At 44.2% G+C, this 72,089-nt stretch overlaps 1 pseudogene; it reads right to left on the bottom strand.

Moving 5' to 3' along the window:
• Positions 1 to 18,092: 18,092 nt before the first annotated feature.
• Positions 18,093 to 19,303, bottom strand: LOC138283553 (large ribosomal subunit protein eL33 pseudogene; annotated as a pseudogene).
• Between the last annotated feature and the right edge of the window lie 52,786 nt (positions 19,304 to 72,089).

Here is a 72,089-nt window from a genome sequence, read left to right on the forward strand (position 1 = left end):
AAAGGGGACAAAGACTAGACGTTGTGGTGTATTCCTGGTATATTCCTGCTTGTGAAGAAACTCCAAGGGCTTGGACTGAGCTTGCCTCCTGTTTTGAAGTCTCAAAGACTTCCTCTGCCAGCACTTGGACTCTCTGCTATGACTCCTGTCCTGCCAAGTTGTGCCCTATCATGTTCCTAGGCCCTTGAAAGGTGAAGCAGGTAGAACAAGGATGGAAATCCACTCACAGGGAGCCATGCGGGGAAACTTTCGATGCACCACCTGCAATGCGGCTGTTAAAATGACGCGCCACCTGCCTCGCGGCTGATTTCAATGCATCACCTGCATTGTGGCAGGAGAAACGAGGCATCCCTAGCTTGCGACTGCTGAAAACAATGCAAACCCCAAGCAGCGCAGTTTTCCATCACCTGTGCAGCTGGATTTCTCATGCATTGTCGCTGGGCTCCGGATATGAGGTGCATCGCTCTTCTGCGAGAGAGAAAAACAACACATTGTCTACCCGACTAGAGAGAAAATAATGCATGGCCTCGCTTAAAAGTAAAGGAATTGATGCATCACTGACTTTTCCGATGCACGTTCGCCCATGCGGCTTTATTTTTGACGCAAACCAGGTAGCTTGTGTAAAAGCAAGGTTTCCATTGTTTTCTATGAAGTAAGACTCTTTTTTCTTTAAAAATGTATAACTTGAGTTATGTATATTAGATTTTTGTCCTTTTAGTCTTGTTTGATTTAGATAAATCTTTCCTTTTTTTCTAAACTGGTGTGGTGTTCATTTTGTAGTGTTTTCACTGTATTACTGTGTGTTTTGTTACCAATACTTTACACATTGCCTTTGAGATAAGCGCCGACTGCTTGTGCCAAGCTACCAAGGGGGTGAGCAGGGGTTATCTTAGAAGTGTAACTCCCTTACCCTGACTAGAGTGATGCTCCCTGCTTGGACAGAGTGCAGCTCGTTTTTCGGTACGTTCCTCAGCTCTGGCAGCCATCAGCACTTGTTGCAGACTAAGAGTTTCTCTCAGCATTTATTGTCTGACTGAATCTGACAAACATCCATCAATAACTCTTGCGCATAGCTTCTTCATCATGAAATTCATTGAAGTGACAGTGTTTGATGAGTACTGATGAGTTTCAGTCTTTCCACAACTTCATTGAGTGTTTCACCAACTCTTCAATGTTCTAGACTGAAAATGTATTGTTCATAATTAACATTTGGCACTGGATTGAACTTCAGATTCAGAGTATTTTTAACCTGGCATTACTTAACTTTTTCGATTCTCAGCATTTTCTTTATAACTTCTTTGACACCAGCAAGATTTATTACTTGATCATTTTTCTGTTATCAGTCTCTTCAAGTACATCAATGAAATCTTCAAATGTCTATATCCACGCAATCCATCCATCTCCAATATTTTTCTTTTTAGTGCTATCAAATCAAATCAAATCATTAACATTTATAAAGCGTGCTACTCACCCGTGGGGGTCTCAAGGCGCTATGGAAAGGTTGTGGCGTTTCAGAAAGGCGACAGCAGTGTAACTGTGAATGGGAGTGGTTGACATTGAGGGTGGCGCTCTTGCAGATGCTGTGGGCTGTCCATGAGAATCTGCATTATCTTGGAGGCCTGATGATGAATCTACCTCTAGGACATCCAGGACAGTCATTGCAGTTTAGACCTTCTCTTGGTCTCCATCAGAGCTTTGTCACTAGTGGGGACCTCAGGAGTTGTTTTGAGCTGCCACCTGCAGCTTTGGTGGTGTTCCGTTTCAGGTATTGAACAGCTCAGAATGAACAACCCTAGTGCTTCTTCGTGGGTCTCTCTTCCCGGTGCTGAGGTCATAACATTCCACTTTTCAAGACTCTGGTAAACATAGGCTCATTATGAATTTGGCAGCAATCACCACCGACCGCAGTGCTGATGGTGAACAAATGACCGCCAGTGGCGGTGAACTGCACACCGCCGTATAATGTTACCAAAAAGACAAACTTCCAAAAATCTTGCAACCTCCACCCACTACCAGGGCCAGCGGTAGTGGAAAGGCAGTACACCTCACCCCACCACTGCCATGGAGTCAAATCCACACCTACCAAATAATGATGCACAAGTCAACTTGGCGGACAGTGAATGTCGAACGACTATTGGCGGTACAGATCGCCACGGCCAGCAACAAATGCACACACTGGCAAGTTTGAAAAGCTCACACCTGACACACATCCACAACACTTTAGAACACACACATACACATCCCACAATCCATTGCAACGCCAATAGCACAACAAATATTGACACCAGAACACGTATACACTAAACTAACCATCACACAAGTCACATACACAAAAACACCAAGAAAATTCATACATTGCACACCCACCATCACAAGCCACACTCCCAACCATACAACAGCACCCTCACCAACCACACCCCACACCATGACACCACCTAAGCACCCACACTCCACCGACAGGAAGTTAAGGACCATGGTAGCCGAAATACTCAGGGTTGAACCACACCTATTTGGGGCACAGGTGCAGCAGACACCCTGGGCCAGGCACATGGAGCTATGGCAGAGGATAGTCAACAAGGTCAATGCAGTGGGAAACCATCCACGCACAAGGGACGACATCAGGAAGAGATGGAACGACCTGGGAGGAAGGTGCCTTCCATGGCATCCAGGCACAACATCGCCGTACAGAAGACTGGTGGTGGTCCCCCTTCCTCCCCCCAAATACACCGACTGGGAGGAGAAGGTCTTGGATATCCTGCACCCAGAGGGCCTCACTGGAACTTACTGGAGGTCTGGACTCGGGTAAGTCAGCTACAATACTCCACTAGTCTCCACACCTGTAATGCATGTATCACCCCATCCCTCTCATCTCCACCACAACTCCATCCCCTACCCAGTCCACAAAACCCACGCACTCATATCCTGCATGACCACAATCCTCCATACAAATCACCATCCAGCCCCCTGTGCACAGTCACCAACCCATGCATATAATCTCAGGAGCACCACAACACCCACAATGCACCACCTCCCCACAATAAATACATCAAAGAGAACACAAAGGGACTCTGCATGCCACCACATGGGAATCCAACCACCAATTACTGCTCACCAATGGTGCACATAAGAATGGGCAAGACACCCACATGTCAATTCTCTCACACACAGGTACCACCACTCATGCCACCCGGACGGAGATGCTAAGGAGTGCCAGTCCTCCACTTGAAGGTGAAGGGCCCATTCAGTAGAGTGCAGACGGATGTCTGGACACAGAGGAAATCCCTGGCCCATCCCACACCCCTGGACAGTCACCACCAAGGACACCACTGACACCCCTACCAACCAGCCACCACCATCAGCTCTGACCCAACACACCCACATCCAGTGTCCCCAGGCCACAGACTGGCTGCCCACATGCACAGAGGCCCAAGTACCCACCCACCACAAGCCAGGATTATGAAGGTCCCATTTCAAGTGGAACTGCCGGATCTGTGCAGAGGACACAGGCACAGGGGATAGGGCCAGTGTGAGGGTATCAGTGACCCAGGGGAGTGGCCCAAGGAGGGATGTTGCTGCCCAGGAGGCCTTTGCTGAGGTAGTGGGAGCATACCACCATTCCCAGGACAGGATGGGCCACATCCTGGCCACCTTGGAGGAGAATAGGGGAATCAGAGGCAGACCACCAAGAGGCCATGGAGCAATGGAAACAGCTCAATGCTATCATAGCCTCCATTGCAGGGGTGCTGCAGCACCAGACAAACATCCAGCCCGAGTCCTCCACCCACATGCAGGTCCCTTCCACTAGCCATGACACTGCCCTGCCATCTACATCTGTAGCAGCTACAGGACTGGTGGCGCTGCCAGAGGACTCACAGGACACCAGCACCCCTTCCTCTGCAGCCCAGCTTCACCCTCGCAAAGGTAGCCTCAGACCCAGACAACCCACTGAAACACCAGCTAAGACCAAGCCCACCACCAGGAATTGACTCTGCCCTGAACTGTCTCCCTTGGTTGCCACAGAGCTACCTTGTTGACATGAAACTACTACTTTACCACCTTCCAATGGCCCTATGGACTGTGCCCCTGTGTTACCAACAGCTGTTCAAATGTACCTGAGAATGTTGTTCATCATGTGCCCACTCCCTTCCACTGTCCCATCACTCATGGATGTTCTGACTTGGAATAAATACAATTGTGCATCCTAAGTCTCTGTCCTGATTTATTATGAGCAATCAAATGTGATTGTGTGTGCAATAGCCAGTTGCCATCATGATGCTGCTTTCATTGCAGGAGGGGGTCTAACAGACTGTAGTGTCTGAAGTATGTCACACTATACATTTCATTGCGTTAATTCACATCTGCCACTTCAGTCATGAATTTGCTACTTCACTGGTAAGGAACACCATAGCACTTACAACATGAGTCGCCCCGAAACAATGCAGTGAAGGCATCAGCATCATAGGAAATGTACCTGAGAGTCACTGGAAGTATAGCCAGATTAGCTGGGTCCTGGAGTTGATGCCTTCCCCCTCTTCTTCGCCATCATTCTCATCCCTCCTCTGAGGTGGCAGGGCTAGTTGGACAGTATCCTCCTCTTCCAGAAGTGCAATAGCTTTCCTCACAGCCAAGTTGTGCAGCATGCAGCAGGCCACGACTATCTTACACACCTTGTCAGGGACATAGCATAGGGATCCTCCAGAGAGACGCAGGCAATGAAATCTTGCCTTCAGGAGTTCTATGGTCCACTCAATCACCCTCCCAGTGCGACAATGTGCCTCATTATAATATCTTTCTGTGTCTCGTCTGGGATTTCTTACAGGTGTCAGGAGCCATTACATGTTTGGGTAGCCAGAATCCCTTGCAAAAGTGGACAAAAGAGGGTTGAAACACACACTATCTACTCCCATACAGCCCGCCTGTCAGCTATGTAAGTGATCCAGTGTCATACACACTCACCTATGAGCCAAGCTTTGTCCCTCTGTAGTTGTCCCATCATGTGTGTCACACTGCTGTTTCTCAGGACAAATGAATCATGGACTGATCCTGGGAACCTTGCATTGACATGTGAAATATACTGATCAGCAGTACACACCAATTGGACATTCATGATGTGATAGTTTTTTCTATTCCGAAACACCTGTTCATTTACTCTTGGGTGTATGAGGGCTAGGTGGGTACCATCAATGGCACCTATCACATGGGGGATATTTGCAAAAGCATAGAATCCAGATGTGATGGCGGTGAGATCAGCCCTTTGGGGAAACTGCATTTAACTTTGCAGGTGTTGCACGAATGCATTTAGGAAATTGGACAGGATGTGGCTGAACATTGGCTGAGATACCCCGGCAGCCATGCCTACTGTCACTTGGAATGAGCCTGTGGCCAAAAAAAGGAGCACAGATAGTATCTGCACAGTTGTAGGTATGGCATGGGGATTCCTATTAGCTGGCTTCAGAATAGGCTCCATTTCTGCACAGAGTTCCAGGATTGTAGCTTGATTCAGGCGGTAATTTATGATGATGTGACGTTCCTCTGTGATGGCCAGATCTTCCAGAGGTCTGTAAACAGATGGGGCTCTCCCTTGCCACATTGGTCTGTACCTATGGGGGAAGAAGGAAGACACATTGAGTTGGGACATACATTCATGTTTTACATGCGACACAAATGTACCTCACACAGACACAAAGCAGGAAGTAATCTTGTCAGGCTAATGTGTGGTGAGGTGTCTCAGTCACAATGGCATCACAGTGTCGAAACACTTCCCACCATGATTCAATGCGGAGGACCAGTACTCATGTCAGTAGTCAACGAAGAGGAGAGGGAATTGAGCCATGGATGAGGTCCCCGGCCAGGCTTTGGAGGCTGGGTGGATGCAAAATGGCGGCCTCCTGCCATACAGGTAGTGTAGTGTGGATGTGACTTCATTCCGTTGGCGTTACTTGTCATGTCGGTAGGCGGTGTTCACGTGCACCTGATCATTGGATAACATGGCTGTCAATGGGGAAGCTGGGCCAATCATGATCCCTGCTGACGGTGACGTGCACAGGTCTGCGGTATCTACCTCTATTTTGACTTGGCCTTGATACTTGATTCCTGCACTACGAGAAGGGAAGAACCTCACTGCATGTGCTGCTGTGTCCTGAATCTGGTCCCTGAGATGGCACGTGTTACAGGGGAATGGGCCCGGCCTTAGCCGTGGGGGTGCTGGAGAAGCTGGTGGACGGGGTCCTACCCCTGTATGCCAAGCTACATGGGTAACCAGAGGAGCAGGTGAGTTGCTATTTGTTCTCCTTAGATGTGTGTGAATGTGGCGGATGCTTGTATGCTTTTTTGTTCACTGTGTGAATGCTCACCCATAGTGTGTCTTGTAGTTTTTGGCTTGGAAATTGTCCATGTGTATGTCTCCATGGGCCATGTCAAGTTGAACGGGCATGGCATTTGTGCATGAGGCACCCACACTGAAGTCTGTTTCTTTACTCTGTGTGTCCCATGCAGGTCAGTGCCCATCAGAAGAGGGGACTGTGGCAAGCCATCGCCAAGGAAGTGCGGACCCTGAGGGTCTACAACTGGCGAAGCACCCATTGCAGGAAGCGGTGGGAGGAACTGAGGCGCTGGGCCAGGAAGACCAGTGATGGTGGTGGCCTAACCGGATTTGAATGGGTGCTTGAAGGCAGCACAGCAGCCACAAGGGGGTGAATACCAACACTGTTGTGATGCCACTAGGAGGAGTGTAGTTAGGTGCTAAGGGATGCATGCATAGTAGTTACAGGCACATAGACAGGTGTGTCCCTGCAGTCCTGCCCCCTCCACATCCGTGGGATAGTGTCCTTGGTAGTTTTGGCTGGGTCTGTAGGCCTGTGAAGGGTCCTTTGTTTGGGCCATTGTATTCAATATATCATCATGGACTAGCAGATGTGTTGGCTTATCATCCTCTCTTATTGGTTCACTTTACAAAGTGTATCAGAGTAGTGGGGCAGGATGGGAATGTCGTGTACTGTGGGGTCATTCCTACCAGTCAGGGGCACATCCATAACATGTGTTGTGTCTGCTGAGGGTTAGTGCCTGAGCTGGGTGGGAGTGAATGTGCCCCAACATGCACGTATTTCCTGGAATTGACATAATTCTTTCTTGTTTTGTCCCACCGTGCTCTTGTGTCCTTTTGTACTTTAGCATCATTTGGCAAGGGAGCTGAGGCACTGGCGAGTGGAGATGCTGCAGCCCACGGAACCCATGTGGCAGAGTCCACCGATGTCAAGGGGACCAGTGCGTTGGAGGGCGAGGGGAATACCACGGAGGAGGCAACTACCACTGGAGGTAGTGACTCCGATACCTCGTCCGATGGCAGCTCCCTGGTGGTGGTGGACCCTACTGGGCCCACCCATTCTTTGCCATCTTCCTCCACCCCCAACCATCACTGCCCTCCCCAATGAGTTGCCCGTGCTCGCTCACCCAGGAGGGTGGGCGTCTCCTTCGCCCCAGGCACCTTATCTCCTGCCCCAGTCAGCCCTGCTGCCCTCACGGAGGAGGCTATTGACCTCCTGAGAACTATCTCTGTAGGGCAGACATCCATCATGAATGCCAGTCGGAGGCTACCATCCCAGATCCAGCAATGCAATGCATACCTGGAAGACATTCACGGTGCCATGTCTGGCCTACAGAGAACTTTTCAGGCCGTGGCCTCCTCTGTGACAGCAGCCAGTGTCCCTGGTATTTCCATCCCCCCTCCCACCACCTCTACCCCTTCCAGCACCCCACTCCCTTCACCTATCCCAAGCACACGTACAGACAGCCATGCAAACAGATCAATACACAAGAAGCACACAAACACATGCACCACTCTTCCTACCACATGCAGTCACACACCCAACATACCAAAGCACGCACTACAACATCCACCTCCCCCTGTGTCAACCTCCCTGCCTCCCTGCCTGTCACCTCACCATGCACACCCACATGCACTGCACCCTCAGTCACTGCTGCTGCCCCCATTCTTGCAGTCACCACAACAGCTGACATCCAGTCATACACCCCAGGCACCACACCTGCACTCAACATGACTACATTCACAGACAGCTGTAGCACACTCACCCTACCCGCAGACACACACACAAAATCCATATACACTGGCAGCATGTCTTCTTCCACTGTGTCCACACCCTCCTCCCAAAACTCTCAAATGCTCACAATCATCCACACCACACATATCCACCATACATAAGCAGACTAAACAGGCTCCTCCATCCATGTCCAGGACACCTATACTTCATACCACCACTCCCTCCACCTCCACTCCCAGACCTGTCTCCAAAACCCCTCCAACTGCACCTAAGAAGCTTTTCCTCTGCTGTGGTGACCTGTTTGAACCCATGGCTTACCCGGTCTTGTCCCTAAACGTTCCCATGACCTCGCCCAGTCCACTCTTCCTGTTCAAAGTCCTGAACAGTCCACCCTTCCTATTCCCCGGGTCCCTCTGCCACCCCTGATCCAGGCCCACTCCCCCTCCTCCCAAGGGCAAGCCCAAACCCTCTCCACCTCCACCTCCACCTCCTAAACTTAAGCCCAAAACCCCCCTTCCAAACATGACTCACCACCACCCTTCCCCCTGTTCCCAGAGGTACCTGGCTGCCCCATAGAAGCACCTTCTCAGTGGAGTTTCCTTTGCCATCGTAGGAGTCAAGTGGAGCCTATATTTGCCCTTCTGGGACTTGTACATAAGGATTGGCCTATAGCCTTGTTCGTACATTTATTTTTAATCCAGTTGGAGTACATCTTAGTGCCCAGCAGTCCTGTTGGCACAATATTGACCCATTGTACAGCGTTTCACTGTGGGGGTGTGGTGTGCACAGGTGTGTTCATTGGTGCAGGTATTTGTTGGCTTGTGTCTGGTAAGTACATCTTGTTATGGCATGTATGGCTTGGGATAGTGGGAGGGGTTGGGAGTGGATTGCTGTGTGGGTGGGGTGGTTCCTGTCCCGGAACTGATGGCGGTGTGGTGTTTCATTATTTGGTGGGCGGGTAGGGCCTTTCCGCCAGGCTGAAGATGGCCTCCCCGTCGTCGGCGGGACTACCGAAATGGCAGTGTGTGGATGGCCTGCTGCCTGTTTCTGATGTGCTTCATTATTTGGCGGTCCACCAATGGTGCAGTGTTTACCGCCATGTTCATAATGATCACCATAATAATAGTATGCTTCCTTTTTCTTTGTTCTGTCAGCCAGCACTACTATTCACAATTGTATGTAGTTGACTGTACTTTGTAAACCTGTTTTATCCGCCTTCAGCATTAACACTCCATTCAATGTATAACTTTGTTTTGTGAGGCAGCTCAATACCTGTTCGCATGGTCTTTGATGTAGCTTCATGACCAACAATGCATAGACTTCTCAGTGAAGCTTTCTTTACATTCAAATGCTTCACACCGGCTTGAGTTTCACTTTGCCTCCATATACACCAGCAACGGACACTGCACTTTGACGAAGGCACACATGGCATGCACAAGCAGTCTGTTTCGACCACGACAAACTCTCTGGGAGAGCACTGTCATTCTTTGGGTTACTTATCCCCTATGTCGTCTACAGTTTCCTCCCCAACCTTGGTACTCGCCAAGGCCTATGCCACACATGGAGTTGTTAATCGCATGTCTTTATTCCACTGGGTGTACCTGTGAACTCCAACATTCTAAACCAAGCTTTCATTGCATTCTATTCTAGTGTTTACATCACACTTCCATGGAGTCTGTTTGGAGCCAAAACGGTTCTGTCCTAAAACAAGCAAGACACTACACTGACGTGGGGTTAATTGGAGCCTCTGAATCAAGTGAGACAGTGGGATGGTGTAAGTGAGAGTTAGATGAGCAAATAGAATCAAAAGAAGGGGAGCAGGAAATCAAGGCAGAGAGAGAAAGGGAAAGTGGGATCAAGTGGAACACAGAGGGAAAGGGTGCATTTGATGAAATGGAGAGAGAATTATGAAATGGAAAGTAATGGAGGGAGAAGAGAAAAGAGACTAGAAAACTGGATGAGCCTGTCATAGGTGAGGCAGGGATCTGAAGTTGTCAAAAAGCAGATCTGAGGAGTTCATACGATTTAATTGTGTTGTTTTGAATTCTGGTGCATATTTTGTAATGCAAATTTAAAAACGAAGTGCACATTCCAGTTGACATAGGACTTGGAAAAGCTAGAGAGACTGGAGGGAGGAAAAAGAAAATTATGAAGAATGATAAAATGGGGAGAGATACAGAGGAATGGCAGAATGCAAGTATTATGAACGAAGATAAAAAGTAATACATTAGCTAAGAGACGAGGAAGGAGGTAAAGACAAGGAGAGGGCAAAGACAAATGTCCAATGACAGGAGGAGAAAGTATTGCTCAAAAGAGACAAAGGCCTAGTCCATTTAAAACGTTTACACTATCATCAATCCTCTAATTGCTTTTTTCCATGTTTTCCAAGGTCCATTGTACCTCTAACCATACATAAGCCAGTATGGCACTGGAAGGAACATTGCACTAAACTTGGGCACTGGTGGCCTATGCATGACAAAGGAAGCTCTTTTGAGCCTTGCTAAACTCTTTCACTCACACTCTAGCCCCCACCCTATTGTAGTGTTAATTGAGCTATACAGAAACAACAACCAACACCAAAACCCTTGCTCCTTCCTGCACAAAGACAATCCTACATGCAACGGAGGCACCGTTGCACCATGGTGTAAGGGTGCCTGTGTTGGCACTAGGCATCCCAAAGTATGGCAAGGAAAAAACAGGAATGTGCCATATTGGGATACACATGGTGAATTCCTGCCCTTTCCCTGAAATGCGGCGCACTACAGCAAGGTGACTGCACCACTTATCCATAAATATGGCCCTTAACGTAACAAAGTAAAGAGGGTCACAAATTGCAAATCAATGTTTTTGTGACCTGTTTTGAATTTTGGGATGTATCCTATGTACTATAGCTCACATTCCAAAATGTGCAATCGAAGAAGGCTCCGAGCAAAATGCCTAATGAGGATTCATTAGGCCGGTTGTTATTTACAAATCCTTGTGATTCGCTACAAACACAGAGATGGTGTCCTGGAAGGCATGGCAGACTACCAACCCTGTGTTTGCAATTTCAAAATAGAATCTTTTTCTAAAGCAGCTGGTGTTCCTTAAGGGAACCAGTGCTGCTTTAAAGGAATAAAATAATTACATTTGTGAGCACTATGAAGGGAGCAAACAGTAGTGCATTCGATCTAAACCCACCACCCAAGATGGACCAGCACGATTCCCAAAGGAAAAGCTGTTTAAAGTGGCATCTTCTCCTCTTTTTAAAATCTGCTACCATCTCCCTTGAGGTACTGGTAACTTTTTAATGATCTCTACTGCAATTGCAGTTCCAAATTATAAATCAGAAGGGACTCCCTTTCACATTTCTTCCTAATTGAAATCCAGAATGAATAGGTAAACACATGTAGCTTAATGGAAATGTTTTTCTAACTGAAAAGTGGTTCAGTAGATAGCAAAAGGGCAATTTTATGAACTCAGAGGGTTTGCAAATGCCAAGGGTTTTTCAGGTCAGACTCTTAAGACTGAGGGCCTGATTTATAGTTTTTTAGCGCTGCATTTGCGTCATTTTTTTACTTACAAAATTCAATTATATTTTGTAAGTTTGGTCCGCTTTTGCATCCAAAAACAATCAAATGCGGCCCTAAAAAAGTATAAATCAGGCCCTGAATTTTTGTAGTTGCAATTTACATGTAAGCTTGTTTTTAATTGAAATGCCTAAATATTCATACTTTGAAACACACTAAATAGCACCTTGCACTGTGAACTTGTAGCTTTCCAAAAAGAAAGAATGAATTTTTGTTTGTCAAGATTTATGATTTTAATTAAATAACTGTAATGCTGAAGACAGGCATCACAGACCAATGGGTGCTTAGTCGAGTACCATCTGGTGGTCAGTTTATGACAAAATTGTAACTGGTGCATTGCCTAATCCGGAAGGAAGGAATGAATCTAATGTAATACTACGAATTGCTGAACATAAGTAGACTAGATTAAGCAAGGTGTCAAAAAACATCTCTGATGTATTCCAGTATTCCCATTGCTTAACATGTGCTTGTTGTTTCCGGTGCGGAGCACTGGCACTTATTTTTGAGGGCTGGCACTTATTTCTCTCCCTCAAGCATTTACTGTGAGCAAAAGACACATATCGGAAAGACAGAGGAAGAGAAAAATGAAAAAGCGTCACAATGGGAGAGAGCAGAAAGCTGCAAGGGTGAGCTGAAGGGACAGGGAGTGGCTGTAAATGGATTGAAGAGGCCCGAGATGGCTTCAGGATTAAGCTGCCTCTGTATTCTGCCTTCGCACATTTAATTGCAGCAGCTGTGTGTTTCAGAGGGGAGCTTTGGGCACTAGAACGTTCACTGAGTAATCTGCTTTATTTCTGGGGTAACAACAAACATAGGGCCTGATTTAGAGTTTGGAGGACAGGTTACTCTGTCACAAACATGACGGATATCCTGTCCACTGTGTTACGATCTCCATAGGCTATTATCCAATCGTAATACAACGGATGGGATATCCAACACGTTTGTGACGGAGTAACCCCTCGGCCAATCTCTAAATCAGGGACTATGGGGCTGATTTGCATCTTGGCGGAGGGAATACTCTGTCACAAATTTGACAGATATCCAGTCTGCTGCATTATTATCCACATAGAAAATAATGAAATGGTAATACGGTGGAAGGGATATCCATCACATTTGTGTCGGAGTATTTCCTCTCCGTCCAGACCTAAATCAGGCCCATAGTCTAGTTTTACCTTATCCTATGGATTAGAATGAAGATCTTCAATTAATTTCAGCAAGCTAAGTTTATTGCTTAAATTACATAATTTTAGCCATTAAGGACTATTCACTATCCAATCTAACAAGGAAGCAGAAGAAATTTAACAAATACTTAGGCCCTGATTTAAGAGAGCCTAGCGCAACTTTAGCGCCGCCTTAGCATCATTTTTTTTATGCTAAGATGGCGCTAAATTGTCCTTTTTCCCCGCGCCATATTTACAAAGTGGTGCAATGCATGCATTGCGCCACTTTGTAACCCTTTGCTCTACAGTATGCCTGCACCAGGCATAATGTATACAAAAAGGGGCGTGCCCTGGTTAGGGAGGCTGAGAAAATGGCACAAAGAAATCTAAAAAACTTCTTTGCAGAATGTTTTTTGGCACTTTTAACACCTGCTCAGAGCAGGAGTTAAAAGGGGTCATGCCATTATTTTCTATGGGCCGCATGTACTGTTCAGGGTTAGCGTCAGCATTTTGAGGCTAACCCTAAACCGTACATCAATAGCGTCAGAAATTCTGACACTATTGCCCCCTACCCTGCGCCATGGTGTGTATTTGAAAACAAGCATTGGGTGATTTTTCGGATCACTTCTGCTGATATACCACGCAGCCACAATTCTGTGAATTGGCTGTCCGTCTCAACCCAATTAAATAAGGGGTCAACACCCTGCTCTGTATCCCAGAAAGACTTTCCAGTACACTAGTTACTGGGCAATAAGGGTACTTTCTGATGTTGTAGCATAGTTGTAGGTTAAAAAGAAATTGAGAGATTCGAGGAATTGAACTGAATATTATAATGTAAATAGACTCAAAAATAATTATTCAAAATACTGACAAAAAACTGGGCAGACACTCAATTTTCTAAACTGAAAAAATTCCTGGATATGGTGAGTGTAGTGGGCATCATGAGCGTTTGAATAATATGCAATATACTTATTTTGCATACTGGACCAGATCTTTTGCTGCTTGTATCTTTGCACCTTACAAATAATTTGCACTTACTTTCTTGATAATATCTACTTGATTCGGAGGTCAACTTCCTGTGGGCTTTAAGATATTCGAACAACCTCTGTTGAAGTAACACATTTGATGGTTCGCTATTAACTCTTCTCAACATTTGTTCGCATTTTTGTGAATTTTTTAAAGCAGTGTGATACTACGGTGAATGCAGTTTGATTTTTGCAACATTTTTTAAGAATTTACTTTTGTTGATGATGCCGCATGACTCTGAATAATGTTTATAGAAATAATTGTAAAATTATTTTCCTGCATGCAGCAAATTCATGTAGTGTGCTAAACTAACAATAGTGAAAATGGAAATCAAACTAATTGACATTAATCAGTGAATAATCAATGACTGAACCGCGATCCCTTAGAGAAAATTTACTATGGTGGAAAAATTGGGCTAATAGAAATCTTTTACTCTGAGTTCAAACAGATCACCAGGCCTCCTATCTCGTCAACGCTTTAATTCAAGTAGTTTTTCAATAGGGAATACCCCACACCTAATACGTATCCTGAGATCAACTTCCATTGCATTCACATTGATAAAATTACTATTAATAATCTCCTGACATAAAAAATGTGCAGCTTCATAGTCATTCATAAGTTTACAGATCTCATTGTGTGAGATAATGGCTGTTCATCACGGGTAGTCTTTATTTAGGGAACTGTTATCTATTGTCCAGTGATGAACTTGTGAAGTTATTTCTAGCTTCCTTCTTAAGAAAAGGTGATCCACACCCCTCCACCCCAATGATATAAAGGGCAGTAATAATCCTTGGTATTTTTGATATTTGTTGATTCAAGATAACAGATGACACAGGAGTTAAAGAACAAGAAATCAAAATCACCCAGAAATCAGCGTGAAGAAAGCACACTTCAAAAGGACCTAGGCCCCTATTTATGGGAAAATGACAAAGTACGACGGTGCGCCAAAATTGGCAGTGCCGCATTCTGTCATTTTCACAACGCAGGGATGCGCTGTATTTAAGTGAATATGGTACACCCCTGTGTTGTCCCCTGTGCAGACGCTAAATTTAGCTGTCAGCGCCAACGCAGGAATCCTTGCACCATCATGCAAGGATGTCTGCGTTGAGGGGTGTGATTGTTCATGTGCGGGAAGATGTCCCTTTCCACACATAAACAATCACTAATGGCGCCTTGCAACTTCTGCAGAATGCAGCAACACAGAAGTGCCGAAGTGTCATTTTGAAATGATTGTTTATGTGCAGGAAGGGACACCTTCCAGCACATAAACAATCATTTCTGCCATTTTGCTCTTTTTCTGTGTGCTGCAGAATGCAGCACACATAGAAAAAGCAAAAAACAAGGAGGAATACAAGTACCTCATTGTGCCTTGCTAACACCATCCCTGTGGGTGGTGTTAGATTTTGGTGCTGCTTCAGGTTCACGAAATCTTGTAAATCTGAGGCAGCATCAAAATGCAATGGGTGTTGCTGTGGCACACCCACAGCAACACCCATTGCACCCCCCTCTGTCACTGATAACTGCTTCGGAGGGGCCCATATTTACAAGGAGGTGCAATGTCACAAAAAGTGGGGTCACACCTTCTTGTAAATCCGAAGCAGAGTTTAGCGCCACTGGAGCGTCACGTAAAGTGACACTCCAATGACGCTAGGGGCTCATAAATGTCCCCCCTAATGCTTTGTGGAACATCTTTTTCTGACTAAAGCCTTCTGATACATGGAAAAAATGATAAGTTATATCACAGGAAAAGATGTTGTCATCTTGGATTGGGAATTTCAAGCAACAAACTCAGGGAAGGGGATCATGTTGGAATGAATTAATGAATAAATGAACAAACAAAGGAATGGATGGATGGATGAATGGATGAAATACATACAGAGTGAAGCACTATTGCCAAAGGGCATCCTGGCACTTGAGGTCCACCATACTACTAAGGGAAAAAGTCTATCAAGTCAGGTGGGTCTTGAGGGCTTTTCTGAAACCCTCAACATTGTTCGTTAAGTATAAGGAAATAGAAAGGAAGTTCCACAAAGAGGAAGACATTAAAGAAAAACCCCAGAAAACACTGCCTCAACTCTAGCTTTTGTGAACATAGGCATGGAATAAAAGGGCAAAGAGGAAGGCAACAGTCAGCAGCACTTCCCAAAAGAAGGAGCTCAATCCATAGCATGCCCTATGGCAAGACAAAGAACCACATGGTGGATAGTTTTTAAAACAAGCATCCAGTAAAACATATTGTGAACCTCCGACACACTATCAGACTTTCTGCTACTGAAGACTAGACACATGGCCAAGTGCAATGAATAAATGAAAACCACAGAGAGGTCACTGGGATTAAAAAAGGGAAGCTCATCTGACGAAAACAGGTGTAGGTGACTGTGGTGACCTGAGCTGACAGACTAAAAACCTTTTTTCAGCCTGAAACAAGGCCGTGATTTATACTTTTTGGTGCAAAACTGCACCAACTCAGTTTTGCACCAAAAAGTTTTGCACTGGCTAGCACCATTTCTGTGCACCAGCCGGGCACCATATTTATGGAATGGTGCAAGCCTGTCAAAGGGTAGTCTAATGGAAAAAAATGATGTTAGTCAGGTGGGACTGGTGATATGGAAGAACGGGGTTTTGCACAAAAAATGTAGTTAGGTAGGTTAGAGTAAAAAAAATGACTCTAACCTGCCTAGAGTCATTTTCTGATGCAAAAGTATCCATTCCACATGACTCCTGTCTTAGAAAAGACAGGAGTCATGCCCACCACCCCAATGGACAGCACAGGGGACCAGAGTCCCCTGGGCATGGCCACTGCACCCAGTGCCATGAAGGGGGCCCCATGTCAGGGCCCCCTATGGCACTTTAAAAAATATACTTACCTGTACTAACCTATACTTACCTTAGACTGGGTCCCCCATCCCCCTCTTCCCCTCTGGTGTGGGTGAGGGTGTCCCTGGGGCCTGGGGAGGGCACCTGTGGGCTTATTCCATGGTATCCCACCATGGAAATAGGCCCACAGGTCCCCTAACGTTAAAAAATGGGGCAAAGCAAGCTTTGAAAAGAAGGATTAAGAATGGTGGCAAGAGAGGGCAGCTGAAAAAGTCTAAGAATGGAAGATGCCGACCTGAATATATTATCTGCAGACCCAGAAATGAGAAGTCTGAGGACCTCATCTTTAGAGACTAATGGCAGCACCTCATTAGATCAAGGGGGTCAAAAGCAGATCTTGATGATTATACATGTGCTAAGATGAAGAATTTGAGTCACGGGAAATGCCATTGTTGGTTTTCTTGTTAAGATGAAATATGGCCTGGTTACACCCAAAAAGTTTTAGAGGGAGAAACAATGGTCATACTTATTTCAATGCATGTAACCCTGGATACTATCCTGAAAAGGGTCCTGGATGAATGTCAAGCCGGAGCAATAATATCAGCAAAATAAACTGATGCAGCAGCAACAATACATTTTTGTACTGACCTAATTGTGTGAAAGCAAGAATGACAAATCAAATGCATGTCAGATATGTAATCTGTGGTTATTACATATCTGACATGTTTTTATTTGACAATACCCTTGATAACAATAGATATCAGACTAGTCACACTCACTGCTCCAGGAGAATGGTAGTTTACAGGACTCATCACCATGTTTGATCTTCTTATCTGTGCTTCCACACTTTGCAAGAGTATCCTTACACTGGCTTTCTACCTGGATCAATAAACCATTTAAAATACTGATGCTGGTTGGGCAGAATGAAAGAAAACTCTTTACCATGTGAGTATTTAAAACGTGCTGTATTTTGTTTCCATAAGTAAAATTCCATTCCAGCTCAGCTGACTGCTGCTTCTGCTCAGTTTCGTCAATAGTTGTAACACAAATAATAAGAACATTTTTGTGTTGTTACAAGAACACTTTACAGCAAAATACAATGCCGATGTGCTTACTAATGGTTCGTGAGAATCCAAAGATACCTTCATGATGTAAGCATACTATATTCAGCTCTACTGCATGTCATAGTATAAATAGTTAGAGCACAAACCCTGTAGGTTATGACTCTTGCAAACATATTATTTCAGTTTGAGACCTACCCTGGTCTCAGCTTTATATCTCTTAAAATTAGCATTATTTCATGACAAATTGCCAACTTCTGGACATTTTCATTTTACTGGCTTCATGACTGTGCCGCTTGTGAGACAGAGGTCACCAATTTCAACACTTGCCCTGTTTAGAAAGCCATTAACCCAAATTGGGCTAGAACAAGTCCCATCAAAATGAAGTGGATTTTAGCACGATTTATTGTGACGAGCAGTTCAGATCCTTGAAGGATACAGCATCCCTCTTATCCTGTGCCCATGGCCTTGGCGGGAAGGTTGTTGCAGAACTTGTCACGGACCATGCCACTACTAACATGGGCGGGAGTTACCTTCCCTCAGATCACACGAGTTTTGTTGGGTTTACCACCAGGAGTTACATTGGTGTTCTTGGCTTTGCGCAGGTATGCACATCACTTGTCCAGGTAAAAGTCTGTCTCATTTAGCGCCAGATTTGCGTCGTTTTTTTTTACGCAAATCCGACGCAAAGCTAACTCCATATTTATACTTTGGCATTAGATCCGTCTAGCGCCAAAGATCTTGGAGTTTGCGTCATTTTTTTGCGTGGACACATACCTTGCGTTATGATATGCAAGGTAGGCGTTCCCTTCTAAAAAATGACTCTAAGGCATGTGCGCCTTATTTAAACTCCCATGCAAAAATGACGCAGGGAGTGGGCGGGCCTGAAAAAATGACGTCCAGACGTTTTTGCGTCATTTTTTAACGCCTGGTCAGGGCAGGCGTTAAGGGACCTGTGAGCTCGGAAGGAGCCCAGAGGTGCCCTCCCATGCCCCCAGGGACACCCCCTGCCACCCTTGCCCACCCCAGGAGGACGCCCAAGGATGGAGGGACCCATCCCAGGGAACTTAAGGTAAGTTCAGGTAAGTAATTTTTTTTTGTTTTTTTGTGGCATAGGGGGGCCTGATTTGTGCCCCCCTACATGCCACTATGCCCAATGGCCATGCCCAGGGGACATAAGTCCCCTGGGCATGGCCATTGGGCAAGGGGGCATGACTCCAGTCTGTGCTAAAACAGGAGTCATTTCAATGGGGGTTCGGAGTAAAAAAAAATGGCGCAAATCGGGTTGAGGCCAATATTTTGCCTCAGACCTGACTTGCCCCATTTTTTGACGCCCAAGCTCCATTTTCCCCTACGCCGGCGCTGCCTGGTGTGGGTCATTTTCTTTGACGCACACCAGTCAGCTGCGCTGGCTAACGTCATTCAATAAATAAGGCGCCCGCATGGCGCTTTGGAATGGCGTTAACATTTTTGACGCACTGCGTCAAAAAGTATAAATATGGCCCTTAGTGAATAAAATCCTTCAATTTTAAGAAGATCCCGTGTTCCCTTTGGTTGCGGAGACTACATTTGTAGCCAGCAAAAAAGGCCTTGCTCTGTTCACTTACAGACATTCTGGTACTTTATAGTCCGGCTGTTGGCAGCTCGCAACCGGTCTCCAACTTGGAGGGAAAAAGAGGGTTTTTATTATTATTAAGTCTCATTCTTGTTTCCTCCGTAATGCATAAATATGAAGAGGTAATTTCCTCTGTGGTCCTGATTTGAATTTGTATCCAGGATATGCCAAAAGTATTTTAATCACTGGGAGGATGAAGGAACACGTCCTAAATAAAATAATCGTTGCTCGCTCAATGGACCTTTCAGATTTTAATTTCATGAACTCTTTTTTTCTAGTGGAGTTACCTATTGATGTAACAATGAAGGATATTTAATAAGTGGAATATTTTGCACTTTAATGTCCATATTTCTCAAATGCATAGACACTAAAATGATATTTTACACCAAACTAGAGGATCCGGAAGAAACTTTTGTATATTCATACCAAGACACTATTTTACAAATTCTAGCTGTTCAATATCGCAATATATTATTGAAAGAGGACCATTCAAACCAAGCAATTTTTTTTTCTTCACAATTCAAAGTATCATAATAATCGTATGATAAATATAGAGGCGAGAATAGAAGCTTTTTATTATCAACTAAATCCTCTGTTTTGTCCATTGGTGAATCTTCATGAATTATTATAGGACCAAATGGGATTGTAGAGGGATTTAGTTTAGCAGATGAGCTACCTTGATGATTGATTATTCATGCAGTTATGTAGCCAAGAATGTTTCAAATACCCCACAGGATAAAAACTTCAGTCCGGGCTCATGAGAATCAATGCTGTGTCTGTGGTTCTGAGATGCCCACGAGTTGAGCCCCTCTTTGGGTTCTGCCAGACTGATCCACTCATCCCCACTGTTTTATTTTGTGCCTACCTGTGAATTTTGAATACAAAATAAAACCTCTTGTGCCTTTTAGGAAAGTGCCCTTTTATGTCATCATTACCCCCACTTTTTGACACTGGTACTAATGTTTTTCGACTGATGTGCACTCGGTCCCTGTTAACCAACCCAAAACCAGTGATCTTTCCCAAAAACAAGGTAAGTGGTCTAATTGTAACCCAAATGGCACACACTTTAGCACCCCTGTAACTCCCTAGTAAATGGTACACCTTGTACCTAGGGCATGGGTACTAAAGAGGGTCCTAAGGACTGTAGAATGCATTGTGACTCCCTAAGGGACCTCCCATACACATTGCATCAGCCTGTCATTGCAGAATGCATGTCATGGTGCAAATCATTAGTGAAGACACCAAAATATGGCACACTCAATGTATGCCATGCCAAGGTCACTGCATATGATATATGTATTTCACCCCTTCAGCAGACCTTGAAGCCCTAAGAAAAGGTACATTATATTTTATGTGAGGACTTTTTTTTTAGCAGATTTGCCCGTGTGTTGTCTAGTTCCATCACTAGATATTGCAAGTGGCCTGGCAGCCACCTTAAGGACATGTACTTGGCACTCGTCATCTTAAGTACTCTAGCTACATGATGGCTGCACAGACAATAATGATGTTTAGTATCAAACACCTCATCCCAATAAATCCATTCTGATCCCATCTGGATTTGTTGTGACATGAACCCTTAGAGGTGCCCCTGGAAAACCTACTAGTCCTCTAGTATGCTGGCTGACTGGTATCGACCACCCTGGAACCACAGACAGGTTTCTGACCCCCTGGAGGTAAGAGCCTGTACTCTCAGAGGCCAGAAACAGTGCCTGTTATCACTTCCTTCAACAAGGTTATTGTAACCTGCAGAGAGAAGAGAAATGGGTTTGTACTCAGCAAAAATGTTTACTGGAATATTTTAAATTCTTCATAAAGTACAACTGTACCACCACAATATAACTGTGGCTATTTCTGTTAATACTGCTGCAGTGTTCCTTCCAATGGCGTTTCTAGATTGGGGAGATAGGGCCTGTATCTAAGCATTTTTTTGTCCTGCCCCACCCCTTTTGTGCCCCAACACCAGAGTGGGTGAATGTACTAGAAAGTAACACAGAAAAAAAGAAACCAACATTGCACTTTGCCACACTAATTAATTTGCCCAACCACCTTTCATTTTAAATCAGTGTTGTTTACTTAAAATATTTGAGTTGGCCTGTAAATGGGTGTGTGTATCTTTATATCTAAATATACATATATAGATTTGTATGCACACATACACAGAAAGTAAAGCAAATATATATATTTGTTAGTGGCCACACAAGTTTTGATCTGTGGCCCAATCAGTGCGATCCCCCTAAAATTAGCTTTTGGAGATGACTCTGGCTCAAACAATTCCTTTACTTGCCTATATATTTTTATGTCTCAAAAATGGGAATTTGACCAATTATTTGTGAATACTGTATTACAGTATGCTTCATTCTATGAAATAATCAGACTGTTGGACAAAATTGGAAAGACTAAGGGGCATATTTATGAGCCCCTAGTGCCACTGGAACGTCACTTTTTGTGACGCTCTGGTGGTGCTATGCCCTGCGCCCTATTTACAAGCCGGCGTTAAGCCACGTTTTGTGGCTTAACACCACCTTGTAAATATGAACCCTTCACATGCAGTCCTTTGCGTGGAAAAGGCATGCAATGGATGTTGCTGTAGGCGTGCCACAGCAACACCCATTGCATTTTGACTCTGCCTCAGATTTTTCGCAAACCTTGGCAGTGCCAAAATCTAATGCCACTCCTCGTTTTTTGCTTTTTCTATGTGTGCTGCATTCTGCAGCATGCATAGAAAGAGCAAAATGCCAGATTATGATTATTTAAATGCAGGATGGGACGCCTTCCTACACAAAAACAATCAAACTCCTCAATGCAGACATCGTTGCACAATGGTGCAAGGATGCCTGCTTTGGAGCTGGCATCTAAGTTTAGTGCCAGCGCAGGGGACAACACAGGGGTGCGCCATATTTAATTTAATACGGCTCATCCCTTCGTTGTGAAAATTAGCCTAAGTCCATAAAAATATTTTCTTTGCAAAAACACCATAAAAGTACTATTCAAAACATTTCTAGAAAAAGCCTTATTAAAGAAGAAAAATGCACAGACCTAAGTCCACCATAAATGTTTTTACACTAAATTCTAAAACGTTTGAGACTTTAACTAAAGCTTTGTAGTCAACACCAACTCTCATCATTGACTCCGAAAGATTCGAAATTGAAATTGTGATTAATACATTTATTTTGAGTTCCAGCTCCTGATTAATTCTTACAGTAAATATCTGCCGACCTGGGCCCAGTAACAAAGCGGGGACTGCTAATTCGATGAGTCCATAAGATAAATGTTGTGAACCAATTCTTTAACTAAAGTTCCCGCTCCAACAATTGTGTATGATTATTCAATCAAATTCATGGCCATTACCTAATTTACAACCAGTAAGGCTAAGGGGCATATTTATACTCCGTTTGCGCCGGAATTGCGTCGTTTTTTTGACGCAATTCCGACGCAAAACTAACTCCATATTTATACTTTGGCGTTAGACGCGTCTAGCGCCAAAGTCCATGGAGTGTGTGTCATTTTTTAGCGTGGACACCTACTTTGCGTTAATGAGATGCAAGGTAGGCGTTCACGTCAAAAAAATCGACTCCGAGGCATGTGCGTCGTATTTATACTCCCGGGCAAAATTCACGCCCGGGAGTGGGCGGGTAAAAAAAAATGACGTACGGCCGCTTTTGCGCCGTTTTTTAGCGCCTGCAAAAGGCAGGAGTTAAGGGACCTGTGGGCTCTGAAGGAGCCCAGAGGTGCCCTCCCATGCCCCCAGGGACACCCACTGTCACCCTTGCCCACCCCAGGAGGACACCCAAGGCTGGAGGGACCCATCCCAGGGACATTAAGGTAAGTTCAGGTAAGTGTTTTTTTTTTTTTTTTTTGTGGCATAGGGGGGCCTGATTTGTGCCCCCCTACATGCCACTATGCCCAATGACCATGCCCAGGGGACATAAGTCCCCTGGGCATGGCATTGGGCAAGGGAGCATGACTCCTGTCTTTGCTAAGACAGGAGTCATTTCTATGGGGGTTGGGAGTCGAAAAAAATGGCGCAAATCGGGTTGAGGCGAAAAAATTGCCTCAACCTGACTTGCCCCATTTCTTGACACCCAAGCCCCATATCCCCCTACGCCGGCGCTGCCTGCTGTACGTCGTTTTTTTGCACGCACACCAGGCAGCGCCGGCGGCTAACGCCGGCTAACGTCATTGATTAAATACGGCGCCCGCATGGCGCTTCAGAATGGCGTTAGCCGGCGCTAATTTTTTTGACGCAAAACTGCGTTAGCGCAGTTTTGCGTCAAAAAGTATAAATATGGCCCTAAGTCTCTTCACCCGTGTATACGGTCTGTGTACAATTAACACTTTACATTTGCATTTGTTAGGTTAAAAATCTTTTCAGTTTAGAATATGACTTAAAGGGCTGTAGCAAATTGCTAAGTAATCAGTCATTCCTTGTCATTAGGACTGAGGCATATGCACAAGCAAGCATATGGCAGCCATATAATTATCTAATGACATCCTTGGTCAATAAAAGATGTGCCACAAGGCAATTCCTCAAAATGTAACACAACATTGGTGCAAGAAGAAACATTTTCTTAAATCCGAGTTCGGCAGTGAAACAGTATGGCGAGTCCCCTCTATTCACATGATGTACACAAGAAGTATTGTAATGTATAGCAAATATATTTTTCCTATCGGATTAAATGGGACTCTACAATATAACAAGTATTTCCTTAGCAAGGTTCTGTCCATCATTTTAAAATGCAGCCTGTCAAGAAATGTCAAAACTCCCCCCCTCACTAAAGGGTAACACATTTCATGGTGAGTAGGGACAAGTACAAAACCTTTTTTTAATAATCTCATTAGCCTGTTGAAAACTCATGTGGCTATTAATAATTGAGTTGTTCTCTTCAAGATGCACTACAAATCTGTTTGACAGTACTTTCTCTAAACCTTTCTCTACTCCACCTAACAGGGAATTTGGGTGATAGTTCCTAGGCAATATTTGGCCTCCCTGCTTGCACACTGGCGGAATCAGGGGATTAAGCAAAAATTATCCAAACTCAAGAATCTCATTAAACGGTGTCATTAAGGGAATACCACAAAGCAGTGGTCGCCAAACGTTTTAATGCTGCACCCCCCCAGGTGAAACATAAAAATCATTGGGCCCCCCCCTTCAGAATTTTTCACAATTATTTTATAAAGATGCCAGTGTCTAAATATGTCTAGACCTATTTAAACATTTCAGTTAAGTACTGTTACCTTTTTAAAAATGCAATAACATGCTTTTGCTCAAAACAAAGGCCTGTTATCTGTATAATGCTTCTTTTGGCCAGAGTCTGGCGTCTCCCCCCCAGGACCACTTGAAGCCCCCCTTGGGTGGCCCTCCCCCCAGTTTGAAGACTTCTGTCATAGAGTCCTTTTTATAAAAATCATTACGGTGAAAAGGCTTTCCCAGATTTGTCTGCATGAAAGCTTTTAGCACTTCTTCTAGCGAAATCATTAAAGGAGTTGTGTGAATCCACAACTTCTTCATTTTAAGGGCCACATTACGAGTTTGGTAGTCGATCGACCACTATGGCAGCAGTGGTGGTCTGACCACCATCGGGATGGCGGTCGGACTGTTGTATTACGAGTCAAGCAGGCCTATGGAGCAAAGACCGCCACGGTCACAAGGCTGCACAAGCAGGCCGGCAGAGACAGTGTTTCCACCAGACACATTATGAGGTTGCACATCTCCAGTGTGACCGTGGCAGTCCAACCACCATGTCTCAGCAGACAAAAATGGACAGTATAACGGGAGACACTCACCTGCAGGCAGCCTCACTCGTCCGCTTCTGCCATGGAGCCCATCTCACATGTCCTGCTGCCGATGATGATCATTGAAGGTGCACAAAATCAACAACACCGTGGATGCCACCGACCGTAAGTATACACACCTACCTGTACCATAAACCTTAAAAACAGATCATGGGGGTCACGCTACAGGCACCAAGTACACGTCTCATCCTGTACACAGTCCAAATCATACATGAAGAAGGACACATTCGCAGTCACAATGCCCCCCCTTTGAGCAGGTCACTCACACTGCACAGCAGCACTACACAAAAACACACAGCCACACATCTCAGGCACATGCTACATCAACATTGTCTCACACATCACAAACATTGCATCTACCAATGCAATTCACACACTCACATGTCACACAGGCCAGGTACTGTCATCACAAACAACACAGATTTGTATGTGGCATAGAACAGAAACAACACTCCCAGTAAACAGCCCTGCAATGGACACACATCAAAGCACAATGGCAGGACAATGGCATGCACAATAGACAGGGAGACAGACAAAAAGTGCTAAGCTAACAATACCAGCGCAATTGGGATCGGGGCATCAGGAACACTCAGGCTGCACTGGGACACAAATAACTTTGTACACGCCCCTAAAACAACATGTGCACAGGAAAGGGCCCTACAGGTGGCTCAGGGACAAACAGTACTAGACCCAAATGTCATGCCCATCGGCACAATGGGGAAGTGCAAGTCAACAAGCACATACAGCTCCAACTGCATGGGACATACCTCTACAGGAACTAGCTGCAGGGAATACACACCTAATGGACACATGCACAGCCAAATGCAAACAAAACTAGCACAACTGAACACACTCCATGCCTGCACAAACTAAACTCAAGCTGATACACATCAGATGAACACATAAGCCATATCAGGGGGACAAGTCTAACTCCATATACGCTCACAATGGGCAACACAAGATGAAATACTTACCATAACAAACACTACACAAAGCCATAACATCACCATTGCATGAACGCCGATATAGTCATACACTCATCATATACCTTTTTCTTACCCACAAAGTCAGATAATGCAAACAATGGCAAATGCAGCAGCAAGCAGGCTGAAACACACAGAACTATAGGCAGACAACAAAAGTTACTTAGGAATAACATAAAGGTAGGAAAGAAATTGCAAGACAAATGTATACCCCCAAAAAACAATTGTCTGCATGCTTTGGGTAGGTGGGGTACGGGGATTTAGATTGGGAAGAAGGAGTTGGAGGGGGGGACGGAAGGTGAGGGGTGACTGGCTGCCATCAGTGTGGAGGCCATATCCTGTAAAGTTATCTGTACGCCAGCCATTGCACCATGAATGCCTTCCAGGAATGTATTGGTTTGTTGCAGTTGGGTCACCAATTCCCGGATGGCAGTCACAATGGCTGACTGACCCACAGAGATTCTTCTCAGGAGGTCAAAAATCCTCCTCTCTAAGGGCAGCAGGGGTAACAGGAGCTGGGGCAAACGTGCCTGTGGCAAAGGAGACACCCACCCACTTGGGTGAGCTGGCAAGGCCAACTTGGTGGGGAGCAACAGAGACGGTGGTGTTAGGATGGCAGACAAGGATGGTATGGGGGATGCCCAGATGTGTTTGCCACCACTAGGGAGTATCCACTGGAGGAGGAATCCAATGATGATGAGGGTGATGTTCTGGTCTCCCCCGTTTCACTTCCATCACCCTCTGGGCCACTGAGCCCTTCTGTGTCAATTGTGCCTTGGCCCGAGGTCCCATGGTCAGATGCTTTCCCACTCGGCTGTGCCCCGTCTCCTTTGTTTGCCGGTGCAGATGCTGCAAAGACAAAGAGGAATAGGGTCATCACATGTCCGTGATCACAGTTGAAGAACAGCTCTGATTAGTAAACATTGCCATGATGTCAAGTAGGCCCCAGCAACAAACTCCACCTCAGTGGCCCATATGTGTGCCATACCATATACATGCATGCCATCTGGACTGTCAACAGTTGGCTACAGGAAAACCAGGATCTCACACAACTACACTTGCAGAGCTGAAACTGTGCAATCACAATAACCAGTCAAAAGTAGGATACTTCATTACCCACAATGATTTGCCCCATGGAGCAGACCTCAGTTACCTGTTGTCATACAAAAGTAGGCCAATGCCAACTGCATTCCCACAGATCCCACACAAAGTCAGGCACACATCCATTTGCCACATACATAATAGGAAATGGTGCTCCAAAATCCTGCCATGTTGATGACAAAAGCGCAATAGCCTAGAGAAGGTTACATGGAAATATTCATGTCACACTGGAAACATATCAACAATGTACCCTTCACCAAGTAACATTTGTCCCAATAGAGTCAAGGAGGTAGTATTGATAGTGCTCAGATAGGCCACTCATGTGGCATGCAAATGAACACTGTATACATCATGTGCAAGATGTCCCAAAATACACAACTCAATGATTCAGCAATCCCCAGGGTAATCACCACTTTTGTCTTGCATCCCTTACAATGACATACTCTAAGTGCTTCAGTAGAAGCCATGAGTACTTTGCATGTAGGAGAGACACAGAAATTGTAAGGAATTGTAGAAGGCCCTCAAAAGGTTGCCCACTGGGAAGCTATATCACTGTCCCCATTTTGCTAATGCTAACCCAGATGTCTGTCTGTGGATGAATGCCTGTACCCAAACACATGTGCTTTAAACATAACTGCAAGTCACTCTATGATGTACACCAACAGTCAGGGCACAAACCTTAACTATTACACATGTGCAGTGCACTTTTCTAACTGATGCCACACCAAAGGCATAGATATTCAAATTGTGGCTCAAACCTGTCGGCCTACCTGCCAGGTCCCTCATTGCTACTGCAGTTGTAGATGCCATGTTATGACACATGAGGGAATGTGTCAGACAATAAACCATGGTGACACACTCCTGAATATGACACAACATTAAATATATCCCCATTGTAAATGTACTAATCCACAAACAGTTTGCCATTCACATAAATGTAAGGGTATACAGACATCATCACATCAACATAGGTAGACCATGTATGAAACTGTAGCTTACACATTTTTGCTAAAGAGAAAGGAACACATGATGACATGTAGGCACAGGGAATATTGGGAATAGTGATGGCACATAATTCATGTCAATGGACATTCCCCACATACCATGGAAAAGTAGTCATGTATAGCTGTATCCAAAGAACAATGTAAGCCCTGTCACATGCATATTGGACTCCTTCAGATTACAGACTGCAGCGAGGTACTGGCACCCATCGTACACTGAAGACAAATGGCCTCTGGGTGGCAGATGCCAACATACACATTTACTCAAGCACATGGCAGAGGAGAGTAATTCATCACCTACTTACCTTTCGTCTAGAACACTGAGGAGTAGTGGTTTGTTGCATAGACATTACACACAATACAACAAACGGTATGTGATTGATCAATGTACCAAGCCATATGTGGTCCCTACAGAGCAAGTGGTTTGAGGATACCACTCATTTTTTCCCTATTTCCCTGATCCAATTGGCAAGTCACATCAGTATACAACACATGACATGTCAACACAAACAATCTCTCATCTACTGTGTGACACATGGCTCATCCCTAAATGTCAGGGGGAGCTGTCAGAACCTCACCCAATCACTTGCAGTAGGACAGGCAGCAATATGCCTGGTACTCACCCTCTTGTGGCTGTTGTGGTGCCTTCAAACACCCATCAAGGTCCGGATAGGCCACCTCCAGAATGCGTGCCATTAGGGGGGTCATGGGCCGACAAGTACCCTGCCACTTTGGGGGTACAGCCTCAGCTGGGCCTCTGCGAATGTCTGGGTCCCGCAGGCGGTGGGCTCCTCGGGTCCGCACCTTATTGGTGAAGGCTATCCTCATCCCCTTCTTTTGATGGACGGTGACCAGCATGGATGCACAAGACGAATAAAGAGATCATATCCAGAGGTTTCATCACAAATGGTTAAGTCACATCCATGTCAGAAATACCAAGCTAGAACTCTCCGATTCATCAATACTCCCAAGTGTGACACATACAAGCCAATGAGTGCAGGGCCATGACAAAAGACATACATTTCCCAATCTTCAGAACAACCAACTACCTTGCTCAAGCCCTCAATGATTAAGTAAGCTTACTGACGTAATTTGGGACATGCTCTAGCAACCTGACTGATATGTGAGCCACTTTGAGTCACCTCACACCTCTGTGACTTCTGAAAGGTAAACTCCTAAGGCATTAATGCACCAACACATTCGAACTGTGTGAGAATGACTCTCTGCATACAGTCCCTACAGGCTACTGCCAGAGTGGAAACTTCAACGTTATACATGGGTAACAATGAAGGGACTAGCATTGTGGGTACAGAAAGTATCTAGCCTGTCCATGTGTGGACTTTTGGAATCACAAATGCTAACTTGAATCTGGTGGCATAGCAAGCATCTATCACCCCAAGTGAGAAGGGTATGCCCAGATGTGGGTCCTGTGCTTGCAATACCACCAGATTAAAGTGAGCCTGGCTGCTGAAGGGTGATACCCTAAAACCGGTCCCAGGATGCTTGTTTCTGGTCCAGGGAAGACCTGGCCTGGCAGTTAAGGCTGGACTGTTCCCATGGGTAATAGGGTCAAGACTGATTTGCACATGGTTGGGTCCAAACTGGAATGGCATGGCAGGCAAAATAACTGATGGAGTTAACTCAGATCTGTGACTGGGGCTGAATGTTTGATTTATGGGGCATTCCGTCCATTATCTATTGTTTTTGCTTTTGTCACCTCAAGTGGGAAGGGTATGCCTAGATGTGGGTCCTATGCTTGCAATCCCTCCAGATTCAAGCTAGTTTGGCTGATGAAGGGTGATACCCTGAAACCCATCCCAGGATGCCTGTTTCTGGTACAGGGAAGATCTGGTCTGGCAGTTCAGGCTGGACTGTTCCCAGGGGTAACAGGGTCAAGACTGATTTGCATCTGGCTGGGTCCAAACTGGAATGGCATGTCAAGCAAAAAAATCTGATGGATTAAACTCAGATCTGTGACTGGGGGTGAATGTTTGTTCTGCATTCTGTCCATCATCAGTTGTTTTTGCACATTTCCCAGTATCAGCCCATGATTCCTTCATAATGCAGAACAGCACTATCCCCCAGCTGATGTCACAGCTGTACCCATGGAGGGTGTGGCTGGGTGGTAAGCCACATCTGTCCTGTTTGTGTCTGGAAATGTCTGGTGCCACAATGCTGATGAGAGGAACTCATTGTTGCACACATGTCCTATTCCTTAACAGGAGACTCTGCATATCCAAACTGGTCTTGGTTGTAGACGCCTCTAAGGAATCCAATTATGCCAGGGGAAGTCCGCTTCAATGAGGCCAATGGAAGAACAAGGCTGGCTTTGGGCTCCTGAAAGCCAGATTTAGGTGTCTGCAATGCACTGGCAGAGCCCTCCTCTACTCACCCAGAAAAGTGTGTCAGATCATTGTGGCATGCTGCACGCTCCACAACATTACCCTGTGGAGGAATATCCCATACATCTCAGAGGAGGGTGAGCCTGCATTGAAACCGGGTGAGACTCATGAAATGCCAAGTGAGGATGACAGTGGTAATGAAGAGGATGGAGCTGACTTGTGAAAAGTTCTCATCAATAGTTACTTTTCTTGAGGATAAGTATGTCATGTGATGCAGTGTCAGTGACTGTACAAATAACTGCAGTTGTCCGAATGTGTAGAGTAGAGTGTTTTGACCAAACAGTGGTGAGCTAATGATCTGCACTATTCACTCAAAAGGTGCTTGAAGAATAAGCTTTTGACATATCCCAATGTGATTTCCTTTCCAGATGCTTGCTGTGTGATTTGTATAATAGGTATGTTTTCAAGCCTATAATCCTTGTTCTGTCTTAGTCAAGTTACCTTCACCATGATATCCTCATGTGGTCATTTCAGAGTTGTGACATTTGCAGGCATCTTATGCTGTTCTGACATATGAAGTCTACAAGGATTGTTCCAGGTAATGTAGGTCACAGATTTGGGGTGTATCAGACCAGTGCTAAGGCAGCTTGAACAGTGTTTTGGTGGAAGGTCTGAGGTGCACATTATACTTATTTTATGTACTGTGTTGGAACCATTGCATCATGTGTGTGATCATGTGGCCCTAAAATTGGTTGTAATTAAGTCCAAGCCAGGCATTCACCCTTAACACAGGCTAAACACTTTCCTTGTATGACCTGTATGTAGCAGTAGATGTGTTTCATCATTGCAGACCACAGTGCCTGTGCCGCAACACTGAAATATGTTTGTGTCATACAACCGAAGGCATGGTCATTGGGGTATGATGGGCCTGTGATCAGGGACTGTTGTACTACCCTTTGTCTGTATCTTAGACTAAGTGATATTGTATTTCTTTAGTTTGGTTTGTGATAAGGATCAAGTTGGTGACATCATCCACTTTTCTGTTTGCCTATTCTACAGGACAATGTCTGACAATGCCCTTCCTTCTGTGGCCTGGGGAGCTGTACCTTGGAATATCTACCTTGACACAATATGAATCAGCCATTCTTGGCTCAGACAGTCCGGATATATGGACAGCCAATGTGCTGCACAGTGAAATAAAATGCTTGGTATGACCAGACACCTGTTGCATTGTGTTAGTGTGTGTTGCTAGTAATCCCTAGCAGGACACTGTACCTGTTACAAATCCCTCCTTGTATTAGTATCTTTGTCTTCCTCATTTACTACACATGGTCTTACATCACTATTTAGAAAAATGTGGAACAACAGCAAGGAGACAATGACTTTGTGATAGGTGGATTTATTGTAATATTGTGCCTTAAAAGTGATTTGGTGCATGGTTGGAAAAAACACTGAAGGGTTCAGTCATGGTGGATAAAATCACTGGAATGGATGCCTTATAGACCTGACAGCTTTATGGTGGTCATTCCCCAAGTTTATGGCTGCCTCCCTCCATTTTCCTGATCCTGTTTTTGGTGGTTTTAGGTCTCTACACTCTTTACCACAGATTACCAGTGCTAAAGTGCTTGTGCTCTCTTACCTAAACATGGTAACATTGGCTCATACCCAATTGGCATAATTAATTTACCTATGAGTCCCTAATAAAGTGTACTAGAGGTGCACAGTGCCTCTAAATTAAATGCTACCAGTAGGCCTGCAGCACTGAGTGTGCCACCCACATAATTAGCCACTTAAGCATGTTTCAGGTCTACCATTGCTAAGCCTGTATGCAGTTTCACTGCCACTTCGACTTTGTATTTAAAACTATTTGCCAAGCCTCAAATTCCCCTTTTTCTACAAGTAAGTCACCCCTAGGTTAGGCCCTATGTAACCCAAGGGCAGGACATGTACATATGTGTTTTACATGTCCTGGTAGTGAAAACCGCACACATTTGTTTCTCAGTACTGTGATGCCTGCTCCTCTCATAGACCAGCATAGGAACTACTGTTATATAATTTTAAGTGGTAGAATCCGGTCTGAAAAGAGTAGCCCTGTCATGTTTCGTATGGCAAGAATTGTAATAGAAAATCCTTCTTACTGGTGAAGTTGGATTTAATATTACTATTTTAGAAATGTCACTTTTAGAAAGTGGGCATTTCTCTGCCCTTACTGCCATCTGTGAGTTACAGTCTGTCTCCAATCCATGTCTGGTCTGTGCTGGTTGACAGCTCTCCTTGTGCAGTCAACCCAGACAGCCATAAACACAGGACACTCAGTCATATCTGCCTTCATTTGCACACTGAATGGGCTCCTTGGGCAGGAATGTGGAGGAGCTCTCACTTACACTTCAAAGGCCAGTGGCCTGTCCCCACACAAAGGACTGATAACTCCCCCACAGGGATCTTGGCAGACAGGGCTGGTTTGAAAGGGGAACTTGTGCATTTCAAAACCACTCTTTGATGTTTCTCCCACTTCAAAGGCATTTTTGGGTATATATACAGGGTCTAGGACCCTCCAAAATTAGACACTTCTGAATCTACACCTTGCTCATCTGGACTGCTTTTCTCAAAAGGACTGCTGCCCTGCTTGTTGCCATGCTGCCTGCTGGCCCCTGACTCTGATGGAAGGACTCTGCCTCCCCACAAGTGCTGTCCGAGAGCTTGGATTCAGCTTGCCTCCTGTTCTGAAGTCTCAGGGCCACAAAGAATTCACCAAAGAGAAGGAAATCCCTGTACAATGGAATATTGACATAGCACATGTAGAAATTGACATAGTGCCTGCTTTGCAGCCTCCTCCTTCTTACCAGCACCTAAAAGATTTTTTCAAAACACCCTCCCTGGGTGTCAAAATATTCCTGCATTGCAGTGAGGCACCAAGGTTGTGCCCCTGGAAAGTGACCCATCCCCTTGCAGCATGGAAAGAAATGGCACATCGTCTCTGCTGCAGCGGAAAATCTGACGCTGTGCCTTATTTTCAATGCATCGCCTTGGAACCAAGCCTGCACTCCTGAAAATCGATGCATCACCTTGCAGTGTGGAAAGAAACAATGCATCATCTGTCCCACCCTGCAAAATCCGATGCAGCACCTTATTGTTTGACGCATTTCCTCTGCGACCCTGTGCATCATTATTGTTTACGCACCCAAGGTACTGAGTGTTACAAGGATACAATCACTGATTCTTAAGGATTGAAACTCATTTAAACTTTTAAAAGGTCAGATCTTGACTTGTGCATATTGGACTTTTGTCCATCTCTGTCTTATTTTATTCAAATAAATATTATCTATTTTCCTAAACTGGTGTGGAGTACTTTTTGTTGTGTTTTCACTGTATGAGGTATTGCACAGATACTTTACACATTGCCTTTTAAGTAAAGCTTGTCTGCTCTGTGCCAAGCTACCAGAGGGTGAGCACAGGATAAGTTGGATTGTGTTGTGGCTTACCCTGACTAGGATTGTGGTCCCTACTTGGACCAGGGAGTATACTTCTGCCAACTAGGGACCCAATTACTAACTATGCAACACAATTGTCAGTCCAGTGGCTCCTCCCATGGGAAGAATAGAACAGTCAGCAGAGTGAATATGTGGAACACAAAGAGTTCATTTAGGAAGAGGTCACTTGCTGGCAGTAGTGGGTGTCCTGCCATCTGCACCTCCTGGATTCTTTGCTGGATGTCCCCGCATGTGTGTTGGGGGGGGTTCTACTGCTACAGAGGCAGGGATGTCTGTGGCACGTTCTTCCCCTGTCAGGCCTCCCTTCCAGTGGTTTGCACCATTGAAGGGCCTGATGCTGCTGTGCCAAAAGATTTGATGCAGTGAAACCATGCATAATTGTTAGATTAAAGAGCCAGTTACAGTGTACTCAGGGTTCTACAACTCCTTCTATACTATCACTCTCTATGGTTTCATAGGGTATTTTCATTGCATTTTCTAGTGTTGCATTAGTGTTTTTTATTATTGCATTAAATCCCTACCTAACAATTTAGTTGTTAAAAGCCATATTGGTCTCTGTGACTAACCACCAATTGACCCCTTTCAAAAACAGTCAATCCTTATTGTCTGCTAATGTCCTATTAAAGATATTACTCACTAAGGGTCCGAATTCTCAAAGGTAAATATACAGTTATATATTTACTTATGTGTATATTTACTACTACACCTAGATGTAATTGTCTACATTTTTGTCTTTCATCATTTTTGAGTGACATTTACACATAGGATTAGATTTACATGTCTCTTCCCCACTCATGTTATCCAAGACATAAAACTTGAGTTATGAATTTTTAAAGATTAAACTGTAAAATAGTGCTAAGAAGCAATAAGCGTCAATAGGGGATATCTGGTCATGCCAGACCAGAACAAAGTTAAAAGTTTAGGCCAACTGCGATGGAGTGTGGGCCGGCTACAGTGACCCAGTTACGCCTGTTAAACAAAAGTACCTTAATCCGGGTTGTGGATCGCTGCGTTGGTTCCGAACCATGCAGTAGAGATGATGTATCAAAATTCTGCACACAGTGGTGATGCATTGGTTCCGAGATGTAGCGGAATTCGATTTCATGATCCTGCCGCGTCGACATCGAGGACATCCGATGTGAAGACCATGGTCGAGGATGTGTTGTGCATTCAAGGCATTGCATTGGTTCTGAGTGCAATGGCTGCAATGTGGACATTCAGCATTGGTGTCTAAGATGCCATCAGGGCAGACATCTCCACCACAAAGAGGAGGGATCTCCCTATGTGAAAGTATAGGAGAATTTAATAAAATGAAATACTTAAAAAATAAATAAAAATATTTTAATTTATAATATAAAAATTAATTAGCTTAAACTATGTATTATCACCTAGACATAATAAAATAGAGACTTACAGCATGTTAACTCTTCAAAGTAAATATATTACATATCATAATACAGGGCCTCATTTACAAGGCCCTAGTGGTACACTGAACCACAGGAGTGTCATTTTTTTTTACGGTCCAGTGGCGCAGTTTGCCGGCACATATTTACAAGAACAAACATAGCCACCTTGTGTTGTTTTTCATGACCTTGTAATTATGGCTCCCTTTCATGCATAACTGCATGAAAGGGGCATTCCATGGGTGTTGCTTTGGGTATTCCTACCTAACACCCATGGAACCAGATGGAATCTGTTGCAATTCCAGATTTACAAGGCTGGGAACGCATCAGATTCCTATGCCACCTCAGGGGTGGCGTTAAAGTGGTGCAGCAGGGAGGAATAATATCATTTCTCCCTGTTTTTCCTCTTTCTATGTGTGATGCATTCTCCAGCACACACAGAAAGAGGAAAACGCCATTAATGATTGTTTATGTGCAGTAAGGTGCCACTTCCTGCACATAAACAATCATCCCTGCAATGCAGGCACCCTTGCACCATGGTGCTTTGGTGCCTTGTGTTAACGCTAGGCAGCCATGTGTGCACCAGTGCAGAGAAAAGTATAGGGATGTATCCTATTTCTGTGAATACCACGCATTCCTGCACTTTTGAAATGATGCAGGATGGTGCAGCAAACTGGCTTGCAGCAATACGCTGCGTCATTTCCTAGTAAATGAGGCCCTAATTGTTTAAAATTATTTCAAAAGCTGGGATCTTTTTTCAAATGTATATAAAATACATATATGAATGTAATAATACATGTATCACTGAAATCTTTTTGATCCAGATTTTTTCATTTGTGTTTCTTCACTTCGAAGTCACTTTAAGCTATAGAGAGTTGTTATAAAGTTTGTTCCTTCAACAGGGGGCATGCAGTATATGCAGCACTGCTAATGACCACTTGAGGTATAACTTTGAATGTTTATAAATATTGCTGATAATCCTCTAATAAGAACATGAGGGTTCTCCAGTCAAATGAGTCTCACATGATATTGTGCATTACTTGGTACAGACTGTTACCCAGGTCCTGTGGGCTTTCTGTGTTGTCCTTGTGATTGATATACCTTTCGGAAAGTTGCCATTTCCCTGCTCTTAGCCCTGTGTGCCTGCAGCCAGTGTCTGATTGCATGTCTGGGTTGGGTGACAGCTGGTATTTGAATAATTCCCTCTAGACAGCCCCACTCAATGGGAGGTTAGGTGGTTAGGTGTGAATTGATAGGCCTCAATGAGCCATTAACTGGCTTGATGGGGGTGGAGCTGAGCACTGTCTTTCTTACAACTGAAAAGGCTGTGTCCTGCCTCCACACAAAGGAGTGCATACCCCTCTGTGATGGGGTTGGGGCTAGAGCAGGAAGGGAGGACCCCTCTGCACTTAAAGACCCATTCTTATACCCAGCGGTGTCCTTGAAGTTACCCCCTATTCAAAGACACCACTGAGTATAAGAACAGGACCTTAGACATCACCACTACAGTATAATTCTGGACCTGTGAATACTCTGCCAGAAAGAAGGACTGCTGTGCTGCTGAAGGACTGATACTGTGCTGGATTACTGCTTTGCTGGACTCCTGCCTTTTGTGCTGCCTTGCTGTCTGTTGTTCCCCACTTGGGTGAGAAGGACTGAGCCAGCATCACTTGGGCCCAGAGTGACTCCAAGAAGTAGCTGGCTTGTCTCCTGATCTGAAGTCTCAGTGACATAAAAGACTTTCAACCTCCTTGCTCCTGCTCCTGGACACTGTCATCTGTGAATCTGCATGGCCATGGGGTGCCACCCTGGTCCTGGACCATTGGAAGTGAGCCTAAGGTGTTTGCTCCAGTGGAACTGACATATCCCCTGCTGTGGGAGCATAATCGATGCATCACAGCTGTAGGGTGGAACATTTCTGGTGCATCTCTCTTGGAACTGCCACAGCAACACTTTTCCCAGCACAAAGTTCACACATCCCCATTGATGGCATCTTAGACACAAATGCTGCAAATCCGCATTGCAGCCTCTGCAATCAGATCCAATGCAACACCTCAACTGTACAACCTATCCTCAACCATGGTCTTCACATCAGAAGCCCGGCCGCCAGGATCCTCGATGTTGACGCAGCAGGACCTTACTTCCTAACACCGTCACATCTCAGAGCCAATGCATCACCACTGTTGTGTGGAGAATTTTGATGCATCATCTCTACAGCATGGTTTGGAACCAACTCAGCGATTCGCAACCAGGATTAAGGTACTTTTTTTCAACGGGCCTGACTGGGTCACTGTAGTCGTCTCGCATGCCATCACAGTTGGCCTGAACTTTTGACTTTGTTCTAGTCCGCCACGACCAGATAGCTCCTATTGACACTTATTTCTTCTTAGCGCTGTTTCACAGTTTAATCTATAAAAATTCATACCTCAAGTTTTACGTTTTGAAATTTTGTCATTTTGGTCTTGTTTTATTTATTAAATCTGACCATATGTTTCTAAATGGGTGTGGATTCATTTTGTGTGGTGTTTTCACTGTTTTACTGTTTGAAGTGTTGCACAAATACTTTGCACACTGCCTCTTAGACTGCACTGAGTCAAGTTAGCAGACGGTGAGAAAAGGTTAATTTATGGTTTGCCTGACACTTACCCTGACTAGGATTGTTGTTGCTGTTTGACTAGGGTTTACACCCCATTCAACCAACAACCCAAATCTAACAAACAACTGTTTGCGACAATTTGTTTTATTCTTATTTGGCTGTTTTCATTCTGTATCTCATATTATTATTCCTCAACTTGTTGAGAAATTTCAGCCTGCAAACTATATTGTTGTATCTTGGGTAATTGCTCTTATTTTGTTTTTATAGAAGGCTGATTAACAGTCTAAAATAAAGACATGTAATCTTTATCTATTGATTCCTGGTCCATATTTTGGAGTCATATTGACTCGACTAGTTTGAAATGTATCACTTATGTTTGTTCCCTTGCAGGACTACTTGTCAATTAAGAAATGACCATACAACCAAGGAGGAAATATTTAATGATTTTACAAAGAGATTCAGGTGTAAGTATCAGCATGTCATCAATTGAAAATGTCCACCTAGGCTATGTACATGTATGTGTCATGAAACATGCTGCATTACTTACAACTGGACATCTACCACAACCTATGTGCCTTGGTCGCCATCTTGAAATTGGGTTTCATGAAGAAAAACCCCATGTTAAGATTGCCAGCCCTGCACACACATGTGCAAGCATGCAATTCGAAAAAAAGCTTTGCCACACCAGTATGTTCGCCTTTTAGAACAGAGAACTATTTCATTTGCAAATGTCTGCATGTGTCCAGAGCCCTATTTAGCTGTCAGGCAAACCTCCATGTTATCATAAAAAAGAATTACAAAAGCAGTAAAGAGGGAGAGGTTTTGACTCTATCCCTTCATTAATCTTGACAGGCGTCTGATTGGGCAGCAGTCGGGTCAGCCTTGCTGTAAAAACTTTCACTGTTCATAACTGACACTGTTAGCACACGTCCTATGAAAAGTATAGTAGGGTGGGTTTTAAAGTGTGAACTTTGAACTTTGTTACAAATAATATAGTAAGGACTTTTCTATATTGAACTCTCAGACAAATGCTATAGTAATATTAACTCAGAGACAAATACAATAGAAAGGGGTTTTATTTTGGAAAACATAATGAGAACGAACTTTGAATAGTTTGGCACTGAGGAGCCTTCTTACACATGTACCTACTTCAGAGGAGAGGGGGCTAGATAGGTTTAGTTTTCATTGTGTACATTTGTTATGCTGTGTTTAATATTCATTAATGTGTGAATAATTATACTTTTTAGAAGTAACAACACTGCCTGGACATTGATCGCATTAGGGATATTTTGTACTTTGTGGAATTGAGTATTTCAGTTTAAACCATCTCATTAAATACATCTCAATCTGTTCTGATTGACTCATTTGAGAGTCAAGGGCTAAAGGAGTGTACATGGTGCCATGTCTTGTTATAATAGTAAGAAGGCCCAATGGCACCAGGGCAAAAGACTCAAATTTTCCCAAAATGTGCCAAGAAACCCTGACTGTCCTAGGACAACCCCAACCAAACCTTTTTCCACATTCGCAGATGAATCATAATGGGTGCATTGATATTGCTATTGCCCAATGAGCTAGGAAGAAGAACCTTACAACTTTCCATCTTCCTCAGAGACCTCTCCTGTGACACCCAAGCCACAACTGCTGAAGTAATGGTCAGCAAATCATTAATGTGGCAAACCTGGTATACTAGCAGCCACACGGCTGATGCAGCATTACATGATGCATTGGAGATTCCATAGTTCCCAAGATGGCTATCGCTTCCCATTGGCATGATGTGACAGCATGTGGTGTAGGCTAGTGATTAGATTAGTGCAAGTTGCAATGAAGAAACAGCTGGGCAACTGTGGGTTACTCAATGCCTATCTCCTATCAGTGATAACTTTATGTATTTTATGACTGCTTGTGGGTTTCCCCAAAATACACTATCCTTCTATTCGAGTGAACAATAATAGAAGAGTGTGGAGTCTACACTGAGCTATGATGTTTTATCAAGTGCACTGTTCATTACAAGCTGGATTAGTTGCTCTTCAGCACATGTCCAGTGTAGTGATCCTTCCTTGTGCTTAACAAGGTGGCCTTTAATAGTTCAAGGTGCTCCCTTCACATGGCCCCTACATGTGAAGGGACTTTGCAGCACATTTCCAATGTGGGCCTTATGTACAAAAACAAATGGTACCAAATGTGCATGTTTGTTAAGATTCACAAATTCTTCTTTTTGAATATCTGTCTGTGCATATTGTTTACAGGTTTTCCCACAAACATTCCCAAAGGTATGGCTGGAAAGAAGTGCCAGGCATAGTTGTTCAGAGATATTTCTGGGAACGTCATGTTTCTAAATGCTTCTATTCCCCCTGTTCGGAGATCTCAATGGGAGAGAACTCCACACATGAAGAACTTGCCTCCTGTGAACATGCATGTTTTTTCTTTTTCATATAGAAAACATTTTCCCCAGGGTGAAAGCTGTCCCCTCATGTCCTGGAAAGTCTTGGGATATTCCTCTCTCCATTTCATTCTGTAAGAGGTGTTACTCTGACCATTTCCAAGGTGGAAAGAAGTTAGAGAAATGTATAGAAATGCCCTCAAAGCACATTGGGAGCACTCCTAGACGTCTAAGACAAAATATGGTGCTGATTTAGATTTCAGCAGATGGGATACTCCGTCACAACAGTGAAGGATATCCCATCCACTGAAATATCAGTTCCATAGGAAACAATGGGATTTATATTTGAGGGGGGACGGGATATTAGTCGCTGAAATCTAAATCAGGCCCTATGCCTTTAAACACCCACTTTCTAATTTTGAGTGGGACTTACTCCCGCACATTGCTCCACGCTGATTCATCTTAACTAGCATATGAAATAATTCTTACAAGGAATCACTCTGGATTCCTGACAGGCATAAAAATTGTTCACAATCAAAATTACTTTGTGATTAAGGCCCTAGCTATGGTGCACTGTGACTTACTTTAGCCGAATAGAGCAGCTGCTAGAAGATACTGCAGAGATGTTCATGTGGGGCTCAAAGCAGTGACTCACACAAAAATGAGTTTCTGCAGCACTAAAGAATGAGAAGCTAAGATCAGTGGTGTAATACGTCCTGATGATTTTAGTAAATCACAACTGGTAGTTTTGTGGGCGTAGAGGATCTGTGAGGGAGGAATATTGGGTAGGCAGTCTAAAAGCAAATACTGGACAAGGGTTCTCAAATATAAATAAATAGACAGGCTTAGTAAATGATTGTCCCACAGTCATTAAGCACTTTCTTTAGGGACAACATACTATCATGTTTAATGCACTGAGGATGCAGACTCCATCTAGGAAGGATTGCTAAAGCATTGTTTCAATCGAGTAATAATGTTTCACCATTTAAAAAAGTAAAAAGCATACCACCCAGCCCCGACGTCTAACAACAGAAGGGGAGCAGTTAAAATGTTACTGTGGAAAAACAATGGACCCACATTATCGTTAGCACTTTTACAACCCTCATGGAGTACCAACTGCATACTACCTAAATCATTCTTTCACCCTCTCATACTAGAAGTTTCACACTATCCCCAGCACACTTACACCCACCAGAGTAGCAATAACACACTACCTAAAGCACTTTCACACGCATCACAGACTATTAATCACATATTAGTGACGATGCTGACACTTCTCAAAGAGTAGCAGTCAAGTCGAACTGACAACACTCTCAAACCCTTTACACAGTAGTAGTCTCACCCTGCAGAGGGTACAACCACATCTTACATAGCCAGTGCCTGGTCACAAATTAAGTGGCAATGGCATTTTATATTACTTCTAGGAGAGGGTGACATTACGTAAGGTTTCCTTTGTGTGATTTTCTGTAAAATTACAAGTATTACGTGAAGTACTCTTCGCCAGTCACTTGCAAGAAAATTATACAGAAGCGCCCATCCCGTGACGAAAATGGCTTGCACCTAAAACACACAACAGTATCACAGTACCCACAATTTATTTTCTCCTCTTTCGTGTCTACTGCATTATGCATAAAACTGTTACCAGGAGGAAAAGAATTATGCAAAATACAAAGTACCCAAGAAGATCTGGTTTGAGAAAAAAAGTGCCTGGGCCACTTTTTACGTGTACTACAGGAATACTATAAGGGGTAATGCAGCATTTTGCATGGGGACAGGGCACAGCCTTTTCAGGTATAAGTGAGGGTGTGGCCAGCTCCTCCCTCTCATCCTGCCATCAAGGCCCATGAAGTCACACCTAAGCTCCCATTGTGGCTGTCTAAGGGAATACACAAAGCCCAGCTGCCACCAACCACAGACAAGTGATCAGAGATAGGCAGCAGGCGCCAAAAGGCTGAAGTAAATAAATGCCAACTCTCAAAATGTAGCATTTTCAGAATTGCGGTATAAAATATGAATTCACTATAAGTTAAGATCTTAAATTGTGATTCCATAGACACCAACTTCGAAACATTTATATCTTCCAGATTGTGAATTACACTTAAAAGATGCAATAAATTAATCCTAATGTTATCCAATGGGAGAGATAGCCCTTTCTCTAGTGAAAAATGATTTGGGAAGTACCAGGACATATGAAACTTAAAAGTACATTTCCTACCTTTCAAACTCATTGCACCCTGCCCTCTGGGTTGTCCGGAGCATGCTTTAAGGGTGAGTTATATGTATAAAAAGTAAAGGTTGAGATCTGGGAAAAGTGTTACGTTTGTCAGGTCAACATGCTTAAAGGGCTATTTAAGTGTTTTTCACAATCGGTGCTGCAGGCCCACAAGTAGCATTTAATTTACAGACTCTGGGAACATTAGTGCATTTTACTAGGGACTTATAAATAAAATAAATATGTCAATTGGCGATATGCCAGTGTTATCATGTTTAGAGGAAAAATCTCAAGCACTTTAGCACTGGTCAGCAGTGGTTAATTGAACAGAGACATAAAGCCAGCAAAAATTAGATCAGAAAAGTGGAAGAGGTAGGCAAAAAGTTGGGGGGAAAACCACCCTAAGGCTGTCAAGCCTAATAGTGTCCCATAAAGAAACTTCACCTTTGTAGCCTAAACATAGATAGAAGATAGATTTGTTAAAAGTGGCTTTCTATCCAGCGAGCAGAGAATGTGTCAGCATGGAACCAAACTTTTCAATAGAAGTTAATTAAAATAGAAAGAGTGTTCTGCATAGAGCTTCACTCTTTGGGGAAAAGTCCAGCAAGAGAGATCTGCTCTCTCTCAGAGTCAGGGAAGTCTGCCTAACTATGGAAGCACCAACTAAAATAATAGTAGATTCAGAAACATCCTCGACTCTCCTTACAACACTAGGAACCAACCAAATTGCTGAATGTGAAAGAAATCAGTACCCTCATTTAAGTTCCCATCCCATCAAAACTGGAACCTCAAAGCTTAGCCTTAAGCTCCCCATCATCCTGGTATATGATAAATAGAAGGCTTCCTTAGCCATTAATTCTCAGAGTTTGATGCCATCTCTTTCCCCGCAAGCTTCACTAGCAATCGCCTAATACAAACAAGAAGTTTTTCTTTAGTTAACAAGAAACATGATAACCAACCTGCAAAAGGAAAGAAACAGCCTACTTGTAAGGTTGTAACACATATTTCCATTGAGGCGTAGGTCAGGCCACGTTAATTCACAAGAAAATCAACTTTCATTATACGGTTATACATACATATACATATATTGTGGGAACAAATGATAAACATGAATATGTAACATGATTACATAATCAACTAATTAATCCAAATATGTTTATGTATGGATTCCTTTATTTTAACCAATGTAAATGCATCACACACATTAATATAATTGTCACATTGTACATGGCAGTCGTATATGAACATATAAATGTATAATTGTAACACACAAAGGGTAGAGACTAAAATAGACTGCTCCACAATTTACCATTCAAACATGGCTAACAGATATGTTAGAATAACAGAAGTGCAATCAATGGATCAAGCTGCCTGGCAGCACTTGTCAGCCACCTGTCTCTTGTTAAAAAAGAACAAAATGGGAGAGAAAAGGACAGGGAGATTGAAGGAGGGGTGAAGGCGAGAGGAGAGAAAGAAAGGATCACCCATGGTATTGTAAAATAATAAATAAAGCAAATGAGAGTAATATGATTTTCAGGAAAGCCAACCAATGGTAAGCAGTGGGCTAAGCCACTATGCGCAGCACGTGAATCAACAAAGCAATAAGCATTACATTGATTGGGGAGTGCACATAAGGAGTTCTCATGCACTTTGTGGGTCTAGATATAGGAGATGTATTATAATTAATGGAAAAAGAAGTTTCTACACCAGCTCTACACAAATTATCTACAAAATGAATGTGCACATTTGTGAGATTGAGCAAATAGAGATTTTCAACCCTGTAAGAAAACACCCTTATGACAACTGTTTAACAGGCAGTCTACAGACAAATTAAACAAACTTTAGGTAGCTGAGATCACTCACAAGCCCATCTTAAATGAACTCTGCCACATTTTGTTAAACTAACGAACCAGCCCTCACAGCACCAACAGTGAATCCACTGATGTGCTGATCTTAAGAAGAACGTTGTGAATGTGTCTCCTACTAAGAAAAGTTCTCCGCTGCCCTCACACCTATGGTTTAAAATGTGACCACCAACAGTAGTTCAGAGAAGAGCAACATCATAAGTATATCACCAATTCGACGTAACCCCCTACATACTTACTGAAATGAATGTTTACATGATTACTGCTATGTTTTGGACTTCAAGATGTTAAATGAAATGGTCTGTGACATAGCTAGTAAAATGACAGCACTGATGTTGAGGGTCTGCCCGAAGAAAGCCCCACTCCATAACTTCTCCAAGAGGGAACTATCCAGTACCTACGTCATTGAGAAAATTTAGCCTTTTGCCTTACATCCACAACACATCAGACCTCCTAAGGCTCAAAATGTTATCATGGACTAGTCCACTGATTTCCACTACTGCCTCTTTTTTACAAGGTAGTTTGCAAAGGTTAAGGGACAGTGACACCCCCACTTCAGGACCTTGTACAAGGGCCAAGTGAAAGCAGAATATAGGAGATGGGCTCAAGCAGATCTGGAAAAGGATGGAGGTAAAGGAGACAGAGATTCAGAGACCCCTTCCACATTTGTTGTGCTGCCTTCGTCAACTGTGTATTAGTTAATTGCTGATATGTATGTTTCCCGTGCACCAATCATCTCTGTATTGTACTGGCTCCCAAGCACATACTCTACAGATCCATGTGCCCTCTTCTTCTGCCTTAGGCCAAGAAATGCCCTTATCACGCATTTAACATGTCCTTTTGCTCTCTATAGCAGCCTGGACACTGTTTCCAGTCCTGAACATTTCTGGTGAATATAATTACTATCAAATGTGTTAATTTAATTAGGCCAGAAAAAGCCAGACTATATTATTTAGAATGTATTAGATTGCTACATGAAATCATAATTTTGCCATCCTAGTCCATATGTCTTGGAGCGGAACACTCTCAGAATATTCACTGGTCCTCTGACAGGAACCTAGCACCCTAAGGGGCATATTTATACGTGTTTTGCACCAAATTTCTATCATTTTTTTTTACGCAACTTTAATGCAAAGCTAACTCCATACTTATACTTTAGTGCTAGACCCATCTAGCACCAAGGTTATGGACTTAAAGTCATTTTTTGGAGGTGGAAAGCTACCTTGAGGCAATGAGATGCAATGTAGGCGTTCCCGTGAAAAAAATGACTCTATGACCTTAGCGCCATATTTATCACGCACGGGGGAGGAGGGGTCAAATAATGGTGCAAAGCTTGCTTAGGGGACCTGTGGGCCTATTCCCATGGTGGAACATCATGGAATAAGCCCACAGATGCCCTCCCCAGGTCCCTGGGACACCACCACCCACACCAGAGGATGGGGGACCCCATCCCAGGTAAGGATAGGTAGGTACAGGTAAGTATTTTATTTTATTTTTTAAAGTGCAATAAGGGGCCCTGAAATGGGCCCCCCTACATGGCACTGGGTGCAATGGTCATACCCAGAGGACACTGGTCCCCTGTGCTGGTCATTGGGGTGGTGGGCATGACTCTTGTCTTTTGTAAGACAGGAGACATGTGGTATGGATGGTTTTGCATCAGAAAATTACACTAGACTAGTAAGAGTCATTTTTGTTTACTCTAACCTGCCTAGCGTCATTTTTTGGTTTAAAACCCCTTTCTCCCATACCACCACCCCCACCCGGCTAACATCATTTTTTTTAACTGCATTAGTTCGGTTTTGCACCAAAAAGTATAAATATGCCCCTAAATCTCTCATAGTTCTGAAAGCTCTCTCCTTACTCTCATAATTAAAGGAATCAACATGCTGCCTTAACCACTCGCCATAAATGTACTTACCATGCAATCTACCCTTTGTGGAACACTGGTCTTGGATTGTGCACTCTCCCATCCCCGACTGACACCTCTTTACTATTCTAGACCCAACACTGAAATGTAATTCTTGATACCATCACAAAACATTCTATTAGCATTCTTGGTTAGATAACTCATGTAATGCCAACTCACACTATTATTCTGCAGGTTGATGGTGATGGCTGTCCATCCTATTCTTATTCCCCCTTTCTGAGGTCTCCCATGTGTGCATCGCTTCAAATTCCCAGCCACAAAGTGCTATAGAAACACGTCCAGTATCTTGAAATGGACAATCCCATTATTCGCCTCACTTGGGCTTCCAGACACCAGAGAAAAAAACTGAAGTTTGTGCTAAAGGCCCTGGAAAAGGCAGTACAAGATTTCTGAAGCAACATCAGATGATAGTCTATCCTATTGCCAGTTTGTTGAGAGTAAAATACATATTAGCAATTGCTGTAAAGATGTAAGCCTACTTTGTCATAAGAAAAAAATATAACAACATTTTGAGAGTGGATGAGGATGTTCTGTGTTGTTCACTTCTACCCTGTTGTACACTCAACAACAATTAAAGTCCAAGATGAAAAGCATTTTTACTGTCAAGTATGCTGCTTAGTATTGTAACGTTATACAAGCTATTCCTCTTTTGATTTTTTTTAACTATGGTAATGTTTCACCAGAGGGTTAATAGGTCTGAAAATGAAGATATTCTTTCTAATTTATCCAATTTATCAGGGGTTGTGTTACAGCTTAGCATGTTTTTCTTGCAAGAAGTATAATAAATTTTAAAGAAAATGACTGCAAAATATTGTGCGTTTGACATCTCAAAAATATCAATGAACAGATTTTATCAACAATGTCTAAAGGCATTTGGGGCCATATTTATACTTTTTGACACAAAACTGGCTGGCGCAGTTTTGCGTCAAAAATATTACCGCCGGTTAGCGCCATTTTGGTGTGCCGTGCAGGCGTCATATTTATACTTTGACGCACGGCGGCGCTAACAACAGGTGGGAGTCATTATTTTTTACGCACACCGCGGCGTCAAGTCGTAAAGGAAAACAACGTTAACGCAGCGGAAATGACTGTGGGTCGATTTACGACACCGCAAACGGGATATGCGCCGTTTGTTTTTGACGTAATAGCGTCAAAAAACCTAGTGAACACAGCCATTTCACCAGAGGAGAGACAAAATGGATCCCAGATGCCACTACAGACCCCAGGAAGATGACAGCAGACCAGGAACCAGCCAGGAGGACCCACACAAGAACCAGGACACATTTAAGAAGAAAAGAAAGTTTCGCTTTAGTGCAGAGGAACAGGAAATTCTGGTTAAAGATGTGACAGAACACCAGCACCAACTGTTTGTCACATCAAAGTTGCCAATCAGTAGGAGAGAGGCCATATGGCAACAAATTGTCGACAAGATTAAGAGTGTGGCTGAAGTACGTAGAACAGTCATCGAGTGCAAGAAACGCTGGCATGACTGCAAGCGCAGAACAAAGGAAACGATGGCCAGGAACAGGAAGGCAGCACTGCAGACTGGAGGTGGGAGTCCAGCACACTAGGAGGCCCTGGACCACATGGAGGAGATGGTCGCAGCCGTCATCCCTGAGGAGATCGTCACAGGGATTCAAGGACAGGACAGCGCAGACTACCACGAAACAACGCACATGCAGGGTAAGTCGCATGGGGAATTTTAATGCACTTATGTCAGCTGCAACCGGGGGGGGAATACCTACTACACATTGCATGTAAGTCATCATATACATGGAGTGGCATGGGTAAAGGGGCACGGCATGGGGGCATGGCCTGCACAGACAGAAGCTGGGGCACACCATTATACTACACCAACAACAGTCCCATGGGGGCATGCTATCATGCCAACGATGGAGCAAAGGGAAAGCCACGACAGGAGGGAAGGCCACTACGTCAAACTGACATCCTGGCACACGTCAGCCAACATACCCCCTACATTAACTAGGGCCCTATTAGCAATCCTCTAGCCATACCCACAACTGCAATGTAACTGCGACAACAGTTGCCACTACCACCTCTGCTCTGTGTGCAGCTCAAGTAGCCAATGGCAGTAACCTCCCCATGAATCATACACACCTAAATTAGGGGGTGAGGATGACAACTGCAACAATCCCCAGAAATAAGACAAAGGCCCCAGTACTCTCAAATGTCAATGCCCATAGTTGTCACAAACATCAGCCAATGTAAACAACAATAGGAGCTACACAGCACTAAGGACACACCCATGCTGCATATGTCAGGGTCCATCCTGTGCCTCGGTAACAAGGCAACATCCCAAATGTCATACTGCTCAGACAACAGCATTGAGGAGAGGACACATGTAACTGGTCACTGAAATACACCTGCACAGTCAGAGGAGGATATATGACACTGATACGACTATCAGGGCAATCCATTGTAACACACATTCCCCAACATCAGCAGGACACATTACCAATGTCAACATCCATATTGGATCATAACATTGCCATGCATAGGATATGCAACAATTCAATTACATTTAAGTGGATGTGAAAGATCAGAGATTGTTAAGTGTGCTGCCAGGGCTATCAGTACACCCACAGCCAGTGAAAGGTCTCACCATGAGAATGGATGTACACGGAGGGTCGAGTAGGAAAAGAAGGTGGCAATTCTCTATTTGGCAAAAATCAACCCCTTGAGGCGATGAGGCTGGCAAGTCTGATAACTCAATAACATACATTTGACACACAGGTGGGCCATAGGCCTGGAAGAATACCCATATGAAGGACTGGAGAAATTAACACAAAACAAGATCACAAAGTGAATTCATCAAAAGGCAGGCATGTCACATCAAAATTGCCACAACACAGACACACTAATTGTACCCTGTTTCATTGCAGAGAAAGATGGACCTCCTGCCGATATGCCTGTCCCAGATTTCCCTGATGACATGGATGACGAGCCGATAAACATTCCCCAGGAGACCATCCAAAAGGTCCTTGAAACACTCCAGACCCCACCTTCTGTCACAAGGAGGAGCACAGAACAAGCAGCCATCGCAGAGGATCCACCCACCACCCCAATTGTAAGACCTGCCAGCTCCAATACAGCTGAGGACTCAGACGACACTGGCACCAGCTTTGAGAGAACTGTAGTTGGAGTACAGCAGGAGCTGGCCAAGGAGGTGCGGGTGGGGATGCAAAATATGGCAGCCAGCCTACAGGGGGTGCGTTCGTGCATGATGTCATCTGCAGATCAGGCAGCAGCTATGCAAGCCCTAACATCTATCTTACAGGAACTGCAGAAAACCCAGAAGGAAATCAGCACAGCTGTAATACAGTTGACCCAACACCTACAACAGCAATCCTGTCAACGCGTGCACGAATGCAACAATGACATTGAACCCCTCAGGGCCGACCTGGCTGCCTACCTTTGTGATGTGGCTGCTATTCTCAAGAACCAGCAGATACTCCTTGCTGCAGTACTGCCCTTAAGACCTTCACAGGGAGCAGCGACCGGGATGTGTGACTCCAGGTCTTCTAACACTGAGGTGTGTGTTGCCCCTTCACAACCACCACCAACAAGGACAGAGGGGGCAACACACACATCAGAAGTAGAAGACATGGAACAGATCACTTTCACACGGAAAAGTACCCGGAAACACTAGTCCCTGCCACATGGCCAACTATTACCAAGGTCCTGCACTTCATAACATGCCAGTCTTACAACTCTACTTAATGACTGTTCTGCTTACCACTGTATATCTTGTCAGCCTGCCCAGTGAAGGAAAGTAACATCTTTCCTGGCATGTTACCCCCATATTTCACTGTATATATGTTGTTTTAGTGTATGTGTCACTGGGACCCTGCCAACCAGGGCCCCAGTGCTCATAAGTGTGCCCTGTATGTGTTCCCTGTGTGATGACTAACTGTCTCACTGAGGCTCTGCTAACCAGAACCTCAGTGGTTATGCTCTCTCTGCTTTCCAAATTGTCACTAACAGGCTAGTGACCAATTTCACCAATTCACATTGGCATACTGGAACACCCTTATAATTCCGTAGTATATGGTACTAAGGTACCCAGGTTATTGGGGTTCCAGGAGATCCCTATGGGCTGCAGCATTTCTTTTGCCACCCATAGGGAGCTCTGACAATTCTTACACAGGCCTGCCTCTGCAGCCTGAGTGAAATAACATCCACGTTATTTCACAGCCATTTACCACTGCACTTAAGAATCTTATAAGTCACCTATATGTCTAATCTTCACCTGGTGAAGGTTGGGTGCTAAGTTACTTAGTGTGTGGGCACCCTGGCACTAGCCAAGGTGCCCCCACATCGTTCAGGGCAAATTCCCCGGACTTTGTGAGTGCGGGGACACCATTACACGCGTGCACTATACATAGGTCACTACCTATGTATAGCGTCACAATGGTAACTCCGAACATGGCCATGTATCATGTCTAAGATCATGGAATTGTCACTCCAATGCCATTCTGGCATTGGGGAGACAATTCCATGATCCCCGAGTCTCTAGCACAGACCCGGGTACTGCCAAACTGCCTTTCCCGGGGTTTCACTGCAGCTGCTGCTGCTGCCAACCCCCTCAGACAGGTTTCTGCCCTCCTAGGGTCCAGCCAGGCCTGGCCCAGGAAAGCAGAACAAAGGACTTCCTCAGAGAGAGGGTGTTACACCATCTCTCTTAGGAAAAAGTTGTCAGGGCTGGGGAGGAGTAGCCTCCCCCAGCCTCTGGAAATGCTTTGATGGGCACAGATGGTGCCCATCTCTGCATAAGCCAGTCTACACCGGTTCAGGGATCCCCCAGCCCTGCTCTGGCGCAAAACTGGACAAAGGAAAGGGTAGTGACCACTCCCCTGACCTGCACCTCCCAGGGGAGGTGCCCAGAGCTCCTCCAGTGTGCTCCAGACCTCTGCCATCTTGGAAACAGAGGTGTTGCTGGCACACTGGACTGCTCTGAGTGGCCAATGCCATCAGGTGACGTCAGAGACTTCTTCTGATAGGGTCTTACCTGCGTTACTAGCCTATCCTCCTTCCTAGGTAGCCAAACCTCCTTTTCTGGCTATTTAGGGTCTCTGCTTTGGGGAATTCTTTAGATAACGAATGCAAGTGCTCATCCGGGTTCCTCTGCATCTCTCTCTTCACCTTCTGCCAAAGGATCGACCGCTGACTGCTCAGGATGCCTACAAAACCGCAACAAAGTAGCAAAGACGACTACTGCAACCTTGTGTCGCTGATCCTGCTGCCTTCTCGACTGTTTCCTGGTGGTGCATGCTCTGGGGGTAGCCTGCCTCCTCTCTGCACCAGGAGCTCTGAAGAAATCTCCAGTGGGACGACGGAATCCTCCCCCTGCAACCGCAGGCAACAAAAGACTCCATCACCGGTCCTCTGGGTCCCCTCTCAGCACGACGAGCGTGGTCCCTGGAACTCAGCAACTCTATCCAAGTGACGCCCACAGTCCAGTGACTCTTTAGTCCATGTTTGGTTGAGGTAAGTCCTTGCTTCCCCACGCTAGACTGCATTGCTGGGTACCGCATGATTTGCAGCTGCTCCGGCTCCTGTGCACTCTTCCAGGGTTTCCTGTGTGCACAGCCAAGCCTGGGTCCCCGACACTCTAACCTGCAGTGCACAACCTTCTGAGTTGTCCTACGGCGTCGTGGGACTCCCTTTTATGTCTTTGGGTGAGCTCCGGTTCACTCCTCTTCCACGTGCCTGTTCCGGTACTTCTGCGGGTGCTGCCCATTTCTGTGAGGGCTCCCTGACTCGCTGGGCGCCCCCTCTGTCTCCTCATCCAAGTGGCGACATCCTGGTCCCTCCTGGGCCACAGCAGCATCCAAAAACCCTAACTGCAACCCTTGCAGCTAGCAAGGCTTGTTTATAGTCTTTCTGCGTGTGAACACATCTGCAAGCTTCTTCACGACGTGGGACATCCATCCTCCAAAGGGGAAGTTTCTAACCCTCTTCGTTCTTGCAGAATCCACAGCTTCTACCATCCAGTGGCAGCTTCTTTGCACCCTCAGCTGGCATTTCCTGGGCATCTGCCCACTCTCGACATTGTCGCGACTCTTGGACTTGGTCCCCTTGTTCCACAGGTACTCTCGTCCGGAAATCCACTTTGGTTGTATTGCTGGTGTTGGTCTTCCTTGCAGAATTCCCCTATCACGACTTCTGTGCTCTCTGGGAATATAGGTACACTTTACACCTACTTTTCAGGGTCTTGGGGTGGGCTATTTTTCTAACCCTCACTGTTTTCTTACAGTCCCAGCGACCCTCTACAAGCTCACATAGGTTTGGGGTACATTCGTGGTTCGCATTCCACTTTTGGAGTATATGGTTTGTGTTGCCCCTATACCTATGTGCTCCTATTGCAATCAACTGTAACTTTACACTGCTTGCATTACTTCCTTTTGCTATTACTGCATATTTTTGGTATTGTGTACATATATCTTGTGTATATTTGGCATCCTCATACTGAGGGTGCTCACTGAGATACTTTTGGCATATTGTCATAAAAATAAAGTACCTTTATTTTTAGTATATCTGTGTATTGTGTTTTCTTATGATATTGTGCATATGACACCAGTGGTATAGTGGGAGCTTTGCATGTCTCCTAGTTCAGCCTAAGCTGCTCTGCTATAGCTACCTTCTATCAGCCTAAGCTGCTAGACACACCTCTTCTACACTAATAAGGGATAACTGGACCTGGTACAGAGTGTAAGTACCCCTTGGTACCCACTACAAGCCAGGCCAGCCTCCTACACCCACTGATTGTCTCTCTCTTATTCATTGGCAAATCCTGTCCCTCTGCACTGTCTGAAACATCATGTCAAAAGCATTTCCGTAACCCCTTGTGTAGGATCACAATGCAAGATATCACTCCAATGTACATATAGCACTACAGCACTTTTCAATAAATAGCACTTACACAACAAATCTGTCTCTGGGTAATGTGACATATCAACTGTGCATTAGATAACTGAAATGTGCCTACTGTCAAATTACATAGCTTGCCAATACATCGGTCCTTATATTATGTAGTCTGATAATTCTGCACAGTGCCCATGATTGCATCATGCTCTGCCCATCCTGAGGGACATATCTGATGAAGTGAGAAACCATACACCATCATGCTGTGTTGGACAGAATAATGCTTCCTCAGGGGATATCTAAGTCATCAAATAGTGGCTGCAAAATGTTGCCACCATGCAATACTAACACTTATAACAGTGCACACAAATCTAAGCAAACACTACAAAAACTGCATGAATGAAGCTGTCTGAGTTTACATATTAATAGGTACTCATGCTGAACTGTGTCACAAATTACATATGTGAGTCATGAAGACAAGAATACAAGAGTGCCTACGAGAACTCATCTTATAAGGGTGTCCTTGATCATCACACTGCAGTCAAACCTAAAACTGTTCCCCCAATACCAAGTCTGGAAGCACTGTCTGTGACTTAGAAAACATACTTATCGACAGGAACACATTGGGATCCATATTAACTGTGATTGGTGGTTGCAACAAATGGTGGAAACTTTGCAAAGTAGCTCTGGGGTAGCTGCCAATCTTACAGCTCAGTTGGGATTTGTTTGTAGCATAGGACACAAATGTAATAGAACAACATTCATGTACACTAATTCCAAGCCCATGATCAAGTAGCATTTAACACATACTGTTAAGGGTTAACTATATATTTATTAAATGCTAATCACAGAAGAGGAAACAGAGGGAAAAGTCTTACCTACCCTAATCTACCCTGACTACTCATTACCCACAACTGTCCCTGACTAACCTAAGCTACACTTACTTATATCATGTAACGAAACGTTCTAAACATCTACCCCCCACCTCCCTTATGAGACGGGACACATGGAGGACAACACATACTAACCTAAACACATACTATACTATCCTAAACAAATATATATATATTTTTTATTTATTATTTTTTTTGCACACAAGTAACCCCAACATAACCCACACGTGTAATAAGTAAAACATAGAAACAAGCAGGCCCCCCCACCCCACACCCACTAACACTAACTAAACTAACAGCCTATACTAACCTAACACTAAGCCCCCTAAGCCCACTAACTATAAGAACAAGGAAAGAGGAGGGAGGGGAGGGTATCATGTCCATCAAATAAAGTGTCTAGAGGTTGGCCCTCTGGAGGGTCCTCTTAATATCCTTGACCCGCTGTTTAATGTGCCGCACGTCCCGGCTCAGGTGGCTCACCTTGCGCAGCACTTTGTCCATCTTATGTTCAATTCTGTTGAAGGCTGCAGGGTCAACAGATGGAGCAGTGGCAGTCTGGGTACCGGTGGAGGAGGTCTGTGTGGGCTGTCCTGCACTGGTGGCAATGCTGGGGCCAGGAAGTCCTGCAGATGTTGGATCAACAGTGGCAGCTGTGGGTGGGGCCACCTGGCTCTGATTGGTGGTTGTGCTTGTGGTGGCTGTGGTGGGCAAAGTAGGCCATCCTGTGGGAAGGCTCGCCATGGCCCGGAGGCACGTTCATGGCGATATCACCGGGCCATCCTCCAGAACCCCGACTCCACCAGCAGGATGTGCTGGTATCGCATGGCCCGGTGCTGAAATTCACGAACCTGGTCTGGAGTCATGTTAGCTGCTGTGAAGACAAATGCAGATATGCTACATTAGTAACTGCATTGTGTGAAACAGCACAGCAAGTTAATCAGACAGTACATCTACTGTATATATCATGATACAGAGCATTGAATGTCCCTGAGGAAGTATATGGCAGGCCAGACAACAAAGGTCACATCACACAAAGCACATCCATAACCCACAAGATGGGTAACAACTGGCTTTGACTTGCAATCTGAGTTCTGACAGTTATCATCTAAGAATCATGCTGCATATCCTCCACCAAGAGCTGAGCTACAAATGTCAGTGTACGGAAAGCAAAACTAAAGCCACATGGTCTGCAAGTTGTAACTGGACTTGACAGTATAGTACCAAGTGCCAAACCTGAGTGTGTATACTAGGTTCCAACCAAACCGTCACTTATTCACATGTATGTGTAACATACTGGTAACATCAGTACTAGGTACCCCATTCACAAACCCATGGCCGTGTTTGAGGAGGGGGCGGTGGATACACAACTATAATTTGCCAACAACATGTACACAGAGGAGTGTATAGGAAACTCCACACATGTTTGTCTCTACAGACACACCACTGGTAAGGTCTATCTACAATTAGGAGTCAGCAAACCCTAGAGCACTCATAGGGTCAGACATGTCAGGAAATGCAGAACTTAGTACACAACATATACTTCCAGTGAGGCCTGACTTACATCAGACACAGAGTTGCTAGAACACCCATGATCCTGAATTGCATGCACACCTAGGCCATTGCACTCAGGTTCCACAGACTTGATGCACTACATGTGGAAGTACATGCTGTTAGGAGGTTCTACCTACTGTTTCAAAATAACGTAGGTAAATAGGGAAGCAGATGTCTATTGGAAAGTTATTAGCTCTACCAATCTTAGAGAATGTGGGTCTGACAGGCTGACTAAATTGGGGCTTACTTCCATTGCAACTCTTGGTGATACAAGTGTCATACACATGACTATCCCCTGTACTCACAGTGGGGCCTACAGGGATGTCCTACAATCCCTACATGATACCATTGGATACGCATTGGCAAACTCAAAACATGTGAGAACTGCATTCCCACTCATGGAACAAGTGAAAAGCTTGCCCAACGCATCACACCTTGCTATGCGTCCAACTCACATGAGTCCATAACCAGCACACACAACACATAACAGACATATCAACACTTACTGGAGTGGTCGGGATCCTCAAATGTCGCCACCTCCCCCACAATGTAGGGTGCCGGTCCACCTGTAAGGTATGGAAGGAAGAAATGTGCTCAAAATCTGTGCACAGTGCAACAATTTCATAAACATATACAATGTGTAGGCTGAATAAGGAAATGGCAGCCATTCAGACATGATGGTACTGCATCTGATATATCACGGCCAACTTGTACATAGCATGGGTCTCCTGTGACAGTTACACACATATCTGCACACATACATTGGCCCTAACTATCATGTGGTTGTAAACATGCCCCGTAATTGGTGAGCACTAATAAATATGGAGTGTAATCGTCTCATCATGTGCATCCAAGAGAGACATCCAAAGCCTGGTTACTTGAGGACTGCATTACCATTCAAACATGCCTTGTGGGCATGACACATTTATTGCACATAGGCCCAATGTACAGAGGGAGGGGCAGGGACTCTTGTAAGCCATCCTGTTGTTACAGTATAGTCAATTGATGTGGCCAAGCTATGGTGATTTGCACCAACCATGGAGATGTGAAGCCATGTGCATACACCTGGACTGCCATCCATATTTGGATTGTGGCTCAACTAATTCCAACAAACATCTTAAGATGTTAGCTGAGGGCACCTTACACCTTTTCACAATGTTTTCAAATCAAGAACTGACATGTATCCAAAAAGATCAAGGAACACAATAATCCCACACATTCATAGCACTTCTGTGAACGCTTTCCTTCCACACTCACCAGACTCACATGAGACAAATGTCTGAGCCACTTTGCTATTATCAATTGACGTGAAGGTAGCACTCATTTTCTGCATCATGTAGTGATTCTAAAGTCAGTCTAGCAATTGCGTCAACATAGTTGGCCTAAATGTTGGTACATCTGTACTTCTCTGTCAATAGTACCCTATAGACATGATTGGCTCCTATTTTGTTAGCTGATATGAAAAAAAGGCCGCACCAATTTCCTTCATGGAAAAGTAACCTGTAAGTTTGCTGAGCACATGCTACCTGACAGCTAGCAATTGTGATCCTTGCCATAGTGCATCAATGATCCCCTTATATTTCCCCAGTATTACACACAGTCAGCAAGTTAGTTGGCAGACATTGCACTAATCCCCTGATGTCACTACAGAGCATTTAATTGTGCACATTAACATAAGTCGTACTCACCAACAGTGCCTGCAATCATGATTCCCAGGTGGTCCAAGAGATCCTGCTCCCTGGTGATGAGGTCAGCCCACCGGTGCTTCAGCTGGTGGTCACTCCTCTGGCTGGCATACACACGGTGCAGGTGATGCAGCACCTGTCCCCAACGGATTCTGCACGCCTCTGTTGGATACCCCTGTATGACCCTGCCCCCTGCCTGGATCATGAGCGGCAAGAAATGTGTCACTAGCCAGATGAAGCCCCCCAACTCCTCTTCCCCCATCCTGCCAAGACGTGGCCTACCAGACATACTTATAATTGACGATAAGGAATAGGGGTACAAGAAATAGAAAGGGGAAAAGGGTGAAAGTAGGGGTACAAAGACAGAAAAAAAGTAAACCTAAACACTAACTCCAAACTATCACTACCCACAACAGACTCCCACAAACAAGAAAAACACAAGATAAATGGACAAATGTAGACAAAACACAGTACTGCAGTATACACAAACAATATTTATTTCACAAAAGGACTTTACAGATAGCACAGAGGACAAAAACAGCACAAAATCTCAACACAACACTCTCTACACAGCCACATAGTCTAGAAGGATCATAGACTGCAAAGTGAAAGTGAAAGTACACCCACTGTACATGATCTGTAAACAGGATATCCTATTACATCACTTCCTGTATGTAAAGTCCCACCTTTTTCGCGTTATGCATCATTTTTCATTCACCAAATCTGTATTTGTGTCATTTTTTTTTTCACGCACAGACGTGAATATTAACCCGCATCCACATAATGATACATGGACTGTACAAATATTTGGATGCGGGCTAAATTTCACTCCTGTGCGTCAAAAAAAATTACGCAAATACAGTTTTGGTAAACAAAAAATGACGCACACCGCTAGGGACGTCAACATTACAGTGCATTAACTGGTTTGGGGCATTTGTACTAGTTTTTTGGTTATTTTACATTTGGAACACATCAGAGATTGGCTAATTGAAGACAGTATGGTGTTGATGGTGCATGTTCACATGTGTGACATCATACTGCAGCGGAACATCACCCACTACACCCTTCACAGTATTTTTACAGTTGGCTGACGCAATAGATGGTCATAAGTGTGGCCTACATATATGTGTTGCACAAATTGTGCATGTTTGGCATAAGGAGAGGATAGCAATGTGACGCACATATTTACAATACCTAAATGCCTTTGGCTCAATGTGTGTGCTTTGACAACTAATGTGTTGGTTGACCAAATGTGTGTGTATCACATGAAGAATAATTGTACATATGGTTGTATGAATGTGACGTCCATGTGTCCAATCCTTAGATGCAAGTCAAATTGAAAATGAGCAAGGGCATGTGTTAGTCATACATGTAACAACACCCGTAAAGTGTACTTCCAAGTTTAAGGGTCAGGTAGACACCACATGTGACATAGCATGCACCAGATGGATGGCAGACGCTTGTTCATGTCAATTGTCCACATTTTCTACATCCTATGTACTAGAGTATTGGTAAGAGCTTCCTAGGCACTAGTTGGTGAATCCCACAGTGAGTCATACACCTGCATTGAGGAAGTGGGTACCATGTTGTTTGCACAGACAGACAAGGGTGAATCTCATATGTATGATGAAACCACAGTTGAGGCCATAGAAGTGAGCCCCAACTATCAAGTAGCTGTGGTGGACCAGCATACAAGACAGCACGTGTCCACATATTTCCAGTGATCAATTGCACACAGGTGTCTTGTTCATGTGTGTGCTCCAATGATGATCCTGTTGATTGTTTGGGGTGTAATTTGTCACAGTTGGGTCCAGGACTCATCATGAGTCAGTGGCAGCTATTCCTGTAACTACTGAGTATCCTTGGTTGATCAATGTGAGTAAAGTAGATGTGGACATGTGAACCAACATGTGGATGGTCCCACCCTGTCACTTAAGACGTGTAATGAGACAGTCAACAGGGCAACCTTGGTGTGCTGAATGAGATAATGTCTCAGGGGTCATGTTCCGGCAGGTGTCATTACAACATTTGTACACAGGTTGGCCTCTGCACTTCCCACTACATCTGGGAACATCATTGCCTCTGTGCTGATTATTCTCGCAGCTATTCACCACACACAGCCCATCAATATGTTGTGCGCACTGTGATGCTGTGTGTGAACTGTCATGGTCCTGACATTTGTGTAATATTCAAGGACATTATCAGAGGTTGCTGGTTGTGCTGAAAGCCCCATACCCAATCCCTGCTTACGGCCCTGGGACACTGTCACACTTTGTCATTCATGCATAAATGCAACCCAGACGAGGGATGGGCCATGAATTTTGCTTTTCCAAGAGGATGTAACTCAAAAGGTACACTTAAAAGGCAGATGATGCTATACAAGGTATTTGGGTATGCATGGAAGAAGCCCATGCCCAATGTCCCCTGATGAATTAGAGGTTTGCTAATGCTAGTGTGGTACATATGTAGACACAGTGATACTTTAGTGTGATGCACAGACAGTTGCCAGTCAGGCTGACAGAATGCAAGGTGATTCAGGATCCAGTTACTTGACAAGTTACTTAATCAGTGGTCTGACTGAGACAGTTTTGAGGACAAAGTAGACAGTTGACATGTCAAACTGTGTACGTCCTGTGTTTTTGAAGATGACAAATGAACCCAGTGGCTGTGATACATGGCTTAATTAGTATCAATGGTTGACGGTGTATTTGAGATAATGGCAACTCCTATGTTGTTCCAGGCATAATCAGGGGCAGTGCTTTTTGAAATGTGTGGTGTGCATGGAGGTGATCATAGGTGTGGGCTGCATCTGTTTCTCATCAGTCCTGTAGGTGAAACTTGTATTCTAAGGGCCAACAGACATTTTCACAAGGGAAAGCAATCTACATGTGCTAACAGGCCTTTGAAACTAGAAGACAGTGTATAAATTGACCTGACGTCCTTGCAGGCAGATGTTCTATGACAATGGCATACCATAGGAAAGGGTGTAGCACACTGGTTTGCTAATGTTGGTCTGTGTGTGTAGAGGAGGTATTATCAGGGTACACATCTTAGTATTCCAGGGACGTCTTCCGACAGGTGGGTTGTGACCAGGTGCATGGGTGTGTAATGAGTTAGGAAATGGCCTGACATGTACATGGAATGTCATGTGCGCAATGCATGTCATATGTGTGGCACTTGTGCTGTCTATGTTCTGCTTCTATGGAACTCTAGTCACAGATAGTCCTTGCAAATATTGGATGCAGTTGGACTAACTGCTGTCAAGGGTCTGGTCAGGCATTCCTGTTACTGATGCCAAAGCACATTGACATCCTCATGTATGAGGCTTGTTTTCCCCTTATTGAGTGATGGTGTCATAGTTATGTGCCATATGCTGCGTTGGACCTTGCTTTCAACATGTATGTGTGAAATAGTTGCGGTCCTCTGCTATTGGCCTTCAAAGGAGATATGTACATGATATATGTCATTAAGAGTGTGTGTGTATGTGACCATTGTATGTTAGGCATCAAATTAGCTCTGGGATGTTCCGTGTCCTACTCAGTATCTCAGCAATGCTCCATGAGGCAACACTCTTGTTTTGATAAGTAGAGATGAAGGTGTGCAAAAAGGAATAGCCAGACCATGATATGGCGATTAGAATAGGTGTTTATTTAAATTAGTTAACTAAAGTGGTGAAGGTGATCATAATCAGAAGAAATTATTTACAATCTGTTGCCGCCTGCGTATACCAGCGGCCGTGTTCTGTAGTTCCCCCTCCTGTTGCAGGCCAGCATCCTCCTCTTCCTCCTCTTCAGGCACGTGTGGCTCTGGTTCCAGGAGGGGAATGTTTCTTTTGATACAAATGTTGTGCAATATTGCACATGTGAGGATGATCCTACAGACCATCTCGGGGAATATAGGAGGCTACCACCAGTGATGTCGTGGCAGCGGAACCTTGACTTGAGGATGCCAAAGGTCCGCTCAACAATGCTGCGTGTCCTCCTATGGGCGTCGTTGTACGCACGCTCTGCAGCAGTACTTGGGTTGCCAAAAGGTGTCATAATCCATGGCTGGATGCCATACCCCTGATCAGCAGCAAGAGAAAATGAATGGAATCATGTTGATGTAGCTGCCACTATTGAAAAGACCTTTCATGGCGGTAGTTGTCTTGTGTTGTCTGTGACTCTTTTGTGTACTAATGTGGCATCCTATGCTTGTATGGCTGTACCATCTGCATTGTGTTGTTTCCTTGGCTGAACGAGTGTTTGTCTGCTGACCGTTTGTCAGCAGTATGTTTTGGGATTTACAGTACAGTGTGCCCTCCCTAGCATTGTGACTTGTGATACAGGTGTCCGTGTGTCTTCACTGGGGGTGAGATGATAGTTCCATGCACAGTTAAAATTGAAGGTGTTGTTAACACGTTCATATCAAAGTACCCTGGACATCCCATACCTTGAAACTTATGCAATGCATTAATGTAAAGGTCATTGGGACACTTACAATTTGCAAGGTGACATTTAGGCAACCACACTCATTAACGTCTTAACATTAGGCTGTACACTAATTTCCGATGTGTGGCGGGTTCAATGGTGACTTCAGAAACATGGCTAGCGATGTCACGACCTCAGTATGTTCCTGTTGACATGTTGCTGTTGTGGTGTATGTGTTGAGTGTCCTAGAGGGTTGCTGTGCAGTGTGTATATAAGTAGGTTTTTGTACTTACCAACAAGTAGTCCATTGCCATACCGTCCATCCTGGACGTGTTCATTGATGGTGCAGTGACGGAAGATGTATGAGTCATGTACACTCCCAGGATATTTAGCCACGATGTTGGTGATCAATCCCTGGTGATCGACTATGGCGTGCACGTTGATGGAATGTGTGTGCTTCTTGCTGCGGTAGAGGTGTTCAGTTGCAGCAGGTGGCACAAGGCGTACATGTGTGCAGTCGATTGCACTAAGGACGTGTGGGAAGCCACTGATGAGGTAGAACCCCTGTTTTGTTTCCTGCTGCTTCTGTAGTGTGTTAGGGAAGCAGATGTGGCGGGGTGTCAGTCGAATGATGGCATCCAGTACTTCGGGCAAAAAGGTGGAGAATGATGGTTGTGATATTCCGCCAACCAGGGCACCAGTTGTTTGGAAAGAGCCACTTGAGAGCATATGAAGTACGGCAAGCAGCTTTGTTTCAGTTGGGATGGTGCGGGGTGTCACCAAAGAGGGGGCCAACTGCTGTTCAATGTTGCGCAGCAGCTGCTGAATGGTCTGCCAGTTCAACCGGTACCTCTGGATGATATTGTGTTCCCTGAGGCCCTGCAGGGTGGTTCTTGGGCAGAATATCCTCTCCTGCCTTCTGCACTGCCTTTGGGGTCCCTGGTGATGTTGTTGTAGCTGCTGTTGTTGCTGCTGGGCTCTGCGTCTGCGTGCACGCTGGATTAGAATCACCTCCATGACTCCCTGTTGCTGCTCTGCTGCTCTGCTGTCTGTTCTGTGTGTTCTGATTAAATACAGGTGTGTTTGCCCCATTTTAAAGCCTGCCCTGACCCAGGCGTTAATTTTTGACGCAAATCGGGCTGTGCGTCATTTTCTGGCTCCGCCGCCCGGCCGTGCGTCATTTTTGCCCGAAAGCATAAATACGATGCACAGCCCTTTAAGCCATTTTTGGGACGGGAACGCCTACCTTGCATATAATTAACACAAGGCGGGTTGCCGCATCCCAAAAATGCCGCACACTGTGGAATTTTGACATGCTCGGGTGTCAAAGTTTAAATACGGGGCAACATTTCCGCTGATTGTGCGTCAAACTTTTTGACGCACAATCGGCGCAGACGGAGTATAAATATGCCCCCTGGTATGAAGAGTAGGATTTATGGTTTTTATCTGTTTGCATTACCCTTGTACTATGAAATGAGTTTGTTTGAAAGTTGACTGTATCCTTTACTACTTATACATAATAACATTATTCATTCATAAATGTAGGCATTCCCCAGATGGCCACAATATTCAAAATGTGAAGATGTTCAAGCAAGTGAATTCACTTCTTAGTGTTGTGGGTCACTTCACACTTTTTCCTTCGTTAGTAACAAATTGGCTGGTTGGATGTACACATAGTCCCTGATTTATACTTTTTTGGTGCAAAACTGCACTAACGCAGTTTTGCACCACAAAGTTTAGCACCTGCTTGCACCATTTCTTTGCACCAGCTGGGCACCATATTTATGGAATGGTGCAAGCTGGTCAAAGGGTAGCCTAGCGGCAAAACAAATGATGTTGGTCTAGTGGGGCTGGCGATATGGAAGAAGGGGGTTTTGCACCAAATAATGACACTAGGCAGGTTAGAGTAAAAAAAAATGACTCTAAACTGCCTAGAGTCTTTTCTGATGCAAAACCATCCATACAACATGACTGCTGTCTTCGAAAAGACAGGAGTCATGCCCACCTCCTCAATGGCCAGCACAGGGGACCAGGGTCATCTGGGCATGGCCATTGCACCCTGTGCCATGTATGGGGGCCCATTTCAGGGCCCCCTATGGCACTTTAAAAAATAAAATAAAATACTTACCTGTCCTTCCCTGTACTTACCTGGGATGGGGTCCCCCATCCTCACTGTCCCTCTGATGTGGGTGGGGGTGTCCCTGGTGCCTGGGGAGGACACCTGTGGGCTTACTCCATGGTGTTCCACCATGGAAATAGGCCCACAGGTCCCCTAAAGCCTGCCCTGACCTAGGCATTAAAAAATGGGACAATGCAAGCTTTGCACCATTTTTTGACCCCTCCTCCCTCTCGTGCACCATTTTTGCACAGGAGTATAAATATGGTGTTAAGGCCATGGAGGCATTTTTTGTATGGGAACGCCTACCTTGCACCGCATTAAGGCAAGGTAGGTTTCCACGTCCAAATAATGACTTTAACTCCAGAAGTTTGACACTAGACAGGTCTACCGCCAAAGTATAAATATGGAATTAGTTTTGCACCGAATTAGAGTAAATGAAGAAAATGACGCTAATTCGGTGCAAATGGAGTATAGATATGCCCATAGTTGCTAAAAAAAATTGAACAGTGAGGACTAGCTCATCGTTGGAAGGTATCAAAACCTATTCAACGATGAAGTGGGAAACAAATGGGGGAATGGGCGAGGCCAAGGGGTTATTGAAAAAATGAGCGGGATAGGAAGGGCAGGGAAACTGGGCTGGGCTGGAGGAAGCAACATGGATAGCAAGGGGGAAAGGAAAAAGGAAGCAGCAGAAGATGGCGAGAGCAAGATAAGACAGGTATTCCATGAGCTTATAGCAAAAGCAAAAAAGAAAGTTGTTTCCTGAATGCAAGCAACATCAGCATTGGAGGGACTTAAATCGGCCAATCTGAACATGAAACTGAGACTGAACGGCATCTGATTGGGACAACACACGAATAGGAAGGAAACCCTTTGAATCAAATAAAGACAACACAGACAACAAAGCCATCCAGTCGTGAGCAACAGGTTGACCCAGAGACAACTTTGTATGTTGGACAAAACAGGTCTAGCTAATAGACAGCTAAGGTTGAATGTAGTAGATAACTAAAATAAGTATGAAATTGAAAGACTCCACTACAAATCGGACAGAGCGATATCCATAAGGGATACTGCCCCACCCATTTACAGGTTTTACAGTGTGCAGGACTGCAGGCATTAAAATCCATTGTTTTCCGTGTGTAAATTTCTACTGTTTGAAAGCATCTGGAAAATGTTTATTTTTATTTTTTAAAAGGACAATAATTAAAGCACCACTTGTGGGGATTAACCTGTTAATCTTTGGAAGCCTGTGTTTTCTCAATTCTGGTCCTGAAATCCTGTGTCTGATATTTGGGAATTGTATTTTGTAAGTTTGCACATCTTTTGCGTCACAAAACGACGCAAATGCGGCAGTAAAAAAGTATAAATATGGGCCTTGATATCTGGAGGGAAGGACCGGTCAGAACTGTTAACTCCAGATCCAGCATCCCAATCCATAATTACTTAGAATCTCGTATAAAATCCATTAATGGGAGTTCACATATGGAGTAACAATGAAGTTGGTCAGCACAAATACTCTGCCTGGGAAAGTGAATAACTTTTAAGACTGTGCAAAATTATAATTCTTCGACAGAGGTTCTGCAAATATCACAATCTTCACAACATAACAACGTTTTGCAGGGTTATTGTTTATGCCAAAAGCGCTTTTTGAGAGAACACTGGCAGACAAATCTGTGTATTTTCACACAAAACATACTTATTTTTCGTTAGCAAACTCCAAAAAATTTCAACGCCGTGAAGTTTTAAAAACACACAAACCTCCAAAACCAATTTGGAAAATAATGTCATTTTCAGAAAAAAACGTGTTTTATTTTGGAAGCTGAATAAAGCCTAATAGTATATATTTGTTTTTGCTCAGTGTACCAGCGCGAGCAGACTCATTTTCTCAAACGATTACAGTTCAGTTACTCTGACGTTCTGATTATACCGTTTGTCATAATTGCAAGCCTTTTCAAAATATGAGAGGGACATTTAGGTCTGCCAAAAATGAATGGAAATGATGAAAGCAAATCAGATGCATAACACAACTCGGCTGAGTACTGCACTGGCAGCTCATGTAATTTGAAATCTATTTAAAACACAGCTTCTGCCTCTGCTCATCAATATATGCTCGTGTTTGTCGCATGGTTCTTTAGCCTCTGGAAGGTGGGGAATTGCAAGATTGTGATCAGGGAGGACTGGAAACATTTTCAGCAGAGATTGGAGAGCCAACAAATTAACAGGAAGAGCCGAGCCAGAGCTGAGCCAAGGATCCGGCTTGGCTCTAAACGCGGTGCCATAGACGTCATTTTGGCTTTTTCTGTTTCTTTCTACAACTGGTACTGTCTTTGCAACCCTTGGCTACGGAGATCAGAAAGGCAGTGCCAAGGACAGAAGCACTTCCTGCTGCATGAGAAGCCAGAAATATTAACTCATTAGGCTGCAAACGTTTTCATTTCCGAAACTAAATGGACTCTTAAGGGTAGGGAACCCCTTCAACTGAGGAGTCTACTTCAGCTGCAGAACTTGTTTTTTCTTTTCACTTTCTCCACATTTATGTAGATAAAAATGGTACCTCACCTGTGTGGCTTGGCCCTGGCTTATCCACCTTCTAAGGAACCCTTTCAAATCTAAACATTTCTAAAAGCTAGACACTTGGAGTTCAGGAGGATATGGCTTGCATGCATCCCATGATGCGTTTTTTACCTAGAAGGCCATGCAAACCTCAAATCTTGCTTATTAAAAACACTCTATTTACTCACATTTTTAGAAGGGAAAAACTGAAGGGATCCTTAAAATTTGTATCACCAAGAATTCCAATTTGTTTACTGATGAAACTGGTATCACACTTGCATGAGTAATCCTAGCACACATGACAGGAAAGGCCCTGAAATGCAAAATCCCAGATAAATTTTTTCCACTCAAAACTGATCCTATCTTTGCAACGTAGGTAGCTGTGGATTTTGTGTCTCGGCTTTTCTGCCACCCATGAAAACCTACCAAATGCACAATTTCTGATAGCTAAACACCCAGCAAAGTCCATTATAGTGTGCCTTGCATGAATCTCACACATTTTCCTCCCATTCATGTGGGGATTCACAAACTTCCTACCAGGCAGGGTTCCTGCAGCTGTCCTCACAAAAATGGTACACCTAATTGTGTAGGTGGGAACCATCAACGCGTAACTGAGAAAGATCACATTTTTCCACTCAAAACTGACCCTTTTTTTGCAAGGGGGAAGCAGTGGATTTTGTGCCCAGTTCGACAGAAATCCAGGACAGACATTTTGGAAAACTTGACACCCAGGGGAGTCTGGGGTGGTGCCTTAGGTGGAGCCCTTGATGTTCTTACCCACAATGAACTGCAAACCTGAATCTTTGTCTAAAATCAGGTATTTTCCCTCACATTTTTGTGACATAAACTTTATGAATCTGCAGAGAACCACAAAATTCATATACCTCACCTCTTCCACACTTATTCCAATAAAAACGCTACCACATGTTTGTGACAGGGCTTCATGCCTACAACAGGAACAAATCAAATCATTGATCTTGCCAAGGCAGTATGATTTTCTATTGTTTTTGGTATGATGCATTTCAAATCAGGGATCATCCTAAGTCAAGATCATCTTTGCATTGCTCCAGGTATTTACCTCCCATCCACATCCCCATCTGCCTCTCAGGTGGTGACAGGAAGGACAGAAATACTGATTTGGCCCCTGGGGATGGAGCAAAAGCCCAAGGCCCAAAGATGCGGCCCATCTCCCAAAAGAAATTTCCCTTCTGTCTAGCAGTGTGGATTCTTGCTTGGGTACAACCTGCTGAAGGCATTCCTCCAGCAGGGATCTATCAAGGAAAGATACCTTTGTAAAGGAGAGACACTCCTCTTTCCATCAACACCTCTCCAATCAAAATAGGTAATCAGGGGCTCAGATATGCTCCTTAGCACCGATGTCAATGTAAAATGAGCCGATTAGCTTACTTTACTTTCACTTTTCACATTATTGACATTAATGCTCCTTGTTCATTGATCATGGTTGCAAAAGAAAAAACCTTAGTCTACTGGAGAAGCTCTTCTTCAGACCTCACAAGTGAATAAGGGAATCACTATAGTGCCAGCTTTAGAGGGATTTCCTGACCTTGGCTCTTTGACATGACGACCACATCAATGGAACCTGACTAGGAGCAAAGTTGATGTGAAGGTCACATCAATTGCTTCCAACTAGTTATCTTCCATCTAGTTAACTTCCATGTGCAGTGCAAGCCCTTCCTCGTCCTGTATACTAGATTGGAAACGCCAATCCAGTGGGAGTGAGGGATAACACATAAATATTGCTTTAAACAGCTGCTGCCCAGGCAGTATCTCCTTAGTTAAATAGGATTGCACTGTTGCTTTACTCCTATGCTGAAAATGTTTTGCGAGAGAGACTCCCACAGGTACTGCCCATGGTTTTTATGTTTTCTGTGAGGTAAGTCTGCAAAACTCCTGCTCCTATTAAACCTATTTCGTAAGGAAGGCATTCTCAACTTTCTCTCAAGTTGTCCTTATTACACGTTTAGTGAACAGAGTTTAAAATGATTGGTTCTGTCCTGTGCCTGTATTTGTGAAGGAGGTCTGCTAAGCTGTTTTGTGTTAAGTATCTTTTTGTGCAAGGTGGTTTCCACTGCTATTGCCTTTCCTGTTCTGTCCCTTTGTAAGGAAAATGTATGCTAGATCAGCCCCTGATCTGTGTGTACATGAAGCGTATTCCCATGTTGTTCAATGCAGCAGAATCTACTACCGCTGCTATTTGTGATGTACCTGTACACAGTTTGTGAGCAAAGCGTGCCCTGCTACTGCCTGTGGTGCTCCTGGCCTCTGCTTCAACGATGTCATACACTCCTGCCATGCTGTACTAATATTGACTGCTATGAGGCTTGCAGAGCTGTGTTCTGCGCACTACCTGTTGTATATGTGACCAGTGCTCACATTGCTCTTGCCTGCCTTACATCTGATCCCTATTCCTGACTTTACAATTTTTTACAGGTGTTGGAGGGGTCTCAGTGTTGCAGTCTCCGATTTCATTTCTGTAGACAGGCAGAGGCTTATAAATGACCCCAGAAGAGGAATGACCCGATAGGTCTTCAAGTCCAAATCTTAAAAGGAAGAAAATTAATCTTAATGGTTAGAGAGAAATATAAAGAAAATAAGAGAGAAAAAGAAGAGAGATGGTAAAGTGAACAAATTAAGAAATTAGAATGAGAAACAGTAGATGGGTGGCAAAGAATAAGAGAAAAAAAAGCAAAGGAAAATAAAAGTAAAGAGAGATTAAAGAAGAAGGGGAAAATTATGAGACAGAAATGGTATGGGAGAGGAATAATTAGAAAAAGAAGGAAGCAGAAAGTAATAATAGAATATATTGATGTGTTAGAAAATAAACATGACAATGTGAAAAGGGCAAACAAGACCAAACAGAAATAAGAGTGAGAAAAAGCAAAAAAGAATTAAAGAAGCAGAAGAAAAGAATGTGGCAGAGAAATTATTAGAAATCCAGTTACCGTTAGACTAGGGTGTGAGCCCTGATCATGCAGAACCACATTCATAGTCAGGGTAAGTCACAAGCAAACCTCAAAATAACTTGTGCTCACCCTCCCCGGTAGCTTGGGGTGGAGAAGTCAGGTTCAATGTAGAGGCAATGTATAAAGAATTTTTGCAACACCTCAAGCAATAAAACAAAGAACATACCACACAAAAGATTAAAACAATAAAAATCCAATCAGTAGAACCAGAGATACTGAATTTCAATTTTTTTAAAGAAAAGAACCCTAGAAAGATATAAAGCGCCAACTACGATTATCTGGTTGCACAAAACCGGACCACATTCACAAGTTCAAGCTGATCGTGATGGAGCGTAGTCTGGCTACAGGGATCCAGTTAGGTCCACTGAACATGCATTGCACAGTTGGGGCAATGCGTCAGTTCAGCATATGGCAAGGTTGTGCTGCGAGGTCCTGATGCATTGACCTCAAGAATCCCATCAACGGGGCTTGTGATGCGAAGTCCAGTGTAAGGGATGTGGCACGCAATCAGGTTGATGCATCGGTTCTGAAGTGATGCGAATGTGGAGTCCTCCGTCATCATTGAGTCTGCCGTAAACAAGAGATGTGAGGGCCTGCTCCCAGGATGTGTCACACAGTGGTAGTTCCAAAGGCGTTGCTGGCTCCAGTGGCAAGGCGAGTCTTTATGATTGGTCCAATTCACGCAGAAGCTGAGTTGCATTGGTTCTGCTCGAGGCTGCACCACACAGCACAGGAGATGCATCGGTTCTGCTGGTATCACAGAGGCTGGCCATGCATCTCAAGCCCACTTCCAAGGGTCCTGGACTAGGGTGGCACCACTTGGCAGGGTATACTCACAGATGGCAAAGTCCAGGTGCAGGCCAAGCCTGTTATGTCCCTGAGGCTTTAGATCAGGTAGCGGACAACTAGCTATATGAGTCACTCTGGGTTATGGGTTCAAGAGATGCAGGTCAAGTCCCTTTTACCCAGGCAGGAGGTCAGCAGACATCAGGTCAGCAGAGCAAAACAGTTATTCAGTAGAGTGTAGTCCAGCAGAGTGGCAGTCCTTACAACAGCCCAGCAGTCTTTCTTCCTGGCAGAGTATCCACAGATCCAGAAGTGTACTTAAGTGGTGGTGTCTGAGGGCCTTCATTTATACATAATTGTGCCTTTGAATTGGGGAGAAGCTTCTAGAGGCATGCCTTCCCGGCCCTGGTTCTAGACTAACTACAGGGGGTATTCAGCCTTTTGTGTGGAGGCAGGACACAGCCTATTCAGATGAAAGTAATCCCTCCCATCCTGTCAGTAATGAGCCACACAGTCACATCTAAGCTCCCATTTTGTGTGCCTTTCTAGGAGGAATACACAAAGCCCAATTGTAAACTACACCTAGTCATGTGATCAGAGACATCAAATTGATATGGCAAGACATTTCCAACATTCTAAAGGTGGCATTTTCAGAACTGCATTTCAAAATCCAACTTCACCATAAGTTAGGCTTTCAAATGAGGATTCTAGAGACACCAAACATTAATCATTTATCTCTTCCTGTTATAAATTTCACTTATAAAATATAATAAGGCAACTTCTTAGGATAGGCCTTGCAGTAGTGAAAAAAGAATATCAGTTTTTCACTACCAGGACATGTAAAACTTAAAAATATATGTCTAACCATTAAATACACTGCACTGTGCCCAGGGACTACCTTAGGGGTGATTTAAATGTAATAAAAGGGGAGTTTAAGGTTTGGCAAGGGGGTGTAAATGTCATGTCAACATGGCAGTGTGACAGTGCATTCAATGAAAGGCCTCAGACAAGTTTTAAAGGGCTACATAGGTGGGTGGCACAACCAGAGCTGCAAGCCCACTAGCAGTGTTTAATTTGCAGGCCCTGGGCACATGTAGTGCACTTTACTAGGGAAACATAAGTAAATAAAATATGCCAATTAGGTGTAAGTCAATGTTACCAAGTTTTAGAGAATGAACACAAGCACTTTAGCAATAGATAGAAGTGGTAAGCTGTGAAGAGTCCTAAGACGAGCAAAAATTAAATCAGCAAAAATAGGAGGTCTGAAGGCAAAAAGTCAAGGTGAAATCAGGCCAAGGATGCCAGGCCTAACAAATGTTATTAACAAATGACAGAATAAAGGAAATGGAAGAGATAAACTGAAAAGCTAGACTGAGTAAGAGAAAACTGGAGCATGAGAAAAAGACCATATGGTAGAAAATATGAAACTGAGTCCAAGAAATGGATGTCAAGAGGTAAAGGACTTCAAAAAGTAGGAGAGGGGATTGAGCTATCTATTGCATGCTGGATAAGTGGTACAAAAGTATGAACAGTGACTAAGAATGTTGAGTAGAGAGATGGGAAAGGAGTGAAGGAGTCATTGAGGACAAGTGTGAAGCTTGCAAATAAGGGAGAATAGTGAAAGAAACAAGACCTTCAGTAAATTGAGACAAAAACTGAGAGAGGCAGAGATGAATGAAGCTATTGTGACTGAGCATCATGATGAAGGAAGATCAAATCTGGAAGATGAGTGTGAGAGAATTTTTAAGGTAAAGGTGAGATAAGAGCAAAATGATGATGTACAGGTAAGACAATATGAAAGCAGTAGAGGAGAAGGAAAAATTGA

Source organism: Pleurodeles waltl, chromosome 3_1, assembly GCF_031143425.1.
Source record: "Pleurodeles waltl isolate 20211129_DDA chromosome 3_1, aPleWal1.hap1.20221129, whole genome shotgun sequence".
In the NCBI taxonomy this organism is placed as follows: Eukaryota; Metazoa; Chordata; class Amphibia; order Caudata; family Salamandridae; genus Pleurodeles; species Pleurodeles waltl.